A 72,089-nucleotide genomic window follows, 5' to 3' on the forward strand; every position below is an offset into this window, starting at 1 on the left:
TCAACTGATATCCCTATTGGAAGTGAGATACATGAACAAAGTTCTGAGTTTTCTGCAACTGATATCCCTATTGAAGGAGATCAATCAAGTCATCCACAAACTACTGAAGGAGGCTAGTCTACTACTGAAGAACACAAATCTATTGAAGGAGGTAAATCAGGTATGTCAATGACATGTGTTACATATATTTTTCATGTATTTCATGTTCTTTTTTACTTTTATCATTTACAATTTCAATTTATAGCAGTTACCTTTCTGTGTAAACGACCCTCACTCTGTTGATTGATACTATTATTGCATATTTTCATATCTGTTTGGTGGTATATTCTATCCATTTTGAGTAGGTAGATCTGTTTCTAGTAGATCAAATGTTTTGATTTTGCTGATGAAAAATGCCCACTTCCTTTATCTACCACTAGATCGAATGCCCACTTCCTTTATCTAACTATGTCTTTGTTTACATCATCTGAAATATCTAAGCTTAAATTCAATAAATAGTTCTTTAAAGTTTGTCAATTCTTCATCTTTCCCTAGTCTTTTAAGCTTTTTTTTTCAAAGAAAGGGTTAGATGTTTGCTTTTTCTTGCCTCATTATAAAGGCTTCCAAGTTGTAACAGAAAGACATCTTTCAATTTTGAGTAAAAAAGAAACACATGTCTATTTACTAATTAATTGATGAAAACTATCATATTATCACTCTATTGCTAATTTCGGTTAACTTTACTAATTTTTTTATTAGGTGCTCAAAAGAAAGTAAGGGGTTATACTCAAAAGCCCGAGACATGGAACATGAGTAGCTCCAGAAAAATAGTAGTGACATTTAATAGGTTCGGAAAACCGGTAGGAGATGAAGGAAATGAACTCGTACAATACCTTGGGACCTTTGTGAGGATGGCTAATCATGTCGGAATAGATTATGATAATTGGAGGAAGATCCCTATACAGAAGAAAGAAGATATGTATTCTATGGTTAAGGTGCGTATCTATTAACCAAAATTATGGTGTATTTATATTTACATGTAAGCTTTATTTGTAGGCCAAGTTTGTTATTCATCCGACTGAAACAAGTGAAATCAAGAAATGGATCCTTTTTAGCATGGGGAAAAATGGAGGACTTGGAAAGGTTCACTAAAAGCACTTGCATATGATTCAAGTCTTACAATCAATCAAATTGTGGCATAACAAACTGAGAAAGATAACAAGGTGAATCCGACTCAGTTTAAAAAATTTGTTACTCATTGGTTTACTCCAGAATATCAGGTAATATATTTAGTTTCTTACATAAACTAATGAATTTATCCTATTACTCATTAGTTACCCTTAACGACCTAGCATGCTTTTTATTCATTGAATCCCTACTTTCACCTTTTAGTTAAAATAATTTTACATTAAAAATAAAAAGTACATTACTATTATGGGTAAAAGATAAAGTAAATTTATGGAAAATGATAAAAAAAAAAAGCTAGTTACTCTTAATGGCCTAGCATGCTATTTCTTCATTGAATCCCTACTTTTACCTTTTAGTTAAAACAACTTTACACTAAAATAGAAATGTCACACCCCAAAACCGGAACGGTGGAAACGTTTGGGGGTGGATGACATCATGTCAAGTATCACAACATATGTAGTATAGTAAATCGAAGCACAACAATCATTGCATTAATAGTAATAGTTTTACATGGTTTTCATTACAATACATCAAAGTAATACAAGTAATGATATAAAAGCAGCTTGGTACTAAATTGTCTTCATCAAAAGCTCCGGGGAGATACCTGTCTAATGCTGACCTGAGAATACAAGTTATTTGAAAAGCGAGTATCAACATTTTTTACAAATGCTGGTGAGTTCATAAGTATTTAGTGTCATTTTATTCAAATAACTTTAATAAAAGTGGTAGTTTTAGAGTATCCATTACATTAGTGTCTTTTCCAGAAAATCCTATATTTTCTTTAATAAAAGCAGCCTTCTACCAAGACTGGACGGAGTTATGTGGTAAGAAGTAGTTTTCCGTTAATCGCTATCATTATCAAAATACTGAGTTTGATTATTAAAGAAAGCAAGAGAAATCAGGGAAATAACATATGCCTCAGCAATGAGGATTGCTGACTAAGGCAAAAAGGAATCATAGACTCCAGGAGAGTATCGAACGAACGACATGCCTGGCTCAGTCTAACAAAAGGAGATACAGACCCCAGACGGCACCAAATGAAAGATACAGATAGTAAGGTCTAAAACAAAGAATACAGACCGCAGATAGTATCAAATGAAAGATACAACTAGCAAGGTCTAAAACAAAGAATACAGACCGCAGACAGTATCAAATGAAAGATACAGCTTGCAAGGTCTAAAAACAGTGTGACTCTGAAAATGGGTTCCCAGCATACAGTTTAAATTGCTGGTATAATATCGTTACCTTAAGGCCATGAATTATAAGGCAACCTGGGATACTCGTAACCATACTAACCGACACTAGAGTACCTGACGCCCTACAAGCGTCTATAAATTATGACATTTGTCACCCCTTGGCTTGGTGGACAATGGGCTGTAGCTAGCAGTCAGGGTGCGGGGGTGTCAATCCTGTATAGATCTATACACACAAAGTCTGCTCTCCCTACAGGAGACTCTGGTTACCAACTAGACGACGGAGAAGGCCGTGTCCCGAAGATGCATCCCAAATAGTGGGTAGTGTGTTTCCAATACAGTGTTGAATTAGAGGTAGAGACTCATAACTGAACTGACTAAAGAAATCCTATATGTCTATGCTTGTGTACATAATATATAACTAATGAGTCAAACGACCTTCGGATAGACGTCCGATCCCACCAGACCACATCTCAATGAAGAAAAGGAAATAGGGCAGACAAGCCTTCCTAAGCCCTTCAATCATTATTTACATGCATCTATACAAGCACATACATACATCTAACTACGCTTGAGTGTGTATCAAGTGGAATCATATCATGAAGTATAAGCGTACAGTGTGGAATAATCGACTTGTGAAGTATAAGCGTACCGTGGAATAACCGACTTGTGAAGTATAAGCGTACAGTGGAATAACCGACTTGTGAAGTATACGCGTACAGTGGAATAACAGACTTGTGAAGTATAAGCGTACAGTGTGGAATATCCGAGTCGTGAAGTATAAGCGTACAGTGTGGAATACCCGAGTCGTGAAGTATAAGCGTACAGTGTGGGATATCCGAGTCGTGAAGTATAAGCGTACAGTGTGGGATAATCGAATCGTGAAGTATAAGTGTATCATGAAATGGAATCATTATCGAGTAGGAGTTTAAAACTAGGTAAAAGCGAAGCAGTGGTATCTAATAGGTAAAAGTAAAAGTATACGACAAGAAAGAGAACTTTGATGAAAACATTGGAAAAACGTTTATACTTAGGAAAATCACAACTTGGTATTTCTTTCGGTAAAATAACTTTGTAAATCTTTTGGAAACCTTTCATAAACCAGTTTGAAAATGAACTTTGATAAAACAGTATAAGTAAGAGTTTTGAACAAGTGAAAACATTTTAGAAAATCATTTATAGTGTCCTATTCGGTAAAACAGTTAACAGTGTGGTAAATCCTTGTGCATGCGGGTTATCAATCACATGTGATTGATATGATAACTTACATGTTTAACTTGTATTCCCCCCTATAAAACATGTAAAAACATTTAAAAGGTTCATTCAGGGGTATGAACTCACCTGGTGTAAGTGGATCCGACGAAGGCGCCGTTTGGGTGCTTAGTGTCAAGTAAGGACTTGGACACACTTAGAGACCTATTTAACATATGATAACATATGTTCACATACAATTAGTATATTATATACTAATTAAACAAGTATACGCACTCTAAGGAACGGAAAACACTTTGGTTAAGTGTTTGGGGTGTCCCGGGTAACATTTAAGGGCATGAATGACTTAGGAAGGGAGTTTACTCTCCAAGAGTAAACTCATTATAGGGTGTTTATGGCCCTGGGACTACTCCCCATGAGTTTACGGCCGTAAACTCATGATGAGGGTGTTCTAGGGTGTTTAAAAGCCTCATATCGATTGTGGAAATTTGCTAGGTCCAAATCTAACTTGTATGTGTGGATTTAAGGGGTTTAAAGGGACTACATGGGAGTTTACGGCCCATGAACCACCCCCTATGGGAGTTCATGGCCATGAACTCCTATCTTGTGCTTTTATTGAAGTTTAAAGTCCCTACTACACTTATAGTATTTTATAATGAGGTGTGAGGCCATTTGGGGAAATTAAAACCATCATTTGACATGGTTTGGAGGTGTTTACGGCCTAGGCACTTGCTTGGTCCGTAAACTCCTTTCTAACCCATATTTCCTTGTGTTTGAATGACCTAAACCCGAAATACCAAGTCCCTAATTTATGTATTAATCCTACGGGTGGTTTGGGAGTGTTTTTGGGGCATTTAGACAAGTTTAAGAGGTGTTTACGGACTAAGCATGTGCTTGGGCCGTAAACTCTCTTTTATGCCCTAAATTCTTGTGTTTTGATGATTAAACACTCCTAGACAAGTTCCTTAATTGGTTCCTAGGCTCAATGGGACAAGTTTGGGTCATTTTGGCCCCTTTTTGGGTGTTTACGGCCTAAGGAGGCTCTTAGGCCGTAAACTCCTTTTTCAAGTCTCAATCATGTGATTTTTAGGCTAAAAAGACAATAATGCACACTTAGAACAAGTTAGGGTTGAAGGTCTTACAATTTGGAAGCGTTCGATTGCGGATTTGAGGCGAAATCGGGTTTGTATGAGAGAGAGTATAGAGGGAGGGTAAAAAAGGTTAAAATGGGGTTTACTCCCCCTTATATAGGGGCTTGAGTTGAAGCTCAGTGTAAATCTACCTGATACTGTCGTTTAATGGGGCTTTTGGTTGCACCCGATTTAGTGGTCGTAATATTAAAGACTAACTTTTTTCCAACTAAATGGAAATGTATATCCCGTGTTTTTATTTATCTTATTATGACTACAACAACAAATATAAATAAATAACACATTTATTTATTTGGCGACCTCTAATTAACGGAACCTTTATAAAATGGAATATTCCGTTAACGGTAACGGGGTAATGTAACGGAATAAACTTTGGGTTGTCACAAGAAAGTACATTGCTATTGTGGGTAAAAGATAGAGTAAATTTATGGAAAAATGATAAAAAAAAGTTGGTTACCCTTAATGGCCTAGCATGCTTTTGATTCATTGAATCCTTACTTTTATCTTTTAGTTAAAACAATTTTACACTGAAAAAATAGAAATTACATTGCTATTTTAGAAATTACATTTCTTTTTATACATTGCTATCTTTTAGTTAAAACAATTTTCCACAATATAAATTTATGGAAAATGATAAAAAAGTTGATTACCCTTAATGGCCTAGCAAGTTTTTTATTCATTAAATCCTTACTTTTACCTTTTAGTTAAAACAATTTTTCACCACCAAACCATAATATTTTGGACTCCTTTAGATTGTTACATATGTATTATCAATAAAGAAATGCATGTAAATTGCTATTATACGTAAATAAATGAAATTTGTTGCTATTATGGATTAATTATGGATGTCAACTATTTGCTTCCACCATCTTGATTATGTAAAAAATAATTATGTAGAGCATGTGTGATTTCAGGACAAAGAGTCGTGCGAAGATGGAAGAGCCCCATGTTTCTGGGACAAAATCATTTGCTCGACTTGCTGACGAAGAGGTATTATTATATTTTATTATTTTGACTTATCTTATTATCTTTTTTTAATATATTTATTTTTCATCAAACATAACTACATCTTGTTATAGGCATTGAAGAATGGTGTATACCCAACACGAGGACAAATATATGTAAAAACCCGCACTCGTAAAAATGGAAATATCGTGAATGAAAAAGTCGCTCAAGTTATGGTAATGATTTCCCTAGATAATATATATACATGTTTTTAATCATATCAAGTCATATACTCTTTGTTTCCTTTTAAACCTTGTTATTTGTCCCACTTTTAAAGTATTAGAAACATACTTTTAAAGTAGGTTGCTATACTATGATAGTATAGCAACAACTTTCAAAGTATGTTGCTATTAATTAGAAAGTGGGACAAAAACAGGGGGTGAGAAACACTTGTTATGTTTTTTTGTATTTTGCTATTATACAGACTTCCCTACAAGCCATTGCAAGTGATTCCTCAAATACCCAAGGATCAAGTACCCTAGGATCTGTAGATGATTTTTCAAATGATGACTACTCTAAAGTTAAAGGTCCTGAAAAAAGAGGGTATATCAGATGTGTTGGAAGGATGTCTACCGTAAAAGAGAAGGTTGTTTCTTGTTCTAATGATCTGAGTGTTGAACAACTAAAAACTATGGTGAACGTTATGGCGAATATCATCCAAGAACATATCCTAAATGCAAACTTTCCTGGAATTCTTAGCAATATGAACATACAGGTACATATGTCATCTATAATTGCATTGTTCCTTTTCAATTACCCTATGAACAAAAAAACATTCATTAAAATTAGTCCATTATCATATTTCCAATTGGACTAAAAAATGACCACTTTTTCCCTTCTAAATAATCTTCTTGGTGTACATATGCATCTTCTTAAATGCATTCTTCTTGTTCATGTGTACAAGACTAGTATAAGGTATTGAGAGTTGGACATTAATGATATATGTTTTCATTAATTTGTTTCAGATGCCAGGCAACACTTCTACAGTTCCACGCAACTCTAATTCAGTTAACTAGAGAGCATCTTCTAAAAGTCATCATAACGATGGTAATCATTTTTATGAGCTTTTGTCTTTCCATTGTTCTTATAAATATAGTTTATTTGTGTTGAGTGTTATATTATTTATTTTATAAACTAAGCCTTATTTCACTAGATTCTGGATTATCTTTGTTTGTTTTTGGACAGGGAATTGTTAGAATTGATTCTAAAGTATGGGATAACACAATTTATTCAACCTATCATGTCTTTGTTTTTTTTAATATGCATGTTTTAACTTTTGTTTATTACTTTATGTTTAGCACGTATTTAGACATATTTGATATTTACCTAGATATTCGATTCAAATTAAAAAAATATTGATGAAAAACAATGAAATTTTGATTATTTTCAATGTGCTACATTTTAATTATTCATTTTATTTTATATTATAGATGAAATTGTATTGTGGAAAATAAAATTGTCACTAAAATCTTAAAATATGTAATTAAAAGTAGCATGAATTTTTTAAATCATATGTGCTTTTAATGGCACAAAATATATGCCACAAAATTTTTTCTTCTGCTCTAACACATAAAAAATGCCACTATTTTTTATTGTGGTAAATAAAAAAATGCCACTAAAATTTTAAATTGTGTAACTAAAAGTAACATAAGTTATTAAATCAAATCAGATTTAGTGGCACAAAATATGCGCCACAAAAGAAATTTGTTTTACCGTGACAAATAAAAAGTTCCACTGAAAGCCTATAAACTGCAACAGCAAAAATAAAAAGTGCAACTAAAAGGTTTTAGTGGGAGAGTTTCTAGTGACATTTATTTAGTCTGCCGTTGATTCTTTGAGAAGCCTTCAGTGACATTTTTTTGGGCTTTTAGTGGTACTTTTTATGTGCCACTAAATGATATATTTTTTGTAGTGAGTCCAAAACGGACAATATTGTCATACGTGCCAGAGGGGGATGTTACGGTCTCAAACTCTAGAACCAGGATTAGATAGTCATTGAAGAATTGAAGTTCATTTCTACATGTATCACGCTTGAGGCTTGGTTCATGAATTTGCTTGATTTTGGAAGATTTGAAGCGGGTCATCTATTCCTAACTTTAAAGGGGAGAATGTCAGGGTGCAAAGTTATCCATGTATGACTTCACTACAATAAATGTGGGCCATAGTGTTGGATTAGTGTCTAAGTCCATAACTATTTAGGTATGTACTTGACCCGATTATGAGCATGGTCCTTTTGGGTTGCCTTCACCATAACAATATGTAGGATGAATTAAGGAAAGAAATGATTAATTATGATTTATTAATATATTATGAGAATAATATATTAAAGGAGAAATCATATTGTTTAATTAATATTAGTCAAGAATTAATTTTGAGGCTAAAAGAGATTAATTAAACTTAGGGGACTGGATATGTAATTATAAGATAATTCCAATTGTGCTATGGATTACCTAAATAATATAGGTTGGACGAATTCTATGGGAAGCCCATAAGGAATTTGTCCAAGGGATATGTTAAAGGAGTCCATGGGCTGCTTAGGGCTTAAGCAACCAAATTAGGGTTTCCTAGTTGTAAACCCTAATAGCCTACATGTATATAAAGGCCCTTTATGCACCAAAAACGTGGCTAACACTTGGATTAGGGTTTCCAGCCGTTTTTGGTGCCTCCCCTCTCTTTCCTCTTCATTCTTGTTGCTTAGTGGTGTTTGTGACTCCATTGGAGGTAAAACACTTGAGGCACTAAGCTTTCTGAAGCTAAGGATTGGTTGTTATTGCTATATAACAATCAAAGGTTAGATCTAAACCCTATTTTATGTTAATTTGATTAATTGTATGCTAGATCTAGGGTTTATAGCTTTGGATATTCAATTGCATGTTCATTAGACAAACTAGATCCAAAAGCTATTAGGGTTTGCATGTACACCATAGGAATGATGTATTGCTTGAAACCCATCAGTGGTATCAGAGCCTAGGGTTGTTTGTTAGTGAATTTGATGCTTGTTTGATCTGAAAATTGAATTTTTTGGCTGACTGTTTGATGAACTTGCCGAGTTTCTCTAAGAACTCGACGAGTTCCAAAGAGGACTCGCAGAGTTACCTGTTCTATTGCCGGGATTTTCAATTTTCTGGCCAGATTTTGTTAAGGATAATTACCAAAACTCGTTTTTTATTGCCTAAAATCGATTTTTTATGTTTGGAATGTTTATCCTTATCAAAATTAATGGATTTGGTTAAATATGAATAATATAGGATTATTATTACATAAATATTTGACCTAGTAAGTTTGAAAAGTTTCAATTTGCACCCTTTAGGTTTTATGGTTTAAATTTGAACTTAAAAGTTGTGTTTTTGAAATTTAAATAGTTAAACCTAAATGTTTTGAAAAGTTTCAAAACTTGTCCTCAAGTTTTGGAATTTAAATCTTGATTAAAAGTTTAATTTTAAAAATTTTAAATTCTAAACCCTAATGTTTTGAAATGTTTCAAAACATGCCCTCAAGTTTTGGAATTTAAAGGTTGATTAAAAGTTTAATTTTGAAATGTTAAATTCTAAAACCCAAGTAATTTGAAAAGTTCAATCTACACCCTTATGGTTTTATTAAGTAATTAAAGTGTATAATTAAAAGATATTTAATAAACCCGTAAAGTTTTGGTTTACATTTAATTAAATTAAAAGTATAATTTACTAAACTAAACCACCTATTATTTTAAAAGTGTAAAATACACCCTATACTATATATATATATATATATATATATATATATATATATATATATGTATGTAACATTAAAAGTCAAATATTATATATATATATATATATATATATATATATATATATATATATATATATATATATATATATATATATGAGTAAAGAGTTAGTCTTACCATTAGTAGCCCTATTCACGAAGCTGGTCTATAAGGGGTGTTTAAGGAAATTGCCTATAAATGACGATTGAATGGGTATCCACTCTTACCCACCGCACTCTTGACTAGTGGAGAGTCGTTAGCTGAACGGGTAGGATAGGACAAAAACCTTCCATTATAAGTATAATGAAGTACAAAGTAACTAAATGCTTTTACAAATTCCCAAATCATAGTTACTCTAGGCAAAATGTGAAATTGTATGCTAATCCATGGAATTACACTTCGTACCCTTGTCAAACGTTAGTGGAGCGTGTGTGGTTAACCGACACACTAATTTATGGATGACATTGGTAACGAAGGGTGGCTCGATGTTTGTCGTAGATCAATGGAGCGTGTGTGGCTAACCGACACATTGATTAGGTGATAGTAGCATTGAGTGCACCACGTGATTCGCATGGTTATTCACACCTTGTATGTGATCCTCGACATCCCAGTCGCAAACTTGAAGGGCATAATCGAGATTAAACATGCCATTGAAAAGTTCAATGAATCTCAAAAGATCTAGGAGTTTCAATTCATTTAAAACTTAAATTTCCTTTTCGTTTTTCATGGTGGAAATTGGTAAATCCTCATTTACCTACCTTCAAATATTCTGCAACTAGATTACGACATCCCTTTTCTAGGTTGTAGAGTATTGTGTTGGATCCTAGCCTTAATAACTCATTTGGGTGTTTTATTAAGGACTCAATCAACTTAACTTGAATTTTCTCCCGTATTGTAGATGTCTGAATCTTACAATCCTTTTGAACAAGCTTTCCAAATGAAGATGACGTTCCGAGATATGATCAAGGAAATGAGAGTCATGCTTCACTTCCTCTACCTCCTGCAATTGTTCTCCCTGACCCACAAGTTCAAAGGCTTGAAAAGTTCAAGCTTACTCAAGCCCTTTTGGCAAGTAAACACGAAGATGGGAAACCTATGTGTACACAAGTCTTAGAGATGAAGTCACACATTGATAGGTTAAGGATGTTGGGTGTCGATATCTCAGAGATGTTGGCTCTTGGCTGGGTTCTTCAGTCACTTCCTGATTCGTATAGTAAGTTCGTAAGAGAGTACTATACGATGGTTCAAGACGTGACCCTCATTGATTTGACCTATTTGCATATTGCTGCTGAATTAGCGATGATTTGGCTCAATGGTCAAGCAAACTTGTTTGGTCGATCAAACTCCCATACTTTATTGGACATTGCCAACATTGAAAGTCCAGAAAGGACTAATCATGAGTTTGTCCCATATAATATGCCAAGAGAGTCCATTTGCTTTTATTTCCAAGAGAAGGGACATTGGAGACGAAGCTGTCCTATTTACCTGAGATATCCAAGTGATGGGAGAGTCAAGACGCATGGCTCTACTTCAGGTAAAATCCATTATCTAACTCTTTTAAGTTTCTATTCTAGATTCTTAATACATGATGTGATAAGATTACATTTTGATGTTTTGTAAGATCGAAGAAAAGAGAGGAAGCTTAAGGGAAGAAGTGAGCTGAATCTAATCATGAAGAAATGGATTTCGATCGCATTGCTTGAAGATTGGATTCTTGAGCTACTACTTGGAGTTAGAGTAAATTGCTAAGAAATGTGTAATAACATAGTTTTTCAGTTGAATTGCATTGTAAGGACAAGTTTTTCCGCAATAAAATAAATTTTGATTTTGTCTTATTTATTTATCCTTACAATGGCATGTATGAAAAGTTGATGTTTGAAGGTTTCTATTATTAGCAATAATGGATTTGATTCTTAATTATGTTATTTGTGGAAATGTCGAGAATTTGCCAAATATGGAGACTTTTTCATCGCCCAAGTTTCAATTGGACAGAAACTTGGAATCACACAACTTGATTGCGTGATGAATGAGAAACTTTATAATTGGAAATGCAAGACTAATTCATTGAGAAAGAGTCGAGTGAAGGACTAGGAGATCGAGTTCACAATGTTGTGCATCAATCAAGTCCACCACAAGAGTGATAAAGATATTTGTCATGATTTACTAAAGTTTAGTAAATATGATTATACTTATAAGATTAAGTGTAACTCTGAGTTAATTGAAAAGGTTTCAATGAATGACAGAACGAATAAGAAGAATCAAGAAGGCAGAAAGATAAAATTTTCTCTGTTCTAAGAAGGAGGGAGAGTAACTTTTATTGTGTTTTATGATAAGTATTAATGATTAAGAACCATGTCTCAATTGATCCTCTAAGCGAGTCTTAGTGCAATTTCATGCCTAAGAAGAGGAATCGAGAATTGTAGAAATGGTTAAATCAAGAAGTCAATCATACTTCGTTCCAATATCAAGTCTTAGAGTAAAGATTGTGACTTGAGTGAAAAGTCTTAAGTAGGTTTATAACACTCATCAAATGTCGAATTTGGAAAAGTTTTCTCATTCTTGCATATTTGAAATTGGTAAGTTGTGATGTCTTGGATAAGACAAAGACCAACAAGGACCAATTTTGTGAAGTGTTTTGTATTGATAAAAGCTACACTAACTCTTGAATATTTGTTTGTCAAGAAAAGTTTCTTAACAAGAGAACCTTATATGTCAAGGAGTCAGTGGGAGTCTTAAATGTCCTGAAAAGTTTCAAGAACAAATCAAGAATAAACCTTATCAATCATCACTAGCACACGACTTGAGGTTTACAACCTATCATGTTGACATTATTATGTTTTTGTGCCATTCCAATTGAGTTAATTATGTATGTGAGTTCTATGAGTTCTCATTTGAATGTATAAATACAAATCACCTTGATCGATGGAAAGTACATTGATATGTAAGGATAAGTTGCTAAACTACTTGGAAGACATGGTGGGCACTCGTGTTACCATAAGGCAAGAAATCAAGATTAAGAAAGTTCAATCCATATGAGATTAGATTTGCCGCAAACTTTGGTTTTGGCAAATTCACATGGATAAGAACTCATACACTATAAAATCTAAGTGTCATAAGATTCCCTCCTTCATGAAAATGATTGTGAGGAAATGCTTTCACTAAGAGAGATTTTAAGAAGAAATCAATTGTGAAAATTGTATTCTCAAATCTGATTATGGTTACGACATCCCTCTCTATAGTTCGAATTGTTAGATTTGGCAATTAGTCTAACATTTGGGACTTATTGATATAAGTTATGAATTGTTTAGACACACATATGATCTATTTAAGGCAAAGGTGTATAAGTTTAAGAAGAGTAGATAAAGACTTATCGGAGCATCTGGTATTAAAAATATGAATTTCATAAATTCAATAGGCATTGTTTTCTGGAAGTTCATCTGTTTTTTGAATACATGTCAAAGCTAGTGGGAGCATAAGTGTTATGCGTATATGATAATAATCATCATGATAGTGGGAGAATAAGTGTTATGATAGTATGATTATTATGGCAAGTATTGTAAGTTAGCAATATTAATTATAGAAAAACAATGATTTAATTTGCAAAGTTGCATGGGTTGAAAATTTGTTTTCCTATAATTAAGGGAGAGAATATTATACTTCGTTTCAAAATCTAAAGCTTAGATTGAGAAATTTTAATAAATTTGGTCAAAGAATACATAGTGTGTTCTTAAATTTTGATTATGATTACGGCATCCCTCTTCATAATCCGAATTGTGAGAACGTGACACATAAAATATTATGGCAGAAGATTGATAAAGTATCATATCTTTATGTAAGACTTTATGCATCGTGTCCCATAGGCTTCGGGTATAGGATCGATTGCAAATGCTATAATATTTGAACATTCTAAATTTTTCCAAATGTCTGGCGCATTAAGAGGGAAAAAGGACTAGAATCCGTTTTGACTAAAATAATTAAACAACTATCAAAGGACGATCCAAAGTTCGCTGACGATTGGTCGCTTGTAAGTAGTTGGAAGTATGGTATTGGATGGACCATATCGACATTATTATGAATAGATAAGATTCTATTAAGAATGATTTGTCATATGGCAAATATGGAAATGTTTCCATATTGGGAGTTGGATATTGAGAGTCTATGTCTAGATTAGAAATTTTTTATGCAAGAAGGATGTTTAAAGGAATGTACTTTGAATGTGAGACTTCACGTATATGGAATTGTCTTATAACAATTTCTGATAGAGTACTTTGTAATTTCATTGGCCAAATCTTGGTGACTTTTGTGCTATGATTTTGCAAAAGGATCGTTGCATAAAATGTTAGAATCTAGCATATTCTAGTAGTCGCAAGAACCTTGTGTTCTAACACTAATGATAAGGATTGAGAATTGTGAAATGAACATCATTGCAAAAGTTTTACAATTGATCTATTTCACAAAGTAAGGATCATAAGAAACATAGTCTGCATGCTTTGTGCATGGGACAACTATTGTTGTAATTTGAGTAATAGGTTAATTTTCTGAAACAATAAACGATGAATAATGAGTAATCAATATGGTGTTTAAACAAAAGTGTTTTATTTACTCCCACATGTTTGGGGCCATATAGGATTAAGTATTATTGTTGTGTTTCATTTTGCATGTTTTGACTTCCAGAATAATTGGGTTATTTGAAGCTCTGCGTCGGTCATACGTTGGAAGTAGGTATGAAGGAAGACTGTCATGAAGAGTCTGTAGATTGTCTAAAGAGTTTATACATAGCACAAGTTTTTTGTAGAGTTCTTGAGTGCTTTGATAAGATTAGAGTATTAGAGTAAACCTACGCTCACGTGAATCACTTCATGGTTTATATCGCAAGTGATTGTGAGTCGATAATATTGTATATTCTTGAAACTAAGACGTGTGAGTTGTTATTTGTTGGTCGGTTGCACATTGATAATAAGTATACGCACCAGTAACTTGGTGTTATAAACTTATTATTGTATGTGATTCGATCAGTGAATGCAAGCAAGCATATGAGTTGAGGTTTATCCATTCCTTTTACCCAAAGTGGGATAAAAGTGATATCTATGGGCCCCTCGATGATTTAGTGATGACACCTAAGCGCTTGGACAAGCGAAGACTAAGTTGATGTGTTCAATAGTAGTCTGTTGTCAGTCGTCATAAATCGGAAGTCGGGAAACAATGTAGAGAGAATGATTGAAATTCATGTCTTGTGTGTATACGATATCTTGAGAATGAAGGAATATATGATCCCTTATCTAAAGGACATGCGTATATGATAAGATTAGAGTTGACAATGGCTTTTGAAAGCTACGATTGCTGATCAGGTTCTGAAGTCATACGGAAAATAGTTAATAGACTTATCCAAGTAGGAGACTGTTGGATTAGTGTCTAAGTCCATAACTATGTTGGTATGTACTTGAGTCGATTATGAGCATGGTCCTTTTGGGTTGCCTTCACCATAACAATATGTAGGATGAATTAAGGAGAGAAAGGATTAATTATGATTTATTAATATATTATGAGAATAATATATTAAAGGAGAAATCATATTGTTTAATTAATATTAGTCAAGAATTAATTAAGAATTAATTTTGTGGCTAAAAGAGATTAATTAAACTTAGGGGACTGGATATGTAATTATAAGATAAATGCAATTGGGTTATGGATTACCTAAATAATATAGGTTGGATGAATTCTATGGGAAGCCCAAAAGGAATTCGTCCAAGGGATATGTTAAAGGAATCCATGGGCTGCTTAGGGCTTAAGCAGCCAGATTAGGGTTTCCTAGTTGTAAACCCTAATAGCCTACATGTATATAAAGGCCCTTTATGCACCAAAAACATGGCTAACACTTGGATTAGGGTTTCCAGCCATTTTTGGTGCCTCCCCTCTCTTTCCTCTTCATTCTTGTTGCTTAGCGGCGACATGTGATTGGCGCGTCATGATATGTGCATAATTAGTTAATTATTTGACATATATTCTTAGTTATTTTTGGTTAATTATGAAAATAATATGGACAAAAGGTACTTAAAATGCTTTGAATTGTGTTTTCAGTCCAGAAGATATGCTTGGAGGCAAAGAGGAGAAAAGGGAAAGCAAGTGAAGATTAAAGAGTGAAAAGACTGACCTACTCGGCGAGTAGATCGACCATACTCGGCGAGTACACGATGGTATGCCAGAAGATAAATACGACTGCTAATCTAAAGACGGATAAGTATTGACCTACTCGGCGAGTTGATTCTGCTACTCGCCGAGTACCCTCTGTTTTGGGATATCTTTAAAAGACGAATCCCTATCTCATGGGAGAGAACCCCTGGCGAATTTTGAAGGATTAGCTGCGACTAAAAGGTTCAGAAGGTGCTAAGGAACCCTAAGCTTCAAGAGTTGGAAGAATTCAAGCAATTAGGTTAATTCTACCACTTAGACTTAGGAATTAAACATGTTTGCTTTCATAAACTTTGTTTTTATGCTTGTTTCTACTACAACTATGAGCTAAACTCGTTTGTGTTTCTGTTTGGGGAATACCAAAGAACTCCTATGGTTTAATTATTGAATTTTGTTAATTGTCTATTGGTGATTTATTAAATTAAGTTTGTTAAAGAACCTTATGTATTAATCACTACTATTTTCTGTTAATTGGAAGGCAATTAGGTTGCATGAACATCACTTAATTGTTAACCTCATATGTCTATGTGAATGCTAAAATGTATGCTTGGAAGTAATGAGTATGAAACTAAGATTAATAAGAAAATAGGAAGATTAATGTGTGAGCTTGTTTGAGAAAACATCAACAAGAGGTTAATTGAATTGATAACTTAATTGACCATTACAAATCTTATTTAATCCAAATAATTAATCTAGGGAATTAATTAGTTTAAACACTTGATCAACGCTTAAATTAGTTAATTGTCTAAGGGTTAGGAGTAATGAACATGAACCTAACTATTATCATTGGTAACCAATAGCAATTAATCTACCTTAATTTAAATAACCATAGGAGTGAATTGGTTGAACCTAAATAGAAACATCTTTATCAAATTTGGTGAATAGTTGTTGCTTTAGTTAATTAGTTAATTTAGTTGTTTAAGTTTCTAGTCTTCCAAAACTAGAGAAAAACCATTTACTTTTATTATTTGTTTTAGTTAAAATTAGCTCTTAGTTTAATTTCCGTTCCCTGAGTTCGATACCTTACTTATCAATCTATACCACTTAAAGACAGGTTCACTGCCTTTGTGTGCTTAAATTATCAATAAAACGTAGGGATAAAACTAGTTGAATTTACACACATCAAGTTTTTGGCGCCGTTGCCGGGGAACGGTTCTAAATAATTAAGCTAATCCCTAATTTTGTCGATCCTTTGTGTGAGTTTACTTGCATAAAGTTCATTTATTTCAATTTAGTAACTGGTAATTAGGATTTATTATCTGTTTTAGTTAGGTTAAAAACTTAGAATTTTTTTGAAAAAACCACTGATACTCGCCGAGTGCACTCGCACCCACTCGGCGAGTAACAGTTTAGTTACAATTTTTTTTTCCTTTTATTTGGTTACAATCCTTTTGTTCTTTTTACGCTTTTTATTTGATTAATTTCAGGACTTTCATGACCAGAGGAGCAAACACACCACTGGTACCCCCGTTTGAAGACCCCGAATCCGAATTGAAAAGAAACAAAGGGAAGGACGTGGAGAGTTCAAGCACACCAAAGAAATCACCATTGTCCAACTTGAAGACTGTTTTTGGGAAAAAGAAGAGCAGCAAGTCAGGAGCTTCAAGCGCTTCCTTGATAATTGAGGAGCCAATTCAAGAAAAGATTAGATACGAAACCGAGGAAGAGGACGAGGCAACTTACGGACAAGACACAGAATCGGAGGAAGAGTTAGCATTCACTATGGCTAACATTGATGAAATTCCCATGGGAGAATGGAAGAATAGGATGCGCGACGACCATGGCCCGGGACTTGTGCAACCCGCAATTCCCGCAACTACCACCTTCGAGCTAAAAGGCCATATCCTAGCTTCACTCAAGGAAATACCTTTCTACGGGAAAGATCATGAAGATGCCTACAAACATTTGGATGAAGTAAATGATGTTGCTGATTACTTCAACATTCCAAATGTCACCCGCGAAACTCAACTGCTTCGGATGCTTCCAGTAACCTTCAAGGGTGCTGCTAAAGACTGGCTCAAATCACTTCCTCCCGGGTCAGTCACTACTTGGGCCAGAATGAAGGAAGAATTTATTGACCACTTTTGCCCACCATCCAAGATAGCCAAGCTCAAGAAGGCCATTGCGAACTTTGAACAACAAGCTGGAGAGTCGTTATATGAAGCATGGGAGAGGTACAAAAGTCTGCTACGAAATTGCCCACACCATGATCTAAATAGCCAACAAGAAGTTTCCATCTTTTACGATGGAGTCAATGTCACGACCCGGCAGCTACTAGACTCACAAGGCCCACTTACAAAGAAGCCACCTCCGGTGATCAAAGAATTAATTGAAGAATTCTCTAAACACTCTAGAGAATACCACAACCCTAGGAATGATGTCACGAGGGGAGCCGCATACGCTGCTACTGAAGATTTATCCGCGGTCATGGTCATGTTAAAAACCATGGATAGGAGAATGGACAAAATGGATCAAACTATCCATGCCATACGGGTGGGTTGCGAGAATTGCAATGGACCTCACCTCACTAGAGATTGCGATTTGGATGAGCACGGCAACAAAAAGGCCCAAGTGTGCTATTCGAGCGGTGACCAGTATGATGAAGACTGGCGCAAACAAAAGAAGGAGTGGCTGCCTTACGAAGAATACAAGAAGGCCAAGGAGGAGAAGTATAGACAAAAAGGGAGAGGCTTTTACCAAAAGGAGGAGCCGATGCAAGAGAAGAAGCCAAGCTTGGAAGAGATGCTAACAAAATTTGTGGCTGCTTCCGAGAAAAGACACAGTGACCACGATGCTGCTATCCAAGAAACAAGAACAATGCTCAGGAACCAGCAAGCATCCATCCACAACATAGAAACTCAGCTTGGGCAACTCGCTCAACAACTAAACCAAAGGTCACCAGGTGAGCTTCCTAGCAAAACCGAGAACAACCCACGAGGCGCGCAAGTGAATATTGTTACCACAAGAAGTGGGAAGATTATTACTCCCCTGGCCCCTATTCGAACTGAAGCGAACAAGGACTCACAGAAGGAAGGAACGGAAGTACAAGTCGAAAACCAACATTCACAATCTGAGAGCCCTACTCGCCGAGTAGGACCGATGGACTCGGCGAGTACATCTGCAAAAACTAATGATCAGCCACCCTTGAAACCATACCAGCCTCCAATGCCGTACCCAGCCCGAGCCAAGAAGGAGAAGCAGGAAGAGGAATATCAGAAGTTCCTTGATCATATTAAAACTCTTCAAATAAACATTCCTTTCATTGAAGCAGTCATGCAAATGCCCAAGTATGCAAAGTTCCTTAAGGAACTCCTCACTAATAGAAGAAAGATGGAAGAAGTGCAGAAAGTAATATTGAATGAAAATTGCTCCGCCGCCATGCTAAACAAATTACCAAAGAAGAAGGGTGATCCGGGGAGCTTAACTTTGCCTTGCCAATTTGGCAACTTGGCTGCAATACATGCTTTAGCTGATTCTGGAGCAAGTGTGAACCTTATGCCATACTCGTTCTTCAAAAAGCTGGACCTCCCGGAGCCAAGGCCAATTCGGATGGCAATTCATTTGGCAAACAAGACGGTTACTTTCCCAAGAGGCATATGTGAAGATTTGCTAGTGAAAGTAGACAAATTTGCCTTCCCGGCTGACTTCATCATTCTCGACATGGAGGCGGATCCGCAAGTACCAATCATCCCTGGAAGACCCTTCCTCAACACCGCTAGCGCCATCGTAGACATGAGAGATTCTAAGCTCACCTTGCGAGTTGGGGAAGACTCAGTGACATTCGGGGTAGACCAAGCCATGAAGTACTCAAGGAGTAGTGACGACACGGCGTTCTCAATCGACATGCTTGACGAGTTATTGGAAGAAGACATACCTGAAGATTCCAGCAAGTTTGCAGCTTTGGAAGAAGTATTTGATCCAGAAAAAGACTTATTAGAGATTGAAAGACTGTTGGAAGAAGCAGAGTATGAAGAACTAAAGAACCAAGCTGAAAGCCCTACTCGCCGAGTAGACCCGATCTACTCGCCGAGTACATCTGAAGAAAAGCCAGCGGTCGCGAATGCCTCCACCAACTCGCCGAGTACCATACCTGCACTCGGCGAGTCCGCCACTATGCACAATAAATTGGAGCTCAAAATACTGCCTGACCATCTGGAATACGCCTTTCTGGAAGAAGGAAATCAGAAGCCGGTGATTATAGCCTCGGATCTATCCAAGACGGAAAAGGAGGAGCTTGTACGGGTGTTGAAGAAAAGGAAAAGAGCCATCGCATGGAGCATCTCTAACATAAAGGGAATAAGTCCATCCTACTGCTCTCACAAAATCAACTTAGAAGAAGGAGCAAGGCCAGTGGTGCAACATCAAAGAAGATTAAACCCGAACATGCAAGAAGTCGTCAAGAAGGAGGTGGTCAAGCTTTTGGATGCAGGAATCATCTACTCCATCTCCGATAGCCCATGGGTGAGTCCGGTCCAAGTGGTGCCCAAGAAAGGAGGAATGACGGTCATTACCAACGAGAAGAACGAGTTAATTCCAACGCGAACGGTAACCGGTTGGCGAGTGTGCATCGATTATCGCAAGCTAAACGATGCCACTCGCAAAGACCATTTTCCCCTTCCTTTCATAGATCAAATGTTAGAGAGACTATCGGGCCATAGCTACTATTGCTTCTTAGATGGGTTTTCCGGGTATTTCCAAATACCCATAGACCCAATGGACCAGGAAAAGACCACCTTTACATGCCCCAGTGGGACCTTCGCCTATAGACGCATGCCATTTGGACTATGCAATGCACCTGCGACATTTCAAAGGTGCATGACCGCCATATTCCATGATATGGTGGAAAAATTCATGGAGGTCTTTATGGATGACTTTTCTGTATTCGGATCTTCTTTCAATGACTGCCTCACAAATCTTGACTCGATGCTTGCTAGATGTGAGAAAACCGACTTGGTCCTAAATTGGGAAAAGTGTCACTTCATGGTGAAGGAGGGTATAGTATTGGAACATAAAGTCTCTAAAAAGGGAATTGAGGTGGATCGGGCAAAGATAGACACCATCGCTAAACTACCCCCACCAACTAATGTGAAGGGCATTAGAAGTTTTTTGGGACACGCAGGTTTTTACCGACATTTTATTAAAGATTTTTCCAAAATTACGAAACCTCTAACACAATTATTACTAAAAGACGCACCCTTTAATTTTACTAAAGAGTGTTTAGAGGCATTTGACTTTCTAAAAGAAAAATTAACTAATGCCCCGATCATTATAGCACCAAATTGGAACTTACCCTTCGAGATCATGTGTGATGCTAGTGACTATGCACTAGGAGCGGTCCTTGGACAAAGGGTTGATAAGCACTTTCAACCCATCTATTATGCAAGCAAGACCTTAAATCCCGCCCAAGAGAATTATACTACTACTGAAAAAGAACTATTAGCCATAGTTTACGCTTTTGACAAGTTTCGCCCTTATTTGGTTTTATCTAAAACCACTGTTTTTACTGACCACTCGGCTATCAAGTATTTTTTTTCCAAACAGGATGCCAAGCCAAGACTAATACGATGGGTGCTGCTTCTTCAAGAATTCGATATAGAGATACGAGATAAGAAAGGAATGGAGAACGTAGCGGCCGATCATTTATCTAGGCTCGAGAACCCGGCATTGCAAGAAGATAAGGATGGAGACGACTTTCCGGATGAATACATTATGGTGTCCGTGGGAGAGGAGCCATGGTTCGCGGACATAGCTAACTATTTAGCTACCAACTACGTCCCGAAGGATTATAGTAGTCAGCAAAAGAAGAAATTCTTTGCGGAAATCAAATATTATTTTTGGGACGATCCATACCTCTTCCGAAGCTGCGCGGATGGAATTATAAGAAGATGTGTGTTCGGAAAGGAGAGTCGAAATATACTAGAGCACTGCCATAGCGGGCCCACGGGAGGACATCATGGAGCACACTATACCGCAAAGAAGATCTTTGACATTGGGTTCTATTGGCCTACAATCTTCAAAGATGCAGCCCAATATGTCAAAGAATGCGATGCTTGCCAAAGGGTGGGAAACATTTCATCCCGAAATGAAATGCCACAACATAGCATTCAAGTGTGTGAGGTGTTCGACGTGTGGGGCATAGACTTCATGGGGCCATTTCCCACATCCAAAGGAAACAAGTACATCCTAGTGGCGGTAGATTATGTTTCAAAATGGGCGGAGGCGCAGGCTTTACCTACAAATGACGGACGGGTAGTGGTACGGTTCTTGAAAAAACTATTTTCCCGGTTTGGTGTTCCAAAGGCCCTAATTAGTGACCGTGGCACACACTTTGCCAATGATCAATTGGACAAGGTGCTCAAGAAATATGGGGTGACCCATAAGTTCTCCACATCATACCACCCGCAAACGAGTGGGCAAACGGAAGTGACCAATCGAGCTTTGAAGCGTATCTTAGAGAAGTCGGTGGGAAGCAACCGCAAGGAATGGTCGGACAAATTGGATGACGCGCTATGGGCATTTCGTACCGCTTTCAAAACACCTATTGGTACTACACCATATAGGTTAGTTTATGGAAAGCAATGCCATTTACCGGTTGAAATCGAGCACAAGGCATATTGGGCGCTAAAGAGGTGAAACTTTGACATGGAAGAATTGAAGACCAACCGTCTAATGCAAATGAATGCCCTTGAAGAACTCCGAAATGAGGCTTATTCGAGTTCGTGGCTCTATAAAGAAAAGACCAAGAGATGGCATGACCAAAGAATCAAAAGCAAAGACATCCATGAAGGCCAAAAAGTACTACTCTTCAATTCCCGATTAAAACTTTTCTCGGGCAAACTCAAATCAAGGTGGGATGGTCCATTTGTGGTCAAGATGGTGTTTCCTCACGGGGCTATAGAATTGATCTCAAGAGATGGCATGCCATTTAAAGTCAATGGCCATAGAGTAAAGAAATATGAAGAAGGAGTCCCCCGCAATGAAGGAATGGAGGAGCTCCTGCTGTGCGGAATCGCAAACACATAGAAGGGGCGGAGTCCAGCTAATGACTCCATCAAAAGAAGCGCTTCTCGGGAGGCAACCCGAGTTTCACGTTTGCATTTTGTTTCCCTTCTTTATTTTTCGTATTTTTTCATTATTCTTCATTCATTCTACTTCTCTAAGTGCTTGTGGACAAGCTCTACTGAAAGTGTAGGGTGGAAAGGCTAAACAAAGGAATTAATATAGTGAAAATTGGCAAATTTTTTTTTTTTTTTTCAACCTGAGACATCTACTCGGCGAGTATATCGGCTATACTCGGTGAGTAAATGTTCGTATACAGCCAAAAATGCATGACACGCGTGTCTACTCGGCGAGTAGATCCATTATACTCGGCGAGTAGACGGTTAAAACCCAGTAAATTAAAATCTGTAAAAATTACTTTTGTTCAACATTTCACCCCCACACTCGCCGAGCATCTTCTCTCAGCCGCCTCTCAAGAGTTCTTCAAGATCTAGTCAATTTTCTTTCTCTTTCTCTTAATTCAACCACCAAGGTAACATCTTTGCTCTTTAATTTTATGAAAGGTCCAATCTTTATCACATATCTCCCCATATTTGGTATATTTTCGGATTTGGGGAGTTTTCCCCAATTTTTAGGGCTTTGATTTACTCATGAATTAGAAGTTATTTGGTAAAATTTCTTCAAGATATATGGTTAGATACACAATTACAACAAACCCCTATGAACAAATTGGACTATTACACTAATTACACAGATCCGGTTTCGATCTGTCCGAGTGTTCATATTACTCGGTGAGTATGCTCGCGTACTCGGCGAGTAGGTCACAATCAGATCATAAATTTTCCTGTTTTAATTGCTGGGTGATATTTGTTGCTGTGTTTTTGATATATGTATGCAGTTAGAATGGCAAGAAGAGGTCAGTCATCACGTGGGGGAGGCCATGGTGATATGCCATGGTTAGCCTTTCAACAAATTACCTCCAAATCTTCCAAAACTCGAGCGCTAAACAGGTTGGAAGCACTTCGACAGAAAGAAATCCACCTACCGAATGCAGTGGATTGGGGATGGATGGGCAATGTTGGCTTGGAAGAGGAACTCACCCCATATTTGGTGAAAGATTGTAACTTGGGTTATGCCAACATCACTTGTGATGGTTGGTTGCAATTGTTCAAGATTCAAGAGCCAGTATATGCAGAGTTGTGTTGGGAATTCTTCGCTACCATCTCATTCCGAGGTGGTAGTGAGTTTTACAATCCAAACACGATCTCGTTTTCTTTGGGTGGGGAGCTGCGACAATGCAGCATGGTTGAGTTCTCTTGGCGGTTGGGCATCTACGATCAAGACATGGTGATGACGGATTACTTTGAAGCCTTCTTGGAGAATACCTACAAAGAACTTCCCGAGGAAGTGGTGGCATCGACATGGTGGAGTACAATTGCTAACCGAGTCTACATACCTTCTACTGCTCAAGAAGGTCATATCCGTTCTCCGATCCACCGACTCCTTCACCGGTTCATTGCAAGCACGGTCAACATGCGGAAGGATGGGGACAAAGTTCCCACCCTTGATATTTTTTACTTGTGGAGTATCATCACTCCCGACGTCTTCTGCAACCTCCCGTATTGCATTGCCAAATTTCTTGCGGAGGGGGCGGTTAAGGAGAAGATAAACTCGAAGATAAATGGGGGCATGTTCATTACTCGGCTTGCGAAATCGTTTGGGATCTTGGATTTGCCGCAAGCTCAAGCGTTAACGATTATCCACCCTCCTCCGTTTAACACTGCACTTTATAGGAGGGCTCAGATAGTTGAGAAATTTGGTGATTCCTTTACTATCCCAAATGAGGATGAGCCGGCGGTCCCCGAGGAGCCGGGAAGGCGGGTTAGGCAAAGGAGTGAGCGGGTGCGGGACGACCCACCGGTTATTTCGGTGGAGGATAACGAGAGTTGGAACCAAGTGGAGTATCGATAATACTTGGATGATATTGGCTGAGGGGTTAATTACACCAATCAATCCTTCAAGTATCTTTTCCAACAAATGCACATTGCCCCAAGGCCTGGACCCGGCTACCCGTATATTATGGATTGGGACGAGAGGATGCGAAGAAGGGGTGGAGAAGGAGGTAGTGGAGCTGGAGGAGCTGGGATGGACGAGGAAGAATGAAGATTTTATTTGCTTTTGTTTGATTATGATGTTTGTTTTAAAGACAATTGTGGACATGTGAACTTGGTTATGTGGTTTGAATTTTAGTGTTACTTTTAGTTTTCTTTTCAGGTATTGAAGCTAGGATGCATGCTATTTAGGAATGGTCAAGCGAGGAATGAGAACCTTTAGGAGTGCTTATGGAGTTTTGTTCCTAGGATCGAGTCCGTACGAATCGAGAGTTTATTAAAGTGTTGCTGTTTAGGAAGTTTACTGGAGAGTGCATTTATATTTGCATGTCAACACTAGAGTAAAGAGAGTCAGCGATTAAAAAAATTCTGGAATTATACGCTCTACTCGCCGAGTGCACTAATACTACTCGGCGAGTACATCTGTTTCTGCACGATTTGCTTTGTCCGATACATACTACTCGCCGAGTTTACTATCCTACTCGCCGAGTAGCCTGCTGCCAGAGGAGTTATTGATTTGTTCTGGCTACTGTTATATGCGCCATTCATACATTCTTTATGCATTACTACTGAGGCTTGTGCAATACTCCTTTTTCCTTGGACTTTTCGAGCTATCAACCACACGAGACATATGGCACCCATGCCATGGATGAGCTATTCCCATGGTTAAAGTCACTAGAAGAAGGAGTTGAGAAGAGAGTGTCAACCTAGCGACTGCTACCCCAGGGGAGTTTGTTCCAACTTTCTCTCTATTTGCATTTTTTAAGTTGTTATAATATGCAATGAGGGCATTGCATAAAATAAGTGTGGGGTAGGGGGTTAGTCACATCTTAGAAGACTTAGAATCTTAATTTAGGCTAATTTTTAAATTTGTTGAATATTCAAAATGATTAGGTCTTAAAGTAGAAAATTTTGGTAAAAAATTAGGATTCCATATTAAGATTGTGTTAATAATTGCATGAGAACCCAAATGTTTAGTTGAGCCTATATACGTTCTAGTGCATTTGTGGCTTCCTTATTTCAGTGAAATCATGAGACAAAAACACGACCTTGCTCAGCCTGAGGGATGCAATATGTTTAGCGGCCTAAACCTGAAATGTATTCAGGAAAATTTTTATCATTAGCCAATAAAGGTTGAGATTGAGCGCCCCTGCTTAAGCATGTAGGGATTTGAGTGAAAAAAAAGTGAGGTATACATGTAAAAAAAAACGAGGGAATTACAAGAAAAATTGAAAGAATTTTGGAGCAAATGAAGTAAAGATTTGAAGATCAGAATTCGAAGAAATCCGAAAAGTTGAAGATACCAAAAATCAAACAACAAAGGTGGTGAATTCAAAGATATCCAAGATCAAATTATCAAGAAATGAAGAATTCCAAAGAGCTCCATAGTGGTATCATAAATTGTAATTTTCTAGATTATGTATTCTTGGGTTGCTCCATTAAAAATACCTTGAGGGTAAAGAGGTTTTCTGAGGATGGATTCGGAGGGTTGCATAAAGTGAGCATAGTTCGGGGTGAGTGGGCGAATGTTTATGAGGATTGTGAGTATTTGAAGTATGGGGGTTTTTAGGATTTTAGACACAAATGCGTGCGTTGCGGTCTTGGCATAATGGCTGGGAAGGATTGGAGTTATTAATGTGATTTTAATGTGTTTAAAATATAGTTTTGCTTGGGGGCAAGCAAAAGTCAAGTGTGGGGTATTTTGATATGTGCATAATTAGTTAATTATTTGACATATATTCTTAGTTATTTTTGGTTAATTATGAAAATAATATGGACAAAAGGTACTTAAAATGCTTTGAATTGTGTTTTCAGTCCAGAAGATATGCTTGGAGGCAAAGAGGAGAAAAGGGAAAGCAAGTGAAGATTAAAGAGTGAAAAGACTGACCTACTCGGCGAGTAGATCGACCATACTCGGCGAGTACACGATGGTATGCCAGAAGATAAATACGACTGCTAATCTAAAGACGGATAAGTATTGACCTACTCGGCGAGTTGATTCTGCTACTCGCCGAGTACCCTCTGTTTTGGGATATCTTTAAAAGACGAATCCCTATCTCATGGGAGAGAACCCCTGGCGAATTTTGAAGGATTAGCTGCGACTAAAAGGTTCAGAAGGCGCTAAGGAACCCTAAGCTTCAAGAGTTGGAAGAATTCAAGCAATTAGGTTAATTCTACCACTTAGACTTAGGAATTAAACATGTTTGCTTTCATAAACTTTGTTTTTATGCTTGTTTCTACTACAACTATGAGCTAAACTCGTTTGTGTTTCTGTTTGGGGAATACCAAAGAACTCCTATGGTTTAATTATTGAATTTTGTTAATTGTCTATTGGTGATTTATTAAATTAAGTTTGTTAAAGAACCTTATGTATTAATCACTACTATTTTCTGTTAATTGGAAGGCAATTAGGTTACATGAACATCACTTAATTGTTAACCTCATATGTCTATGTGAATGCTAAAGCGTATGCTTGGAAGTAATGAGTATGAAACTAAGATTAATAAGAAAATAGGAAGATTAATGTGTGAGCTTGTTTGAGAAACCATCAACAAGAGGTTAATTGAATTGATAACTTAATTGACCATTACAAATCTTATTTAATCCAAATAATTAATCTAGGGAATTAATTAGTTTAAACACTTGATCAACGCTTAAATTAGTTAATTGTCTAAGGGTTAGGAGTAATGAACATGAACCTAACTATTATCATTGGTAACCAATAGCAATTAATCTACCTTAATTTAAATAACCATAGGAGTGAATTGGTTGAACCTAAATAGAAACATCTTTATCAAATTTGGTGAATAGTTGTTGCTTTAGTTAATTAGTTAATTTAGTTGTTTAAGTTTCTAGTCTTGCAAAAATAGAGAAAAAACCATTTACTTTTATTATTTGTTTTAGTTAAAATTAGCTCTTAGTTTAATTTCCGTTCCCTGAGTTCGATACCTTACTTATCAATCTATACCACTTAAAGACAGGTTCACTGCCTTTGTGTGCTTAAATTATCAATAAAACGTAGGGATAAAACTAGTTGAATTTACACACATCACGTCACATGTCGTCGCTAATGCATCGCGTCACCGTTATTGCGAACACAGTAGTGATCCGTGTGAAATGAACCATGTCCGTCTGATTAGTATTCCATCCAACGGTCGTAAAAGCATAAAAAAGGCACTGTTTTTCCCTCCAGGAGTGACGCTACTAATACATGAGCGTCGCCGCTATTGCTTTGCATCAGATAACCCCCCTCGTTCTTTCTTGTTTCATCTGCCTCTTTCTTCTCACAATCCTCCCATCGCCTTCCCTGTTAATTCCGACTAGCCACCACTGATTGTTGCCACACACTCGCCGCTGACCGAACCTTCACTACCGGCAACAAGTCCTTTATTACCGGTGTCCAACGACCAAGAGGGCATCCAACGACACAACTACGTTTTTGAAAAATTGAGCAATCTAAGGTCAAATTCTTTCCCTAATTTCTATTCTTCTTTTATTTTAATGTTGGTTTTAGCATTGATTTATATGTTTTCTAAGATTTTGTTTGGTTAGTGATTTTGAGGGCTACCAAGTCCTTCTGTGTTTCTGTGTTTTGATGTTACTTTATGGATTTTGTGACATTATATATGTTTTCTCATATTTATGCAACCTATTGCATAATTGATTTGTGTTTATGTACATTGTGATGTATTGGGATGAAACTGGAATTACGCATGGTTTGTATGATTTTGTATTTACATTTATACTTTTGTATGAAATTGAAAATTGATGTCTAAAATGGTACGTGATATAATGTATGATGTTGTATTGTATGTCTTAAATGAAATGAAAATTGGGATTTAATGTATTGTATACAAGTATTTCTTATAAAGGTTATAGTTTGCATTTATTTTGGTTAATTATATTTGTAGACTTTTAAAGTTCTCTAAATTCTATATTGTGTATTTATAGAGGAAAAAGTATGATGCTATATTGTGTATGTATTTGTATGCAAATTGGAAACTACAATGTTATAATGAAAAAAAACAAAGTAGGATGCTATAATAGAAAGTGTATTATTTTTGTATATGTAATATGTGTAAATTCTATTCATATTGTAATTTTACAGGCTATATATGGGATTTAGTTGGGTGATACTCTTCTACATGATGACGGATGTTATGGGCCTAGGACATGGAGGTGATAGAGTCGGGGATCCACCACCTCTAGTAGGCTTTGGTTGTGGACAACACGAACGGGATGGTAAGTCTTATTATAATATATTTATTAGCTATTTTTATCCATTTATTATAAGCTATTGTGACTAATATTTTTAATTATATTTTTCAGCTGAGCTCCCTAAAAAAAGAAGAGGCCTAGCAAAAAATATCCAACTATCAAAGCTGACACGGGCAAACAAGGGAAAGCCTGTGGACTTGGATTTCGATAGGGAGTTGACATATTCCCCTGTCGGGAACCGTGGTAATTGGTTTACTCGTGAGATTGAGAGGTATATGTGGATGAACATCCCTTTGAACGTATCTGGTTGGGACAATGTTTCCCCCGCTTTAAGGAATGTCATGGTGGTTCATCTAAACGTAACTTGGATAATATATTAAGTTTAGTTCTGATTGGTATTTAACTAACTAACTTTTTTGTATTTGTAGAATAAGTTTGATATATTGGTAATTCTTAGTTTTGTTATAGTTTGATATATTGGTATTTGTTAGTTTTGTTATAGTTTGATATATTGGTATTTTGTAGCTTGGTAATTGTTAGTTTATGAAAGTACAATGATGCAATGGTATTTTGTAGGTTGGTAATTGTTAGTTATAGTACAATGCTATAATGATTTATATGCAATATATGTAATTTGATAATTGTTAGTTTATGAAAGTACAATGCTATAATGGTATTTTGTAGTTTGGTAATTGTTAGTTATTGTTCAATGCTATATTTTTTGTACTTTGCTTGTATGTGGAATGTATATTTTGTATATAGAATGTTATAATGCTAGTTTAACTTATAAGACTACGTTGTTTTATTTGTAACACTTGTAAATGCTTCAAATAATGTTAAAAGATCCGACATGTAGTGCTGCACTTGAAGATTGGTTTCGCTCGTTGTAACAACGAAATGAAACTGGAGGAAATGAGGAGAGCGATGATGACGAGTAGATAGTTGTAGGATTTTCTTATGTTTTGTTTGTGTAAGTATTTTAGACTAGTATTTTCGATATTTTGTTATATGTTAAATTAGACGAATATTTTAAATGGATGTTGGATTAGATTAATTAATATCATACCAGTTTTTATACTTTTTATACGGTTTATATATATATATATATATATATATATATATATATATATATATATATATATATATATATATATATATATAAAGGAAAACACCAATACCGGCGACGCCTTTAGTGGCGGCAGTTGGTTGTTAGCGGTGACGGTGCTTTAGCGATGACAAGAACTTATTTGCGGTGACGGTGCTATTAGCGGCGACAACACTCATTAGCGGCAACAATTTGATTATTAGCGACGACCCTTTAGCGGCGAGATGTCGCCGCTAATAGTATTAGCGCCGACAAACCCCACTTTTAGCGCTGACGCCTATCGCCGGTAATACTCTAATTTATTGTAGTGTTTTGTAATTGTTTGACTTGTATAAACCCACTTACATGTGGTGCCAGATGGGGATGTTACAGTCTCACACTCTAGAACCCGGATTAGAAAATCATTGAAGAATTGAAGTTCATTTCTACATGTGTTACGCTTGAGGCTTGGTTCGTGAATTTGCTCGATTTTGGAAGATTTGAAGCGGGTCATGCATTCCTAACTTTGAGGGGGAGAATGTTAGGGTATAAAGTTATCTATGTATGACTTTGTAATGGTTTGACTCGTTTAGACCCACTTACATGTGGTAGTATAGCATTGTGACATGAGAGAGAGAGAGAGAGACTCGTTTAGACCCGCTTACATGTGATAGTATAGCATTGTGACATGAGAGAGAGAGAAAGAGAGAGAGAGAGAGAGAGAGAGAGAGAGAGAGAGAGATGTAAACACGTTTATATAAGGTGGGTTCCATACTTCTTGTAGAGGTGTGCTTGAGAGATGTAGTTCATAGTGACTACTGAATGTGATATTTATGATTTCTAGATCTAGTACCCTTTTTGTGCTCAATCCTATCATCGAATACATCTTTTAGCACTCAAATCACCGTATTTTTTGTGTTCTTTAATTCTGTTTGCCAAGTCAAATGCTCATAATTCACATTAGTAAGTAGTATTTGTGATGGATTTACCTTCAACCATGATTAATTTCTCTAGAAGGGGAAGAACTTGATTTCACCATAATAAATAATTGGAGGCGGTTAATTTAATAGTAAGCATATGAAGAAGAGTATTCATGGGTAGGGTTGAATTGGTTGAAGCTGAGTCGACATGGCCGAGCTCAACCGGATGGATATAGGGTTTGAGATTAGCGATGGGGAAAGATGAGAATCGCTTATCTCGCTAATACCATATAGAGAGGGATAATTTTAGCGGAACGAGTTTTATTATCATAAAGGACTCAATATATAATTACAAAGAATAACCTATATAAGTAATACAAATTGATACACAATAATATCCTAAATTAGGAGTTGACTATATTGAATAAATATAGCCTATTAGTTAGCTTGAAGCAAACCGTCTGCTCGAAGAGTTAGCTTAAGAAGACGGGCATGGCTGATTACAACCCCATCCTGGTATCCGATATAACCAAAAGATGAGCCGAAAAAAGACGAGCAAGGAACTCCGATAGATCATGAGTGGCTTAAGAGATCAAACTTTCAATTTTCCGTTTAGTATAAATAGGCTGTAACAGATGATGTTTTTATTTGGTCTTTCCCTTTGTTTTCCTTAATAAAACCTTGGAGATCAAGTATTCAGCATACTTCCACTTTTTTGTGCCTCTTTTCCTCTGCTCTGTTTTTACGTCTGCACCTTGTACCCAAAGAGTAAGATCGCAGATTCCTTGCTTACACTTGATTTCTGTTGGTTGACTTTAAAGAGGAGGACGTGTCCTTGCTAAAGATAATCAGTTTTTATATATTTTAATAACGTTTAGGAAAAAAAAACTATTTATTGTGATGGAAATAAGATACCATTGAGGAAACATGATAGTTGTTGAATTGTAGCAAAGACATATCAAGTACTTTGCCTTGTAGCGAGAATAGTCTCATATCCTTTTTAGAATAATTGTAGTCCCTTGATCGAGAAAATCTTGCAAGAAAGGGTAAAATGATATTTATGAGATAAAAGGCGCGTCTTATTTTTCGAAGTATGTGAGGTAATGAGATTAGAAGCTATGGTTCACACATTTCGATACCTCTAGTTTTTTTTTTATCCCACAGATTTCGCAAAATATAAGGCTAATTTCATATCGAGATGTTAATCTTCAAACTTGTTACCATAATTTTCTCATTCTGGCGTAATCCATCATGTGACTCCTGAGCCACTACTATCTCTTTCTCTTTCACCAATTATTTAGGTGCAGTCAACTTTTGTTTCTCTCTTCCCTTTTCCCATCTGTCTCGTCTCTCACTCTCCACACATTTAAAGTTCCTGGTTTTAAGTTTTGAATTCAAGGTGTTTGTCATTTCCATCTTTATCTTACAATTTCTAAGCAAGGTGCGTGTTCACTTTTTGTCTCTTAATGTTGACATGTGGTGGTACATGTCATGTAATCATCCTTGGATCGAAACATGCATGCATGATTCAATCTTTTACATGATAAGCCAATCATAAGTAAACCATGATGAAAGTATAGGTTTCTATCCATGAACCTTTATAAATATACATAAACCGTATGTAATATTCTATTTTCTCCATCTATTCATCCTATTTGTTGCATTTAGAGTCATCTTTGAAAAACATTATATCAATTTCTTATCTTTGTGAATAATTAACCTTTGTGTTTACAGACAATGGATTCTAGAACAAATGGGGAAATCGAAGACAACCCAAATCCCGAGGTTTCTGAATCAAAGTTGAAAAACGTGGAAAGTGTTGGAGAGAAAGACACGTTGGGGGAGTGCAAGAAATCTGCAAGCACCAATGACATGTTGTTTAGGGCTGATGAAATTGATCTCAAATGCTTGGATGTGCACCTAGAGAAGCACCTGAGCCGAGCTTGGTCAAGAAATGTAGAACCTAATAGGCCAAAAGAACCATGGGAGATTGATTTGGCTAAGTTGGAAATAAGGAATCTTATTGCTCGTGGAGCTTATGGAACGGTTTATCGTGGCACTTATGATGGGCAAGATGTTGCTGGTATGTAGTTTTCTCTTGCTTCTACAAGAACTCTCATTGTTCTTAGGTCATATCCAAAATGAGCATATAGGAATGTGGGACACCCTCGAACGATTATCTTGTGTAGATTTGGTAATATAAGAAAAAAAAACTAACTTTCTATGGTGTTGACAATTAATGGTAGTGCATACTGCATAGCCATGTTAGAAAACATCCATCCAAAACTGTACATCTGTAGTGATCATGTGAGCGACACACAAACATGTGATTCGAACACGTGACCTCTAAGTTGTCGTGAAAATCGATTCTAAGGTTTTTTAAAGTGTATTGAATTAAGCTTAGTTTCTTTTAAAGTTTTCTAGGGTATGAGAGGAAATAACTTAGTGATGATTGATGAAAACCTTTTCCTTTTATTTTTATCTCCTCTCTATGCTTCAACATTATACAAATATATCGTTATTGTATTATATAGTGAAACTGTTGGATTGGGGAGAGGATGACATGGCTACAACTAATGAACTCGCGGCTTTACGAGCATCATTCCAGCAAGAAGTTGCTGTTTGGCAAAAGTTAGATCATCCAAATGTTACTAGTGTACGTACTCAGACATATTTGTATGCATATATAATAGGGAAAATGACTTAAAAGCCCAATGAAATTTTCAAACCGTTCAAAAAATCCTAATTATATTTTGTCTGTTCAAAAAAACCCAATAAACTTAACATTTTATCTAAAAAGTCCAACTAAGTTACACTTGCTGAAAGTCAAATAAGAGAAACAAATGACGTGGCTTATTACCGTATCGGAAAAATGACTTGTTAAACCAACGAAGTTTCCAAAACGTTTAAAAAACTCCAATCATGTTTTGACTGTTTAAAAAAAAACCCAACGAACTTAAACAAAACAAGATTGGATTTTTCTAAACGGTTTGGAAATTTGTTGGACTTTTTAGACAAAATGTTAAGTTCGTTGGGTTTTTTTGAACAGAGAAAACATGATTGAGGTTTTTTGAATAATTTGGAAACTTCATTGGCTTTTAAGTCATTTTCCCTATATAATATATATGATGCCCAAAATTACTTTCTTTTCTTTTAGTGTTATTAACTATCATAAAGTGGGTTTCAGTTTATTGGTGCTTCAATGGGGACTTCAAATCTCAAGATACCTGCTAAAAACTCAAGCGATGATCCTACTGAACTTCCATCAAAGGCTTGTTGTGTGGTGGTAGAATTTCTTAGAGGCGGAACCCTAAAAGGATTATTATACAGGAATAGGAAGAAGAAGCTTCCGTACAAAATTGTTATTCAACTCGCTTTGGATCTTGCAAGAGGGTGAGTTTCTATTGTATCATAAGTACATCCTTTAAGTCGTTAATGAATGTAGCAATTTTGCAGATTGAGCTACCTCCACTCAAAGAAGATTGTGCATCGTGATGTTAAAGCCGAAAATATGTTGTTAGATAGTAATAGGAAGCTCAAAATTGCGGATTTTGGTGTTGCTCGTGTTGAAGCTCAGAATCCCAAAGATATGACGGGTGAAACTGGAACATTAGGTTATATGGCTCCTGAGGTGATCTTAATCATTGAGCTTTATAAAGTGTCATATTAAGTTTGATCTTCTTACATCTAATATGAAAAATCCAAAATGTGTTAATTTCCACAGGTTCTTGAAGGAAAGCCTTATAACAGAAAATGTGATGTTTATAGCTTTGGTGTATGCTTATGGGAAACTTATTGTTGTGATCTTCCATACCCATTTCTCAGTTTTGCTGAAGTGTCGTCAGCAGTTGTTCGTCATGTAGGCCAACTACTTCTGTTTGCTCTTTTTAAGATACTATTTTCCACACGTTTGTCACTTAATTTTAATTTTTTTGTGTAAAATTTTTTAGAATCTGAGGCCGGAAATACCAAGATGTTGTCCGAGTTCTTTAGCAAACGTAATGAGGAGATGTTGGGATGCAAATCCTGACAAGCGCCCAGAGATGCCTGAAGTTGTGAAGTTACTAGAAGCCATTGATACCACTAAGGGCGGAGGTATGATACCTGAAGATCAAGTTGCTGCTGCTGGGTGTTTCTGTTTTGGCCCAGTGCGAGGTCCTTGAATTCTGTCAAATCTCTTGGTGTCTCTCCAACAAAATTTTCTTTAAATCATTGTGCCTGTGTTTGAATTGAGTGTACATAGAGTGCAATGAGCTAGAACTCATATGATTTTGTAAGTTGCACCAAAAATGGAGTTATTAACTGTTATGATTGAATGATAAAACAGTACGGAGAGGTTTTTCTCATTGATTGAATGAACACTTACAAGAGAAACTGCAATGAATAATTAAGAAACATGGTGTCTTTCAATTTCAAAGGCGACTAACTTCTAACATATTTTGATAGTTCATTAACTTTACAACTTGTAAGCATGTGATAGGCATGTGAACCATATCTAACAAGGCTGCCTAAACAAGAGGATATGGTAATAATCCAAGCTTGGTGAAAGAATGCTATAACAAACTTTGACCTCAAGAACTCAACATATTCCTAACATCAATATTCTATTCATTATGAAAGAGTTGGTTTTCATCATATAAATACAAAATAAATATCTCACTACAATCACACTCAAACTCTCAGATGATTACAGGAATCAAACACCTAAATGTGTTTATACAGAAACCCTAATATGAAAACCCTCTTCTGAAGACGAAGAGAATGAATGAGAGAATATCAATTAGAAAAGCCTTGAGTTATACTGAAAATAAGCTTTAGCTACTCTTTAAATACTTGGGGCAAGATACAACCCATGGGCCCATGGATAGCCCATGGATCTGGTTCGGGTTAACAATCTACGAACATATTCCAACTCTATACACAAACACACATATTCAACCCGTACAAATAATATAACTTAACACAATATACCCTGCATCAAAATATAATTACACAAATGATAAGTTTGTAACTATTTTAATACTTTTAACAGGCAGTGCTAATTATGTTCAAAATTAATTGAAAAGAAAAGAGATACAAGGTATACATACACACATTACAAAGAATTAGCTCCTATGAATAAGGAGCTTTCTAGCATAATGGTTGACTAATTTAAGTTCCTATCGATATGCATATCAACTTGACTTAATTATGTACAACTAATTTACAACTATTATCCCCCTTCAAGCTGATTGGTCAGGGACTAACAAGAATATGCCACGAAAGAAAAGTGATACAAGGTATAAATACACACATTAAAAAGAATTAGCTCCTATGAATAAGGAGCTTTCTATCGTAATGGTTGATTAATTTAAGTTCCTATCGGTATACATATAGACTTGACTTCATTATGTACAACTAATTTACAACTATTATCCCCCTTCAAGCTGATTGGTCAGGGACTAACAGGAATATGCCACGAAAGCATTCAAACAATGGTCGATGTAGAAGACTGATATGTGAGAAATGTACTAGTTTTCATCCCAACTAACTTAAACAAAACAAAAAAAAAATAAAAAATAAAAAAAACACACGGAAGACAGTGTACCTATCGATTAGCAATTTAGTGTACGCAAGTAAGGTATCAAACTCAGGGAACGTAAACAATTAAAATATTACTAATATTATCTAAATAAAACAATTATTAAAAATATTTTTTCTCTAGTTTTGCAAGAATAAAAACTTAAGTAATAACTTGAATACTTTAGCAAAAAGGAATTAACAACTAAAGAAGAAACAAAAGACAACTAGATTCAATAAGATTAAAGAAACGTCCGTTTAGATTCGATTCACTTATTCCTATGGTTAATTTCGTGGCAAGTGAAATCAATTAATATATCATTAGTCACCGATTTCTAATTTGATTAGGTTCATGTACACTGTTATAATCCTTTAGCAAACAAATCAATTCAAGTAGTGATCAAACGATTAAATTAAAGAGTTTACTAGTGTTCAATTCAAATCAAGTAAGACTTGTAATAATAGCTAATCAAGTTGGTTGGTTCAATTAACTCATATGTGGTTGGTCATCACATATGCTCACACATTAACTAATTTATTCTCTAGTTAACCTTAGTTATGTTCATACCATTAGGCATACAATCTTGTTTTCATAAAACCATAAGATTCAAGTAATCAAGTAGATGTCAAAACAACTCAATATACTTAGTCATTAACAAAAAATAATTATCATTAAAACATAAGGATCTTTTAACAAGTTAAATTAACAAGATAAATAACCAAATCAATATAAGCCAAAGCCACCAATCAAACCATATTTATAAGATCATCAAGTCTAAACAAAAGTATAGAGTTTTAGCCCATAACTTCAGCAAATAAAACCATAAATACGAAATTCAATGTTGAAAACATGATTCACGCAAAGAATTAAGAGAAAAGTGATGCTTAAATGCCTTTGATCTCTTCTATATTAACCACTAGTCGAATTCTAAGTTCCAAAGCTTCTTGCGAATGTATCTGGCCTCCAAAAGGCGATAAAAGCCTCCAACAAATGTTAGGGTTTCGAATGAAAACGATCCCTAAATAAATTCCGAAAAATGGCGCAACTCGGCGAGTTGGTCATTAAAATCCCGTATTCCCCAAGTCAGCGTCAAGAATCGCGAAGCTTCTATTTAACACGGAGAGTTGGAGGACCCAAACTCGCTAAGTTAGTTTGGAATCAACATTTCTCAAAACACAAAATTCGTCCGAAATTGTGTCTATTTTTCAGAACATTTAAAATCTCGTCAATCGGAGTTATGAGTCATGAGATATGGCCAAAACGATGATGAGGGGTTAAGCTATCCAACAACATCCTTCTTTCTTCAAAATCCAAGATCCAAGCTTCCAATCACCAATTCTGCTTCCTTTTCCTTCCGAGCATGTCTTTGTTGTTGAAATGAGATTTTAAACTAATTATGTACCATTTGTCCATTATTTGAGACAAAAACAACACAAAGTATTAAGATAATGCATGAATTTTATAACTAAATATGCCCATATCAAAATATCTCACACTTGAATTTTGTTTTCCCTCAAGCAAAACTGAATTTTAACACACTAATACCAAGTAAGACAACCCCAATTGAACCCAACCATTATGCGAAGACCGCAACGCGTGCATTTGTATCTAATTTTTTTTCCTAAGGACCCCCTAACCCTAAATACTCACAATATTCATAAACACTGACCCACTTTTTCTGAACAACGCTCATTTTATGCATCTCTCCGAGTCTATACGTAGAAAACTTTCTTAATCGCAATGAATATTTCCCAAGCACACATACAGAAAAATAACCTAGAAAAGAAGATTACAATAAAAATAAAAATACAACTTTAGCTTTGAATCTTTGATACTTTGTAGCTCTTTTTCACGTCTTCATAGTTTGAAGAATCTTTCAAACATTTCAACACATTTTTTTTCAACCAAATTTTTTTTTTCAACCAAACTTTTTTCACTCAAACTAAAAACCTAGAAAAACATATACTTACACAAGGGTTTATAACTTCATCATTTATTAATTAAAGGCATTAGTCTTATGTGCAATGACTACTTAAGCTTTCTTGCATACATTTCTGTTACACATGTTAAACATATTGCGTCCCTCAAATTAAGCAAGGGTGTGTTTTTGTTCCATGATTTCACCAGAATAAAGGGGCCATAAATGCACTATATTGTATATTGGCTCAACTAAACATTTAAGTCCTCAAAGAATCGTCAAAAACAATATTAGCATGAAATCCTAATTGCTTTACCAAAATTTTCTAAATTAACCTAGCAATTTTTATGCAACTTTTTTTTTTTTAATTTTGTGCCTAGGATTCTAATGTAACTAATGTAATCAACGCCCTACCCCACACTTAATTTATGCAATGTCTCCATTGCATAGTAAAACATTTAAAGAACATAAAAGTAAAAAAAAAAAAAAAAAGAGAGAGAGAGAAGTGGAACAGACTCCCATGAGATAGAAGTGGCAAGGTTGATATTTCCTTTTTTGAGCTCCTTCTTTAGTTGACCATGGCATCAGAACACTCATCCATGTCTTGGTTGTCAAACGTCTCGTGTGGTATAGCTCCTAATATATTGGAAAAAGCTTCTTGGAATTGCCTAGAAATGGACTTCATAAATGTGCATAATGCCCGCCTCAAATGGAATCAAATCAATACTCGAAAAAAAAAGTCGACGGAGTAGCAACACGCCGAGTTGTAGTGGGAAAACTCGTCGTGTTGGATCGTAATTCGGGTAGAAATCATGTATTTCCTCTAGAACTTGTCAAGTTGTGTTATGACCTCGACGAGTTGAAGCCTCTGATCATAAAATTTCTAATTTCTGCTTCAGTTGCGATTTCTTGGTCAAAGAGGGTATTAATGCAATACACCTCTTCAGTAACATGACCTCTTCTAACAATTATAATCGTCGGACTCAAAGTATTGCTCAAACTCTTTAAATCTTCACGTAAATGATTCGACCCTCACTTTATTTGCATCACGCTTTAATTAATCGATCTACTACATAATAACAAGGAAAAACAACTATTAAATCTAAAATTACAAATTACTAAAAGTTTCAAAATAACCAAACCATAACAAATTAAAACACACAAAGCAAATAAAAATTGTCTCAAACACTTAAACAAAAATAAATTGAAAAGGATAATAAATCATCTTCTTCCTCTCCTTCGGCTCTACATACTCCTTCTCCTCCTTGTCTTGCTCTCCAAATATCCTCCCAACATGGATGACACATATATGGAGGATGCGAATTAGGGTGTTGCATGTTCATTTGGTTCATCATAAACTCCAAGGTCATGTTGGTGCGATTCACCCCACGAGCCAAATTGTTTTGAAATTCCCTCATGGACAAGTTGTATGGGTCCATCTTCAACGGGAATTACCGGTGGCTCCTCACGCATGGTTGCGGGTCGATGCCTAACTCCACTTCCTGGTTGTTTTGGTACCAAAGCTTCATCATCATCGGGAATAGAAAATTTTCCTCCTCCATTACCTTCCATAATTGTAGCCCTCTTATAGAGAAGAGTGCTAAATAATCTTGTATGCATTATTGTGAGAAAATTTTCGGTCCCTCTCTCAAATATCCCGTATGACCTTGCCAATTTTTTCACAAACATGCCCCCACAAATCCGTGATGCCTTCATATCCTTGACTCCTCCCTCCGCCAAATACTTTGTCAAGCAGTAACATATGTTGCAAAAGGTGTTGGGTGTGATAATGCTCCATAAGAAAAATAGATCAAGATTTGGAACCTTGTGATATTCTTTCCTCATGTTGATGGAACATGCGATGAATCTGTGAATGAACCTATGGATTGGTGACCGAATGTCACCTTCTTGTGCTACTGATGGAATATACACCCCATTAGCGATTGTAGTCCACCAATTTGCACTAATGACCCCATCTGGAAACCCTCTATGAAAATGATCCAAAAATAAACCAAACGCTTCACTCATCACCTCCGATCTATTGTACAAATGAATTCTCCATGTCAATTCAGCAACAGTGCACTCTTTATATTCTCCTCCCAGACAAAAAGTGGAACTATTTGTATCAAAAGAGTCATCACTACCCCTAAATCAAATTGCCGCATAAAAATCAAGGCAAAACTCGTTGTAAATAGGCTCTTGTATTTGAAAAAATCTTCTCCAAGCATTACACATAACCCTTACCCCCATCATTCATAAACACTTTTGTTAAGTATGGGTTCATTGCTTCAACTAACCCAACTTCCCCTAGCCATTTCCAGTTCACTTAATTTGCAATATAAAACTCTTTCCATTTCAACTTCTCTAAATTGCTTCTCCATTCAGCTAAAGTTCTTTGTGAAACAACTTGTGGAAAATTATACCAAGGGAAATCCTCTTGGTCTCTAGGGATTTGTTGACCTCTACCACTTCTTCTCATTTTTTTGCACATCAAATAACATAGGAGACAAACAAATACCAAAAATAACTCAAACATAAAATTTCAAATAGAATTGGGCATTCTAAACAATGAACTCGTCATGTTGTATGAACAACTCGACGAGTTTGATGAACATTTCGACTAATCTGTTCTGAATCAAACCAATACAACCAAACCAACTTAAGATCACTTCAGGGGTTTGTTCAGGGAACTATAAGATGCATTTAATCAAAAGAAAGACAAGTTTAAACAACCTAATTTGACCGAAATCGAAACCCTAGAGTTTATGCCAAGTTCAAAAATCAATTTTTTCAACTAAATCAAACACCAAACTCTTAAACATCTTAATTTTAATAGATTAAAGTGTGAAAAACCTTACCTGTGTTGGAGAAATTCTATTAGAACCGTAAGGAGTATAAGATTGTTGCACTTGAGAGGAAAACTCGACGAGCCTTAGGTGCAGTGGGTGAAACTGATGAAATTTTCCCTTTTAGGGTTAAAACCCTTATTTCACTGAGTTTAAAAAAAATCTTTACATTTTCAATAATAAAGGGCAACACGCTGAGTTGAGAGTCCCAAACTCGCCATGTTGGAATGGGTTCTAAGCAAAAATCATGAAATATCGCCCAAACACAGTGAGTGCACATCTCTTACTCGCCGAGTTGGGAGTTCCGAACAAAATATTTAAGTTTTTTCACAAAAATGCTTCCCACACCCCACGCTAATGCCTTGCTTACCCTTATGCAACATTTAAAATATTTGAAGAATAAGACTAAAAATCCTTAACAAAACACAAAAAAATAAAGGAAATAAAAGACGAAAATTAAAAGAAGGAAAAGGGAAAAGAAAGCAAACTCAAATGATGGATTGCCTCCCGCAAGCGCTTCTTTTTTAGGAGTCTTTAGCTGGACTCCTTCCTACTCTATGTTGTGGCGTCTTTCTCCAAATCCATGCCCTCTTTAAACCTCTATTCGCTTGGCATTCCTTCGTCATAATGCTTAATTCTATGCCCATTGACCTTAAAGATTGACCCATCCTTGTTCCACAACTCAATCACCCCATATGGAAATACTTGCTTAATATTAAAAGGATCGGACCACCATGTGCATAATTTTCCCAAAAAAAGATTCATCCTTGAGTTGTAAAGAAGAACATTTTGACATGTTTCAAATTCCTTGTTTTCTTTTAGCCTTGCATCATGCTACCTTTTAGTCTTCTCCTTGTAGATCAACGAGTTTGTGTAGGACTCATTTCACAATTCATCTAAGGCATTCATTTGCAAAAGCGATTGGCGCGTAACTTGGTTCAAAATTGCTTGTTTTTAAGGACCAATATGCTTTATGTTGGAGTTCCACCCGTAGATGACATTGTTTCCGATAAACTAATCTATAGGGTGTGGTCCCAATGGGTGTTTTGAATGTCGTCTGGAATGCCTAAAGCACATCATCGAGTTTGTCTGCCCAATCTTTCCTATAGCTACCTACCGAACTTTCTACTATTCTTTTAAGCGCCCTATTCGTGATCTCGGTTTGCCTATTCGTTTGTGGATGATATAGTGTTGCAAACCTATGTTGTACACCATATTTTTGTAACACCTTTGCCAGTTGATCATTAGCATAATGGGTACTCCTGTCATTGATAACTACTTTTAGCACTCCAAACCTAGAAGATAACCTCTTCAGAAATTTCACAACTACCCACACATCATTGGTGGGTAATGCCTACGCTTCTGTCCATTGCATAGATAGTCTACTACCACAAGGATGTATTTATGCCCTCTAGATGATGGGAATGGTCCCATGAAATCTACATCCGCACATCAAAAACCTCACAGACTTGGATGTTCCTTTGTGGCATCTCATTCCTTGCAGATAGATTTCCCGATCTTTGGCAAGAACCACACTCTATCACATGGGTGGCAACATCTTTGAAGATTGTTAGCCAATAGAATGCTGCATCAAACACCTTTTTTGCCATGTATTGAGCTCCATGGTGTCCTCCTGTGGGCCCATTACGGTAATGCTCTAAAATGTCATGAAAACACATCTTCTAATTATCCCATCTAAACAACTTCTAAAAAGATAGGGCTAATCCCAGAAATAATATTTAATTTCAGAGAAGAGCTTTTTCTTTTGCTGGTGGGTTATCCCTTTTGGAAGAAAATTTAATGCTAAGAAGTTTGCAATGTCAGCATACCAAGGCTCTTCCCCCACTATCATCATCAAATATTCATCTGGAAAGCTATCCCCAATTCCCTTATTTTCCATCTCATCCATCTCTGGATTTTCCAATCTAGATAGGTGGTCAGCTACGAAAATTTCCATCCCTTTCTTGTCCTTGATCTCGATTTCAAATTCTTTAAATAAAGCACTCATCAAATCGGTCTTGATTTCGCATCCTACTTGGCAAGCAAATACATGATAGCAGAATGGCCAGTAAAAACAGTTGTTTTAGACAATATAAGGTAAGGGGAAACTTGTCAAAGGCATAAACCACGACCATTAATTCTTTTTCAGTAGTGGTGTAATTTTATTGGGTCAGGTTTATGGTCTTGCTCGCATAATATATGGGTTGAAAGTGCTTATCAACCCTTTGACCAAGCACAACTCTCAAGGCATAGTCACTTGCATAACACATTATCTCAAAAGGCAAGTTTCAATTTGGGGTGATAATGATCGGGGCATTAGTCAATTTTTCTTTTAAAATCTCAAAAGCGTCAAAGCATTCTTTAGAAAAATTAAACGGTGCATCTTTTAAAAGTAGTTGAGTTAAAGGTCTAGTGATTTTAGAAAAAGCTTTAATAAAATGGTGGTAAAAACCTGTGTGACCTAAAAAACTTCTAACACCCATCATATTAGTTGGTGGGGGTAATTTGGCAATAGTGTCGATCTTTGTTCGATCCATCTCAATCCATTATTTGGACACTTTATGACCTAAAACGATGTCTTCGTTCACCATGAAATGACATTTTCCCAATTTAGGACTAAATTGGTCTTTTCACACCTAGCAATCATCAAATCAAGGTTAGTAAGATAATTATCAAATGAAGAGCCAAAACTAGAAAAGTCATCCATGAACACTTCCATAAACTTCTTCACCATGTCGTGGACTATAGCCATCATGCATCTTTGAAAAGTACTTGGTGCATTGCATAACCCAAAAGGCATGCGTCAGTATGCAATTGTTCCACTTGGATAAGTAAAACTCATCTTCTCTTGATCATTAGGGTCAATAGGAATCTGGAAATAACCAAAAATCTAAGAAACAATAATAGCAATGACCAGATAATCACTCAAGCATTTGATCAATAAAAGGAAGAAGGAAGTGGCCTTTGCAAGTGGCATCGTTTAGCTTGTGATAATTGATGCACTCCTACCAACCGATTACCGTCTTTGTAGGTATGAGCTTTTTCTTCTCGTTTGTCATCACTCTCATCCCTCCTTTCTTTGGAACAACTTGAATTGGACTAACCCATTGACTATCGGAAATTGAGTATATTATCCCCACATCTAAGAGCTTGACAACTTATTTCTTGACCACCTCTTACATGTTTGGGTTCAACCTCCTTTGATGTTGCACTACTGGTATCGCGCCTTCTTCAAGGTTGATCTTGTGCGAGCAATAAGAGGGAATAAAACCCTTAATATATGTAATTTTCCATGCATTGGTATTTTATCTTCTTTAGAACCTTCATAAGATCTTCTTTTTTGGTTAGTGTGAGGTCAGAGGCAATAATTATAGGTTTTTAACCATCATCTTCTAGAAAGGCATATTCCAAGTGTTTCGACAAAGTTTTGAGCTCTAATTTTGTATTATGAACACCGAACACGTCGAGTGTATCAACAGACCTCGCCGCATTATGACCATTTAACCCGTTAGGTCGCATTTTTTCATTCCAACATGCCGGTTGGTCTTTTCAACTCGCCGAGTTGAGTTTTCAACATATCTTGTTAATTCTATGTATTCCCTTTCTTCAAGTAGTCTCTCTATCTGTTTTAGATCTTTTTCAGCATTAAATTCGTCTTATGAGGTCAAGGTGGATCTATTTACCTTGTCTTCTTCCCATCCCACCAATGTTTTTCCATTAATTCTTCCAAAACATCCATCGAGGATGCCGTGTCGTCACTAAACGTAGAATGCTTCATGGCTCAATCAACTCCAAATGTGACTGAACCATCCCCTACCTGGAGATTAAGTTTAGACTCTCTTATGTCTACTATAGTGCAAGTGGTGTTTAAGAAAGGTCTTCCTAGAATAATAGGCACTTGATGGTCTTCTTCCATGTCTAGCACTATGAAACTGGCAGGAAATACGAACTTATCAACTTTTACCAAGAGATCCTCACAAATTCCCTTTGGAAACGTCACCATATTTTTTGCTAGATGAATCGCATTCGAATGGGTATCAACTTTTCAAGGTTCAACTTCTTGAAGAAAGAATAATTCATAAGATTCACACTGGCCCCCAAATCGGCCAATGCATAGCTTGTAGCCAAATTACCAAGTTGACATGGTAAATTCAAACTACTCGGGTCACGCATCTTCTTTGGTAATTTATTTAACATCACAGTCGAGCAATTCTCATTTAGGATGACTTTAAATGCCTTTTCCATCGTTTTTCTAATTGTAAGAAGGTCTTTTAAGAATTTAGCATACTTGGACATTTGTGCAACCGCTTGGATGAATGGAATGCTAATTTAAAGGGCCTTGATGTACTCCAGGATCTTTTTGTAGTCTTCACTCTATTTATCTTGTCTAGCTCGGCCCGGGAATGGAAATAGAGGTTGATACGACTGAAGTGGATGGTTATTTTTCTCATCAAATGGAACACTTGTCGAGTTCTTTTCCAGAACTCACCGAGTTGCTTCGTCCATTTGCAATTCTTGAGTTTCTTTTCCTTTTTCCTGCAACACTCTTGGATCTTCATTTAGGATTAGGGTTAAATAAGTGACTATTTTACCGCTCCTAGTTGTCATAATGTTTTCTTGTGCCCCTCTTGGATTTTTTTCGGTGTTGCTAGGAAGTCAGGCCGGTGAACGCTCGTTGCCCTAGTTTCTTCTTGATGTTGAGCATTAAGGCTTGCTGATTTCTCATCAATGCTTGCTGCTCTTTCATAATTTCTTTTTACTCTCGTGTCGCCGCATCGATTTCATTGTATATCTTCTCGGATGCGGATACAAATCGTGTAATCATATCTTGAAAATCCATATTCTTTTCTTGAACCGACTCTTCTCTTTGATAAAAGCCTCACGTCTTTGCCTATATTTTCCCTCCTTAGCCTTCTTATACTCATCATATGGTAGCCATTCCTTTTTTGAATTTCACCAATCTTCATAATACCTATCCCCACTTGAATAACAAACTTTAACTTTTCGGTTCCCGTTCTCATCAAGGTTACAATCTTTAGTAAGGTAAGGCCCGCTACGGTTATCATATCCTACCTAAATGGTGTGGATGGACTGGTCTATATTTGTCATCCTATGATCCTTACTTTCCAACTTGGCCATCATTGCCGCCATATAATCTAAAATTGAGTCCACCGCTCCTCGAGTTGAGTCATGTCTCGGGTTATGATATTCTCTTGAGAGTTTAGAGAATTCTTCAATCAACACTTTTATCACCACATGTGACTTCTTCTTGAGTGGTCCTTGGGAGTCAAGTAACTCCCTAGTTGTGACATTCACTCCATCATAAAAGATGTAGACTTCTTGTTGAACGTTTAGGTCATTTTGAGGGCAGTTCCTCAACAATCATTTGTATCTTTCCCATGCCTCATAGAGTGACTCTCCTCCCAATTGTTCAAAGTTAGCAATTACCTTCTTCAATTTCGCTACTTTGGATGGTAGGAAAAATTAATCTATGAATCTTCACGCATCTTTTTCCATGTGGTTCTTGACCCTGGAGGTAGTGCTTTTAGCCAATCTTTTGGGGCTCCCTTGAGGGTATACAGTTTCGCACGACACATTAAGGATTTTGAAGTAGTCAGCTATGTCGTTGACCTCTTCTATGTGCTTGTATGCATCTTCGTGATCCTTTCCATAGAACAAAATGTCCTTCAGCTGGATAAGGATTTGACCTTTCAGCTCAAAGTTTGCTATTGTTGGAATCGCGGGTTACCCGAGTCCTGGCCCAGTATCGTCACGCATCCTTTGTTTGTATTTGCCCATTGGTATGTCTATAATGTTTTCCATTTCTTCTTCTGGTTCGGGTATTTTGGGTTTGAAATCTGACACCTTCTCATCTTGAACTTTCTCTTTACCGCTTGATTCCCCGATTGCTATGTCCTTCTTTTTGCGAATATGAAACATCCAAAAATATGGTCCTAAACATTTCGATTTAATAATAGATAAAATAGTATTTTTCCCATAACATCCAAACATTTGAATAAAATAAGTGTATCAATTTGCCATAAATTATAGTAAAACATCATAACAGTATATCGATGGTATGTGTGATGCAGCCATCCCGAGTTCTCCCCCTCGGAACTGGAAGTACGTGAAACATAAACTGAAAACCGTAAGCACAAAGCTTAGTGAGTTCCCCAAAATACTACATACCATACATATCATGTATTAATTAATGACATACAGGCCTCGTCCACTCTCAGATAACAGTGAGATACGGGCCCCACCCATACTCGGAAAAAGGGACATGCCCATACTCGGATCATAGTGAGATATGAGCCCCACCCACACTCGGCTGATAGTGAGATACGAGCCCCTCCCACACTCGGATAGGAATGAGATACGCGCCCCGAATACACTTAGATAACAGGCCATGCCCCAATAAACATACATATACGAGCACATTTAAGTATCACATAGACAACAAGTACAACAACATAACCAAACGGGGGTTAGCTTTGGTGCCTTAGTCCCGCTGATCCTGCTGAGGAAACTCACCTCGGACGCAGAAAGGTAGCTGAACGGATCCCCAGTTCCGAATATCGAATCTTTTCAACCCCTAATCATAAAAGATTTCCTTAAGTACAACACAAAATGCCCAAAAGCCCCTTATTGGTCAAACTTGATCAAAGAATAAAGTCAAAGTCGAAGTCAACAATCCGATTTGACCCAACTCACCGAGTTTATCCATTAGTCTGCAAAGTCGGGAGGAAACCGATGCAAATCGTCAAGTTCATTCATACACTCGTCGAGTTCGCGATAAATCCAACATCTTAATTAATTAATCCGACCTTAACGAAACTAATAGCTTCATAAAATAGATCTTAACTGAAATGGCCTCAAGAAGGGTAATGTTTCCAACTTTACCCCTAAGAACCACCAAAATGGGTTCAAAACCTAAAAAGATAGCCTTAAAAGGGTAAGGACTTAATTATTAAGCACTTAATCACCAAAGCCTAACCTCAAACTGTAGATCTGACCCAAAAATCTAAATAACTATGTAAACTTCCCAACTTTATACTCATGGATGACTAGGAGAAGCTCAAATGCTCAAAAGAAGCCATGAGAAAGACTTAATGAATGCATGAAGCCCTTAACACCATAAAGTTAGCACTTTATGCCAAAATAGCTCATGAAAGTCATAGATCTAAAAGAATAACACTTGGGACATCCTACAACCTTATCAACCACCCAAACATGGCTAACAGCTTATAAACTAACCCACAAATAGATTTAATCAAATAATAAGCAAGGTTACAACTTTATACCCGAAAAGGCCTGGAAATGGTGCAAAGAATCAAGATCTGAAGACTCCTACTTGAACCACCACCTTGCACCAAGCTTCTATTCCTTCAATGAGATTCAAACACACCCACAATAAACTCACAACACTCAAAGAGGCTCTAGGGTTTCGAGGTTAGGGTTAGGGGATATGGAGGCTGGGAATGAGGCTAGCACCTATGACTTTAGGTGTTTAAATATGGTGCAAAACCCCAAAATTAGGGTTTCCTTCCAGTAGCCAACTCGCCCAGTTGAGGCACCTCAACTCGTCGAGTTGACTCATTAAACTTCACGGCCAAAACAACTTCGACACGTCGAGTTGAGGCTTCCAACTAGATGATTCATCCAGGAAAATGTAACTAACTTGGAATTAAATTCATACCAGAAACCAAGAATTACAATTCTTGCCCACTTGAATTAGACTTTGTCCTCGAAGTCCTCTCTCTCGAACAATCCTGGGTAATGCTCCTTGCCAACTCTAAGCTGTCTGCAGCTGAGTGACTTGGAATGTGCTATGAATCTGGTTAAGCTCGGCTAGAAGATATAGACGATACGTAAACCGTCCTACCCGATCCAAAACCCTAAAAGGACTGATATATCAGGGGCCCAGCTTGCCCTGCTTCCTAAACCGGATGACACCTTTTCAAGGTGACACTTTCAGGAGGACCATATCTCCCACTTGGAATTCCACTCTGACCCCTTGTGATGCAACCATTGCACGTTCACTAGCTCCACGACCATATTCATCAAGGTTTTCGTCTTCCAATCTAATATTGTCACTAGTTTCTCAACATAATTCAGGCAGTCATCCACCTGAATATCCTCCAAGGGTACAATTGCAGAATCATCGAGCAAACACTTCCGCAGCTGAGAGACATGGAATGTGCTATTAATCTGGTTGAGCTCGGCTGGAAGATATAGACGATACGCAAACCGGCCCACCCGACGCAAAACCCTGAAGGGACTGATATATTTGGGGCCTAGCTTGCCCCGCTTCCTGAAGCGGATGACACCTTTCCAAGGTGACACCTTTAGGAGGACCATATCAACCGCTTGGAACTCCAAATCTAACCGACGCTTGTTGGCATAGCTCTTCTTCCAACTCTAAGTTGTCTAGAGCCTGCACCAAACCTGCTAAATCACCTCTGTGGTCTTGAGTACCACCTCACTACTCCCCATGACTCACTGAATCAATGCTATCATGATAGCTGTTTTTATACAAAAATTACGCCAATGGAAGATATGTATCCAAACTCCCACCATAATATAATACACACGCACGCAGCATATCCTCAAGAGTCTGGATCGTATGCTCACTTTGTCCGTTGGTCTACGGATGAAAAGTTGTATTGAAGTGGAGAAGAGTCCCCATATCATCATGAAATCGCTTTCAAAACTTGGAATTAAAATGACCATCCCGGTCGGAATCTACCGGCACCGACACCCCATGACGTTCCACCACCTCACGAACATAAAACTCAGCTAACCACTTTGTAGAAATACTCTCTTGAATCGGGATGAAATGCGTGCTCTTGGTCAATCGATCCACGATAAACCAAATAGAATGCACTTTGCACGTTGTCTTGGGAAGCTTCATGATAAAATCCATCGCAATATCTTCCTATTTCCATATGGGAATCTCCAACGGCTGCATCTTGTCGCGACATCGTTGATGCTCGGCCTTGACTTTCCTAAAAGTCAAACACCGCTCCACGAACTGTGCTATATCCTGTTTCATGCAGGGCCAATAGTAACCAGGGCGAAGATCCCTATACATCTTCGTCGCCCGGGATGAACGGATAATTTCAACTTGTGAGCCTCCACCATCAGAACTTGGTGTGCCCCGATATGTAACGCAGACCCTCCGATGCAAAGTTAATAGTATTTGACTATCATTATTAAAGGAAGCCACCTGACCCACTATTCGTTCAAACTTCTGGCGCTCTTCCTTTATAGTCTCAACATGCACCTAACAAATCTATTCCAGCTACGGAGTAATCACTGCCATCCTCAAGCATATATCTCGAATCGGAGTCATGACTGCCTTGCGATGGAGAGCATCGACCATCACATTGGAATTCCCTGGGTGGTATAGGATCTCACAATCACTATCCTTCATCACATCCAACCAACAACGCTGTCTGATATTCATGTTTAGCTGATCCATCAAGTACCTTAGGATCTTGTGGTCCGTGTAAATAGTACAATGAACCCCATAGAGGTAATGCCGCTAAATCTTGAGGGTAAAAACCACAGCCCCCAGCTCTAAATCATGTGTCAGATAATTCGCCTCATGAGGCTTCAGCTGCCTAGAAGCATATACGCTCACATGACCCCACTGCATCAATACTGCACCCAAACACGTGATCGATGCATCACAATAGACAACAAAATCATCGACACCCTTTGGGAAGGTCAAAATTGTCACCTCACACAACCGCTATCTAAAAGTTCTTAACTGTTATCTTATTCAACTCCCCGTAATCTATACACATCTGATGTGACATGTCCTTCTTCTTCACGCTTATTTATGATATGTTCTCTCATCCTCGCACGATCTACAATGATCGTCTCCACCATCTGGAGTCAAAACTGTTGCCTATGTCCTAAATATATTTTAAAAACCACAAAAAATTTTGTTTCTTTAATTTATGTGTGATTAAAGTCGCTACTATTGTATTTGTAAGTCCTGTTTCTAGTACCTTACACAATAAATACGATTACTACAACATCCTCATTTTTGTGACCTTCTTATTCAGCTTGTGCTCATTCTTATTAAAATTTAGAAGCATTTACGGCATAATGGTTTAAAAGGGTAAGAAAGTTTCAATTTTATTCACATATAGTAATTTTACTTTTTTGTGCTTTATTTACCCATAAATTATTTGAAATTGTTTAGATATTTCCCTTATGACCGGTTATAACCGGCCACAAGGGTAAAATCTGAACAATTTCAAATAACTTAGGGATAAATCGAGCCCGAAAAAATTTTAGTACTAAATGTAAACAAAATCGAAAATTCGTTATCCTCTCAAGTCATTATCCCTTAATTAAATTGATACTTTAATCAATTGAAAACTTTAATAGTGGTTCTTTAATTTGATTTACAAAAATTTTGTAACAGCTCAAATTTTCAAATAAATTTTTCATTTAAAATAAAACATCATTATTCGACAAAAGAATTTATTCCAAGTTTATTGCAAAATATAAATAACGAATCCCCAAGATCCTCAACAATGGCAGTGTGTACGTGTCACGCCGGCGCCCTCCCACGGTCATCACTAGTACCTGAAAAACATAAACACAACTGGTAAGCATAAATGCTTAGTGAGTTCCCCAGTATACGACTTACCCACATACGCCTTCCGGCCCGGACCTTTCGGTCCACATAACATTGCCTTCCGGCCCGTAACATAATCGCCTTCCGGCCCATAACATATCGCCTTCCGGCCCGTATTATATTGCCTTCCGGCCCATAGTATTTTGCCTTCTGGCCCATAATAGTATAAAACATAACACATATAACATATCACACATAACACATAAGTCATACATCATACCGTTCTTTGTATCACATAAAGTCTCGCCTTCCGGCCCGTATAAGCATACATCACATATAAAGCATGTACCTCTCTAGACATAGCATAAATATAACACATACGAACTTCCGGTCACGCAGTCAAACCCTTCCGGGTGAAGTATAGTGAGAAGACTCACCTCGTAGTATGCAAGCTATAAACCCTTCGAGCTACTCACACTTGATCCGCTAATCTGCAGGCTCCCTATAATACCACATACCTTTATTAATGATCTTATCAAACAAGACAACTAACCCTACTAAATTACATACAGGTCAACGGTCAACTTGACCGGACTCGTCGAGTGCAAAGGCAACTCGGCGAGTCTAGACACCCCGACTCCACTCGCCGAGTCTAAAGAACGACTCGACGAGTTCCAGTAGGTCTTCAAGCTACTCGCCGAGTCTGAAGAACAACTCGGCGAGTCCTAGTGAATCTTCAAGCTACTCGCCGAGTCTGATCATTGGACTCGGCGAGTCCTCGCCATGCAGTCAATCAACTGCCTCCTGTAATTCTCATGATTCCGTAATATATAGATATGGGACTTCCTGGACCTTTACACATACTATTACTGGGATTTAAACACTTGTAACAACACCATAATCTATCAAATCCTTAAATGGGTTTCCTAAACCCTAGATTCGTGTACAACACCAAAACTACAGAAATGATCCGAGGATTACCTGGAAAACGTGTTCCCTGTGTCCCCAACCTTCAGAGCTCAACCCCTTGATCCTCCTTTGATCACCACCTTGCCTCTCCTTGCCTAACAACCTCTTCAAGTTTCCACTAGTCTTCTCCCTTGCTCCAGATGCCCACAGTCGTTTAGGTTATCTTCAATCGGCCAAAAGACGAGACATGACGGCCCTAAAGACATTATATACGATCCAGAATCAAAACGGCTAGGGTTTCAGCTGAACAGCGTCGACTCGCCGAGTCCCTAATGGACTCGTCGAGTCCAGTCGCGAATCTGTGTCCAAGACCGTGGTCCTACTCGGCGAGTCAGGCACCAACTCGCCGAGTCCCCTCCTAATTATGCCCCAAAAATAGTTTAAAGCAATACCTAAAATTCCGGGCTGTTACAACTCTCCCCCACTAGAACTAGACTTCGCCCTCGAAGTCTCATTCTGCGAATAACTCCGGATGTTGCTCCCGCATTTCACTCTCTGGCTCCCAAGTCATCTCCGACCCTTTCCGATGTTGCCACTGAACCAACACCAGAGGTATCTCCTTGTTCCGTAGAACCTTGATCTTCCGATCCCTGATAGCTACTGGTCTCTCGGCGTAATTCAGGCTCGCATCCACCTGAATATCTTCTAACGGAACCACTGCCGATTCATCGGTTATACACTTCCTCAACTGTGATACGTGAAAGGTGTTGTGAATCTGACTCAGCTCTGCTGGCAACTCCAACCGATAAGCTACCTTACCTACCCTTGCAACTACACGAAATGGACCTATGAACCGGGGCCCCAATTTGCCCCTCTTTCTGAACCGAATCACTCCTTTCCAAGGAGAAACCTTTAGGAGAACGAAGTCGCCAACCTGGAATTCGAGCTCGGACCGGCGTCTGTCCGCGTAACTCTTCTGTCGGCTCTGGGCGGTCAATAACCTCTGCCTCACCTGTTGAATCTGTTCGGTCGTCTGAAGTACGATCTCTGTACTGCCCATCACTCTCTGTCCCACTTCTCCCCAGCAAATGGGAGTCCGACACCTCCTACCATACAACAACTCAAAAGGTGGCATACCAATGCTCGAATGATGGATGTTGTTGTAGGAAAACTCAGCCAACGGCAGATGCGCATCCCAGCTACCCCCGAAGTCTAACACACACGCTCTAAGCATGTCTTCTAATGTCTGAATCGTCCGCTCGCTCTGACCGTCGGTCTGGGGATGGTATGCGGTACTAAAATGCAGTTTAGTACCCAACTCCTCATGGAATTTCTTCCAGAACCTGGAAATGAAACGTACATCGCGGTCCGAAACAATCGAGGTCGGCACTCCATGCCGAGATACTATCTCTCTCACGTATAACTCTGCCAACTTCTCTGCTGATGAACTTTCGCTAATGGCAAGGAAGTGTGCACTCTTTGTTAGCCTATCCACAATCACCCAAATCGCATCGACTCCCCTGGCCGTTCTCGGCAATTTGGTGATGAAATCCATCGTGATCTGTTCCCACTTCCACTCAGGAATCTCCAAGGGTTGCAACTTACCGTGCGGTCTCTGGTGCTCGGCCTTAACCCTACGGCAGGTCAAACACCTCTCAACAAACCAGGCGACATCTCTCTTCATGCAAGGCCACCAGTACTCCTTTCTCAAATCCAAATACATTTTCGTAGCACCGGGATGGATCGAGAATTTCGATCTGTGTGCCTCCTCCATCAAAGTAACACGCGTACCGCCCACGAATGGTACCCAGATCCGACCCTGAAACGTCAGAAGTCTCCGTCCATCCATAACGAACTCTGAAATCAACCCGACGACCCGCTCCTGTTTCTGCATTCCAGATTTCACAACCTCGGCCTGTGCCCCACGAATAGCATCTAATACCGGAGTCATCACCGTCAATCTCAAACATACGTCCCGCAATGGAGTGCTCTCCGCCCTACGACTCAATGCATCGGCTACCACATTAGCCTTGCCTGGGTGGTATAGGATCTCACAGTCATAATCCTTAACCACGTCTAACCATCTCCTCTGACGCATATTTAGGTTGGGTTGATCCATCAAATACTTCAAACTCTTATGGTCCGTGTATATGGTACAACGAACCCCGTACAGGTAGTGACGCCAAATTTTGAGGGCGAACACTACTTCCCCCAACTCTAAGTCATGCGTGGGATACCTCGCCTCGTGAGGCTTCAGCTGCCTCATGCATAGGCTATCACATGGCCCCTCTGCATCAACACTGCACCCAGTCCCGAAATCGATGCGTCGCAATATACGACAAAGTCCTCCATCCCTTCCGGGAGAGCTAATACTGGGGCTTCGCACAGTCTCTGACGAAGTGTCTCGAAGGCAGTCTGCTGCTCGGGTCCCCATGAAAATGTAACACCCTTCCGGGTCAATCTGGTGAGCGGCACTGCGATCTTGGAGAAGTCCCTAATGAACCTCCGATAGTACCCCGCCAACCCAAGGAAACTCCTGATCTCAGAAGGTGACTTCGGTGCCTCCCAACTCATCACTGCTTCCACCTTGGCCGGATCAACCAATATCCCTGCCTGATTTACAACGTGCCCCAGAAATTGGACCTCCCGTAACCAGAAGTCACATTTGGAGAATTTTGCATATAGCTTCTCCGACCTCAGTACCTCAAGGACCTCCCTCAAATGTCCCTCATGCTGCTCTCTAGACCGCGAATACACCAGAATGTCGTCGATAAATACAATCACAGACCGATCCAGCATCGGCCTGCATACCCTGTTCATGAGGTCCATGAACACTGCTGGAGCATTGGTGAGCCCAAAAGGCATCACCACGAACTCGTAATGCCCATACCGCGTCCTAAATGTTGTCTTCTGGACGTCCTCATCCCGCACTCTTACCTGATGGTACCCTGATCTCAAATCAATCTTGGAAAACCAAGATGCCCCTTGCAACTGATCGAATACATCATCGATCCTCGGTAACGGATAGCGGTTCTTGACCGTCACCTTGTTCAGCTCCCAGTAATCGATACACATCCGGTGTGAACCATCCTTCTTCTTGACGAACAGAATCGGTGCTCCCCACGGCGAGCTACTTGGCCGAATAAATCCCTTTCCCAACAATTCCTGGAGTTGCGAGGATAACTCTTGCATTTCTGGAGGTGCAAGACGATAAGGCACCTTCGCAATGGGCGCAGCCCCTGGAACTAGATCGATACCAAACTCCACTTGCCTCGCAGGAGGTACTCCCGGCAAATCCTCGGGAAAAGCATCTGGAAACTCGCGCACCACTGGAACCTCCTTCACTGTCTTCGGTCTCTCGGAAATCTCCCGCGTATCCATCACATACGCCACAAAACCGTTACATCCCCGTTGTAGGCATTGCCTCGCCCTAGCGGCCGAACAAAAAGCTGATCCCGAACGGGTACCCTCACCGTATACCGTAAGAACTCCCCCACTAGGGTCTCGTATAGTCACCTGCTGACGCTCGCAGTCGATGACAGCGCTAAATCGGCTCAACCAGTCCATGCCTACGATGACACAGACATCCCCCATCGTAATAGGAATTAGGTCAATCGGAAACGCGACCCCGAAGATCTCTAGCACACATCCCCGAAGAACCTCCGTAGCACAAATCACCCTCTCAGCCGCAATAGAAACGCTCAAAGGCCGACTTAACGGCTCACGACTAATGCCGATGTGCTGACTAAAAGCTAACGATACAAACGATCTACTCGCACCCGAATCAAATAACACTAGAGCAGGCATAGAGTTCACAAGAAAAGTACCTACACATACATTAACATAAGCATAACATTTTGACCTTTAAGTAAATACGTGAATGATAACATACCTGCCACAACATCGGGTGCAGCGCGGACCTCCTCTGCAGTCAGCTGAAAGGCTCTCCCGCGAGCCCTCGGGGCCTCGACCTTCGCCGGTCGGGTCTCAGTAGTCCTGGTAGTAGGTGTAGCTCCCTGACGAAGCTGCGGACACTCGGCCTTCCGATGGCCTGTCTGGTTGCAGTGAAAGCAAACCATAAACCCCTTAGGGCAATCCCTGGCAATATGTCCCTCCTTGCCACACTTGTAGCAACCACCAGCTCGACACACCCCCTCGTGACTCTTGCCGCACTTCGCGCAAGTGCGGCCCTTCAGACCTCCCATCCTCGAATCAGCGAACTTAGTCCGCTTGGCTGCCGGCTGAGACTGAGCCGGCCGCCGATCCACCTGCCGAGACTCAGCCTCCTCCCTCGCCTGAGTCTCCAACTCGATCTCGCGCTTCCTGGCGTTCGCCTGAAGCTCAGTGAAAGTACGATAGGTGGAGTTTGACACAAACTCCCGGATCTCCCTCTTCAAAACGCCCAAGTACCGGCTCATCCGCGACTGCTCTGTAGATACCAGCTCAGGGCAGAACATTGCCCTCTCATGGAACTTCCGCGTGATCACTGCCACGGAATCAGTACCCTGCTTAAGGGTCAAGAACTCCTGAATCAATCGCTCCCTCTCCACCGGGGGAACGTACTCGTCCCTGAACATCTCCGTAAACCTCTCCCATGTCACCGCTGAAATCTCTGCCTGAGTGAAGTTCGCCGTCACGAACTTCCACCAATCCTTCGCTCCCAGACGGAGCTGGTTCAAGGCGAACCGTACCCTCAAGTGCTCCGGGCATGAGCAAGTATAGAAGCACCCCTCAATGTCGGCGATCCACCTCATAGCCGCAATCGGATCCTGCGTCCCATCAAATTCAGGGGGTTTCGTGTTGCTGAATTCCCTGAATAGCAATGAATCACCCCCTTGCGGCCTAGCAGCAGCCACAGCTGCGGTAGCGGCAGCGACTGCAACTTCAGTAAGTGCGGCGTACCGCTCCTCAAACTCCTCCATCAGGGTGGTCTTAATAGACCCAAACATCTCCGGGATCTCAGCCCGAACCGCCGCAGCTACCTCTTCCTGAATAATCTGACGAATCTCCTCGTCACTCGCACCGCTCGAACTCGCCCCATTGCGTGTGATGACCATGATGTCTCTGAAATACAACATAAAATCATCAGAGACTCCACCAAGTACAATTGTACTCGATACGCGCCCTACTCAGTCTCCGATTTCCAGGGATTCTTACTTGGGTCTTCCACTGATCCGGTGTCTTCGGTAGTACGGGCCCAATACTACCGACCACACCGTATCAGTATTCGTCCCAAATCTTCTTCCCCAAATCCCGAATAATGAGTACTCTACCTCTAGTATGCACTATCCACTTGCACGCTACCAAATATCTCATACAAGCAATCTCCCTAGACTAAGGCATCACAAAACAGGCCATTCTAGTCCTATCATGTATACCTAGTCTTCTAGCATGCATAACAATTCATAATTCAGTGCATAATATAACATTGTAAGGTATTCTGGGGATCTTTACCGTTCGGGCGCTGGCTGATCGTACACACTGCTCCGTTCTTGTTTTACCACTTTACCATTTATGGAATGTTATGTCCTTATTATTTTAAAAGATTCTTCTTCAAATCCTCGGTCTGAGTTCAGTTGCACCCGAAAGTACACCCGAATCCCTCAAACCAAGGCTCTGATACCAATTGTAACAGCTCAAATTTTCAAATAAATTTTTCATTTAAAATAAAACATCATTATTCGACAAAAGAATTTATTCCAAGTTTATTGCAAAATATAAATAACGAATCCCCAAGATCCTCAACAATGGCAGTGTGTACGTGTCACGCCGGCGCCCTCCCACGGTCATCACTAGTACCTGAAAAACATAAACACAACTGGTAAGCATAAATGCTTAGTGAGTTCCCCAGTATACGACTTACCCACATACGCCTTCCGGCCCGGACCTTTCGGTCCACATAACATTGCCTTCCGGCCCGTAACATAATCGCCTTCCGGCCCATAACATATCGCCTTCCGGCCCGTATTATATTGCCTTCCGGCCCATAGTATTTTGCCTTCCGGCCCATAATAGTATAAAACATAACACATATAACATATCACACATAACACATAAGTCATACATCATACCGTTCTTTGTATCAAATAAAGTCTCGCCTTCCGGCCCGTATAAGCATACATCACATATAAAGCATGTACCTCTCTAGACATAGCATAAATATAACACATACGACCTTCCGGTCACGCAGTCAAACCCTTCCGGGTGAAGTATAGTGAGAAGACTCACCTCGTAGTATGCAAGCTATAAACCCTTCGAGCTACTCACACTTGATCCGCTAATCTGCAAGCTCCCTATAATACCACATACCTTTATTAATGATCTTATCAAACAAGACAACTGACCCTACTAAATTACATACAGGTCAACGGTCAACTTGACCGGACTCGTCGAGTGCAAAGGCAACTCGGCGAGTCTAGACACCCCGACTCCACTCGCCGAGTCTAAAGAACGACTCGACGAGTTCCAGTAGGTCTTCAAGCTACTCGCCGAGTCTGAAGAACAACTCGGCGAGTCCTAGTGAATCTTCAAGCTACTCGCCGAGTCTGATCATTGGACTCGGCGAGTCCTCGCCATGCAGTCAATCAACTGCCTCCTGTAATTCGCATGATTCCGTAATATATAGATATGGGACTTCCTGGACCTTTACACATACTATTACTGGGATTTAAACACTTGTAACAACACCATAATCTATCAAATCCTTAAATGGGTTTCCTAAACCCTAGATTCGTGTACAACACCAAAACTACAGAAATGATCCGAGGATTACCTGGAAAACGTGTTCCCTGTGTCCCCAACCTTCAGAGCTCAACCCCTTGATCCTCCTTTGATCACCACCTTGCCTCTCCTTGCCTAACAACCTCTTCAAGTTTCCACTAGTCTTCTCCCTTGCTCCAGATGCCCACAGTCGTTTAGGTTATCTTCAATCGGCCAAAAGACGAGACATGACGGCCCTAAAGACATTATATACGATCCAGAATCAAAACGGCTAGGGTTTCAGCTGAACAGCGTCGACTCGCCGAGTCCCTAATGGACTCGTCGAGTCCAGTCGCGAATCTGTGTCCAAGACCGTGGTCCTACTCGGCGAGTCAGGCACCAACTCGCCGAGTCCCCTCCTAATTATGCCCCAAAAATAGTTTAAAGCAATACCTGAAATTCCGGGCTGTTACAAATTTGAAGACAAGTCTAAAGCAAAACATGATATTGGAGTGGATAACAATCAAATTTGATTTTCGTGGATTTAGTCGAAAATGACACGAAATGACCAATATTTTTTTAGAACAACAAAACAAAATGAGTTATATACATCTTAAGTAATTGCTTTTTAAGAAACTTTTAAAACCCAGGTGAAAAACTCAATAATGTAAAACCCATAAATTGATGATGAAAAACTCACACCTTCAAATCTTGATCCATGGATGTTGCAAAAAAACAATGACGATTAATTATGGTTGGAGAAGAATGAGATAAGGGTCATCATTTCATAGTTGAACCCTGGTCTAGGTCCATGTAACACCGTAAAATTTAAAACCAATTTTTCATTTCAAAACACAATTAAACATATGTCACATTTCCATAAATCACTAGTAACAAATTTTCAACATATTTTTATTTATAATTGTTTATCACAAATCCAGGATCATCCAAACATAACTCTTTCTCTTGTGTGTACAATCGAGCTGGCGCCTTCCCGATATCATGAAAAGTACCTAAAACACATAACACATAACACATAACATGGTAGGCACGAAGCTTAGTGATTTCCCTAAAATACCACACACATCTCAGTAGCCTCTCATTTCTATACTCAGATAAAACCCTCCGGTCAATGTGTCTCAGTGGGATCCTCCGGTCTGATAACTCGGGTGGACCCTCCGATCCTAACTTAGGAAGCTCATAATAATAATACTCAACATAAATCACAAAGACATAATGCAAAATATCACAATATACAGATAAGAACATAAGACATCTCGTTCGCACAAAGATACCACACCTGGTAAGTATAGTGAAAAGACTCACCTCGAAAGCTAACAAGTAATAATCTCGCACAAAGAAATCTCGAACTAGCCTCTGCCTATCACATATGATAAATATCTCTAATTAATACTCTATTCATTCTCAACACCAAAAGGTTTCCCTCTCTTTCTCTTTCTAACTCTTGGAATGGGTAAATGACCATTTTACCCCTCCATGGTCTCCATTGTTCATGTATGACCAAACCCTAAAGTCAATAGTAGACAAACTCGAGTCAACAGTCCATGTTTGACCCGACTCGCCGAGTGCATCTATGTGACTCATTGAGTTCCCTTGTTTCTTCTGTCATATCATGAAAATCCACCATGACTTATCGAGTTGTCTTGCCAACTCGCCGAGTCACCCATGTCCAGACTCATCGGGGAAAAACCCCAGTCGACTCGTCGAGTCAGCTCATAGACTCGGCAAGTCCCTTCAATCTAATTTCTCATTTAGAGGATCGAAAGCATCTCCACTATTCCAAACACTAGATATAGCACCCAAGACTCCATTGTCACGTAAAGCTTCAACCTTTACGTTCATGCATGGTAGTTTTGCTCCAACATACCAAAACATGCTCTCACAATGTGTCAAGCACAATATCTGTAACACCCAAAGTTTGGAGAGCCAAGAAAAGAAAGAAAACCCCAATTTTAAGGGGAGACTCGGTGAGTCTAAGGAGGGACTCGGCGAGTCCAAGCGGGATACGGGTCGAAGTGAAAGCGACCGACTCGGCGAGTCGGCCAAGGTGACTCGGCGAGTCTGGTCTGGGCAAGGAAAACCCTAAATCCGGGACTTGGAGCTTATTTAAGCGTCTCATTCTCTCCCCTAGGGTTCCTTTACTGCCTCTCTAGCACAGAACAATAAACCCTAGCCGCCATAATCGTTTTGGAGCAAGATCTAACCCTTGGTGAAGCTCTTTGGAGCTTGAGAGAGAGGATAGCCATTGTGAAGCAAGAAGGGGGCCTTGGATCCAGAGTTGGTGGAGCATTTCTGAGCATTTAAAGGTAATAAATCGTTACCTTCCCTCTTTTGTTTAATAGATCAACCTTGGCTATGAGTTTTGGAGCTTTTATGCCATGCTTAAGAACTACTTTGAGTTAGAAGCCCAGATCTGAAGTTGCTACTTCAGATCTGAGTGTATCTTGGCCTAGAAAGTCATAAAGCATCTGTTTTTGGGTTGATAGTGAAGCCTCTTTGTCTTAAACCCTAGTTTGGATTGCTTTAAGCCTAGATCTCTTGATCTACACGTAAAGTTTGCCACTTTACGTGAGGGATAGGCCCTAGAAGTATGGATCTATGAGTAGGAAGCCTTGTTTGGCTCGAAAAGCCACTGCATGGATTAAGGACTGAATAGACTCGGCGAGTCCTTTGAGTGGACTCGAAGAGTAGTATGAAGATGGAGGCGAACTCGATGAGTTGGATGAACAACTCGGCGAGTCTGTTGAAGATTGCCTTGGACTCGGCGAGTCTGCTCTTTGATTCGGCGAGTCAAGTCGCGAAACCCCAAACCCTTCAAGTTAAGGCTCAATTTAGTGAGTTGAGTGGGGACTCAGTGAGTTGGACAGGTCAGAACTCGGAAATCAGTGAACTCGGCGAGTCAATAAACTGACTCGGCGAGTAGGGTCAACATGGAAGGTTGACTTTGGCCAGGACTTTGACTTTGATCGAAGTTGAGTTAGTTGAATTTTAGAGGTCTTTCAGGCTAAGTGTCTCTTTGTTATTGGTAGTTCGGAGAGTTAGAGGAGCATCGTTTCATACGGTGGTTGGTTAGCAGTCCGAGGGTTAGCAGTAGAATTCAGCAGTTCAGGTAGAGTTTTCTTCCAGTAGGAATGGGTCTAAGGCCACAATGCTAGCCCGTTCAGTTAGTAGTAATTTCCGAACCTCGGTCCGATGCAGTAGTTAGTATGTTTGATGCCTTCGTGGCTCAGACAGGATTTATGTGTTATGTGCTATGTGTTATGTGATCCGGGCTACGGCCCGATGCAGTATGCAGTATCTGTGTTCATGCTAGTTGATATGTTATGCTATGCTATGTTCAGTCAGTTTCCGGACTTCGATCCGATGCAGGGGTAAGGCCCCAGTTAGTCCGGACTTCGGTCCGATGCAGGGGACAAGGTCCCAGTCAATTTTCGGACTTCGGTCCGATGCAGGGGGCAAGGCCCCAGTTAGTCTGGACTTCGGTCCGATGTAGGGGACAAGGTCCCAGTCAGTTTCCTGACTTCGGTCCGATGCAGGGGGCAAGGTCCCAGTTAGTCCAGACCTCGGTCCGATGCAGTGGGCAAGGCCCAGTATGTGCTTTATATATTATTGTATGGTATGTGGTAGTTTGGGGGAGCTCACTAAGCTTCGTGCTTACAGTTTCAGCTTTTGGTTTCAGGTAATCAGTTTTCAAAAGAGGAGCTCGGAAAGATTGCAGTGCACACACCGTAGTCAGCTAGCCTGGGATGTTTTACTCTGATAATAAGTTTGTATTTCGAATTAATGCTACGAAATTATGTTATGATTATGATACAGTTTTTATGAATATGGCTTTAGTAATGTTTTAAAAAGAAAATTTTATTTGTGATTTTTGGGATGTTACAAGTTGGTATCAGAGCCTTGGTTTGAGGGATTCGGATACACTTCGAATGTGTCTGAACTCAAACTATGGAAATGGTAAAAGGTTTTCAAAAGAAAGACATTTTCGAAAGAATTTTTAGGAAAGAAAGAGTTTTTGGAAAAAGCAAAAAAGTAGTTTTAGAAAGAAAAGAACTTTAAAAAAAAAAAGAAATGGGTGTGGTGCATGCAATCAGCCGAGCTCAAGTAAGTACTCCCAAATTACCCATGGAAGTTTATGTGATGATTATCAGTTCCAGTTTCAGTTTCAATTTCAGTAGAACAGCATGCTAGTATAGGACTAAGGATCTAGGAGGATGCCTAATGTGCCTGCTATATGTGCTTCAGCTTTACAAGATTTGCATTCTAGTATTGAGTAGACAATAGTAGGATAGCATGTTTAGGTTATTCTTGATAGTATGAGCTTAGCATTGTATGCTAGTACAATATCTTGTTATGAGAATAGATTTGCTTGAGTAGTTTCCTGTATCCGAATGCTGCTTGCTTTGTGCTTTGTGGGACTCTGAGTGATGGGAATTAGCCATTAGGTGAATACGTCACATCACATGTCGTCAGGGTTGAATAATCTCAGAGTGTTGGATTTGGCCCTATTGCGCATCTCTTGTTTGAGTCTAACCGTTGTAAGGACGAGTCTTTTACTCGAAGGATTATCTTAGCCTTATCACATGTGATGGTATTCAGGTGATGACTAATTAGTATTACAAGGAGGCCTTTAGCATCTGAGGACTGGTTTGAAGGGAGTCAGAGATTTCCCTAGGGCAAGCCTAGGATGAGAGTAGCAGAGATAAGTAGTAGTAAAGTGACTTGGTGGAGTCGAGGTAACTCCTGAGGAAAGTACGGATAGATGTGGAAGGTAGTATGGGCCCGTACTACTAAAAGTAGAGGATCCGTACTCGATTTAAGAGGGGCCGAGACAAAACCAGGGAAATAGTAGAGTGTGTGAGAGATCCCTCAGCAGCGGTGTGTATATTGATCAGTAGTGTGTTATATTTTTCAGCATGGTGACTTTACATGAGATACCAGTTAGCAGTTCAGGTACCAGGGAGAGATCTGGCTCGGGCTCTGGAGCTGGGCAGCTTGACGATCAGATGAAGGAGTTCATTTCCGTAGAGATTATGCACAACATTATCGATCAGACTCCAGTGATTTTCGGTTCAGTTAAAGAGGCCATTATGGAACTTATGGACAGTCATCTTGAGGCCTTTAGGGCCGGGGTGGTTTCAGGGCAGATTGGGGCTTGTCTAGAGCCCGATTCTTATGAGGTTCAGGGAGATCCCAGTTCCAGCTTTTTCCATCAACGGTCAAGAGTGAGGAAGGCACCCTGTCTTCAAGAGAGACCCCTGATTGATTGGATAGTTGAGGAGGTTTCGCGAGCGATTCTCGAGGAGTTGTCCGGCATGGTCGTGAGGATTATTGATAGGTTGACTACGAAGCTCCATGATCAGACAACAGTTGTTCAGATGATGGATGGGGCTGATAGGGTAGCTCAGGAGCGAGAGTCGGGCAGGGAGTCGGAAAGGAAGAGGAAAACAGATGGGACATAGGTAGCCACAGGTTCGGGCAAGAGGCCCAAAGGGTTGGATTGGAGATCGAGGTACCATCAGAGTCGCAGTCGATGTGGGGAGTGTAGTAGGTCGCACTTGGGTGCGTGCAAGAGTGGTAGTGGTGGTGATTTGGGTTGCTTCAGATGCAGCCGAATGGGTCATTTCAGCAGGGATTGTACTACTACCATCGCCTAGGGACTTGACCCGATATGTTTCCATTGCGGTCAGAGAGGCCACAAGAAGGCCCACTGTCCAGGTGTGTATGCAACAGAGCAGGTGATAGCTCCTCTGTCTATGTCTTCGAGTACCACCAGCGGTTGTTGGGGCCGGGCAAGGGCTCCCACGGCTCAAAGCAGATTGTACCAGTTGATTGCAGCTAGGGTTCGGGCAGCGCCGGGTGTTGGAGGTATGTACCTTTTGCCTTCTTGTCAATTATTATTCATGATATTATTGTTATGTTGCTGCAACGATATTTATAAGCGTATGTATTGGGGTATTATATTACCTGTTTGTGACCGAGCTACATGCCATTTGCATACCTTGGATGTTAGAATGATAGTTGGGGGTCGCCCCTTCTGGAGTAGGCTACTCCGGATATAGTAGCTACGGTATGTATGTGTAATATTCAGAAGCGTCTCGCTACTTTTGGAAGGTGTCATTCGAGTACTGATCGGTTATAACCTCAGTAGTGAAAAGCTAGAGCTTCTAGTAGAGCAGCTAGCAGTCAGTAAGGAAGTGAGTTGGAGATATTCACCCTAAACGCAGGTTCTCAGGGTGCAGTCACTAAAGCAAGTACAATAAAGGACTGAAGGGTGCTCGGTTTGATAGCAAGAGTGGTTCGGATCTGGTAAGGGTCAAATGGAGTGTCGACAGAGATAAATGTTGGCGGGCAACAGATCGCCCTTAGTGGAAGGAAGGTTGGGGAATCCTTTTGACCAGTGAGCAGTAAGGAGTTAGCTGGATCCAAGTGGGGGAGAACCCTCCGAGTATACGAGGGCAAGAGCATGCTGACCCGAAATGAGTACGCAATCCTTGAAAGGAAAGGATAGTAGCATAGCAATTGGTAAATCAAGGAGTTCAGAATTGGAAGTTTGAGGAACTTCCCAACAGTTAGTTCATGTGATTGATATGGTTAGTAGCTGTTTGGGAATCCAGGTTGGAGGACCGCCGATAGGACTCTGTTGAGTCGGAAGAAGGATCTTGAGAAAGGTTAGCAAGAGATGTTCCCGTGTTAGTAGTCAGTGGTAGAGACAGCATGTAGGGTCGTGTGGATTCAGGAGTTGGAAGTTTGGAAACTTCCCAATGTTAGTTACATCTTCTGGATTAGTAGACGGTTGCTTTGGGAACCAAGTCGAAGAATTCCTCGACGAAATGCTAATTTCTTCAAGGATATAAGATGTCGAGGTTGAGGAAGCATCCGATGATTGAGGGTTAATTTTGAGAATTCAGGATGAGGAATTGCTAGCAGAACTAGGGATGGTTAGAAAGTCCTCAGATTAGTGATTGGTAAGCAGCCAGATAGTAGTAGTAGTAGTAGTGTTGTAAGTCTGCGGGGGTAGCCGTAGCATTCACTAGCAGCCAGATAGTAGTAGTAGTGTTGTAAGTCTGCGGGGGTAGTCGTGGCATTCACTAGCAGCCAGATAGTAGTAGTAGTAGTGTTGTAAGTCTGCAGGGGTAGCCGTAGCGTTCACTAGCAGTTAGATAGTAGTAGAGTGATGTAAGTCTGTGGGGGTAGACGTAGCGTACACTAGCAGCCAGATAGTATTAGGGAGTTGTAGGTATACGGGTGTAGCTGTGGCATTCGCCATGTTAGTAGACAGCATGAGCGCGTTGTTTTGGATGCAAGGGGAAAAAGCAGTAGTACCCACCAATTCGTGTGCAGCAGCGAGCATATAGAAATCCACGGGTTGGATTTCGAATTTTCCAGAGCTTAGTCATGGTTGAACCAGCCATGCGACGGATGGATCGCCAACACAGTCATGAGATCAGGGAAGCCGTGAACCATTGGGATTCATGTATGTTAAGGGCTACCATTAGCCTGGGAGCCATTATTATAGTCTTGGATTTGTTGACAACTGGAACCGGTCGGTTGGATCGGGAGGTCGTTAGGACCACAGTAACAGGATGATTAGTGGAAACTAGTTCTAAAGAAAGGTTTCATTCGGGCAGTTCAGTGTTTCAGGCAGTCCAGTGTTTCAGGCACTCCAGTGTTGCAGGCAGTTCAGTGTTTTAGGCAGTTCAGTGTTTCAGGCAGTTCAGTGTTTCAGATGTTTGCAGTATTTTTGGGCAGTATTAATTTTTTGTCGGACTGCAAGTTCAGCCATATTAGTTAGACCTGGGTGGTCTCAGTTCATCCGGAAGCTAGAAATGGAATAGCAGAATTTTCAATCAGTAGCAGTGCGAGTATGCAGCGTATGGTAGGATTCAGTCAGTTGTTCGTAGGGTGCGCGACACCGTATGGTAGTGGAAATAATGCCCAGTGGATACTGGCGACGATGACCCGTACTAGGAGTAGCGGGAGTAATAGATTTGGTGGAGATAGGGTCTTCGCAGGGGCAGAGTAGATAGGTGGTTATGGAGCATCACCTTTGGAGGGCAAGGAAATCGTGCAAGGAAAGAAAGGGTGAACCCCTACGGGGTCAGTGCAGTATTTGGAGAGTATCAGAAAGATTGTCGGTGGAGTGAGTTGCGTTTCCAGAATGTTAAGGGTCAGGATGGACCCGAGATTATTATCGGTAAGGATTGTCATTGGTCTGAATGACTGAGCGGAAGGCCAGCGAAGGTAGGCAGCTGGTGTTAGAATGAGCGGTTGGGTATTGAAGGCAGTTCGCAGTCGGTGGATCGTAGCAAACTTCGAGGACGAAGTTTAGCTTAAGCGGGGGAGAGTTGTAACACCCAAAGTTTGGAGATCCAAGAAAAAAAAGAAAACCCCAATTTTAAGGGGAGACTCGGCGAGTCTAAGGAGGGACTCGGCGAGTCCGAGCGGGATACGGGTCGAGGTGTAAGCGACCGACTCGGCGAGTCGGCCAAGGTGACTCGGCGAGTCTGGTCTGGGCAAGGAAAACCCTAAATCTGGGACTTGGAGCTTATTTAAGCATCTCATTCTCTCCCCTAGGGTTCCTTTACTTCCTCTCTAGCACAGAACAATAAACCCTAGCCGCCGTAATCGTTTTGGAGCAAGATCTAACCCTTGGTGAAGCTCTTTGGAGCTTGAGAGAGAGGATAGTCATTGTGAAGCAAGAAGGGGGCCTTGGATCCAGAGTTGGTGGAGCATTTCTAAGCATTTAAAGGTAATAAATCGTTAACTTCCCTCCTTTGTTTAATAGATCAACCTTGGCTATGAGATTTGGAGCTTTTATGCCATGCTTAAGAACTATTTTCAGTTAGAAGCCCAGATCTGAAGTTGCTACTTCAGATCTAAGTGTATCTTGGCCTAGAAAGTCATAAAGTATCTGTTTTTGGGTTGATAGTGAAGCCTCTTTGTCTTAAACCCTAATTTGGATTGATTTAAGACTAGATCTCTTGATCTACACGTAAAGTTTGCCACTTTACGTGAGGGATAGGCCCTAGAAGTATGGATTTATGAGTTGGAAGCCTTGTTTGGCTCGAAAAGCCACTACATGGATTAAGGATTGAATAGACTCGGCGAGTCCTTTGAGTGGACTCGGCGAGTAGTATGAAGATGGAGGCGAACTCGACGAGTTGGATGAACAACTCAGCGAGTCTACTCTTGGACTCGGCGAGTCAAGTCACGAAACCCCAAACCCTTCGAGTCAAGGCTCAGTTTAGCGAGTTGAGTGGGGAATCAGTGAGTTGGACAGGTCAGAACTCGGAAATTAGTGAACTCGGCGAGTCAGTAGACTGACTCGGCGAGTAGGGTCAACATGGAAGGTTGAATTTGGCCAGGACTTTGACTTTGATCGGAGTTGAGTTAGTTGACTTTTCGAGGTCTGTCAGGCTAAGTGTCTCTTTGTTATTGGTAGTTCGGAGAGTTAGAGGAGCAGCGTTTCAGATGGTGGTTGGTTAGCAGTCCGAGGGTTACCAGCAGAATTCAGCAGTTCTGGTGAGTTTCCTTCCAGTAGGAACGGGTCTAAGGCCACAATGTCGGCCCGTTCAGTTAGCAGTAGTTTCCGGACCTCGGTCCAATGCAGTAGTTAGTATGTTTGATGCCTTCGTGGCTCAGACAGGATTTATGTGTTATGTGCTATGTGTTATGTGATCCGGGCTACGGCCCGATGCAATATGCAGTATATGTGTTCATGCTAGTTTATATGTTATGCTATGCTATGTTCAGTTAGTTTCCGGACTTCGGTCCGATGCACGGGGCAAGGCCCCAGTTAGTCCGGACTTCGGTCCGATGCAGGGGACAAGGTCCTAGTCAGTTTCCGGACTTCGGTCCGATGCAGGGGGCAAGGCCCCAGTTAGTCCGGACTTCGGTCCGATGCAGGGGACAAGGTCCCAGTCAGTTTCCGGACTTCGGTCCGATGCAGGGGGCAAGGCCCCAGTTAGTACGGACCTCGGTCCGATGCAGAAGGCCCATTATGTGCTTTATATGTTATTGTATGATATGTGGTAGTTTGGGGGAGCTTACTAAGCTTCGTGCTTACAGTTTCAGTTTTTGGTTTCAGGTACTCAGTTTTCAAAAGAGGAGCTCGGAAAGATTGCAGTGCACACACCATAGTCAGCTAGCCTGGGATGTTTTACTCTGATAATAAGTTTGTATTTCGAATTAATGCTACGAAATTATGTTATGATTATGATACGGTTTTTATGAATATGTCTTTAGTAATGTTTTAAAAAGAAAATTTTAGTTGTGATTCTTGGGATGTTACAATATCCTTCATATGGGTGAATAAAGTTAGGACCTTTGGACTCTAGGGACCTCACAAGGTCCAGATCTGAGGTCTAAACCTCAAGAAAACTCTGTAAGCTCGAAACCCTAATTAAAGGTGGCATAAACCTTAACCTTCCAAAATCAAGAGATCTAACCAAAGGAATGATAAAGGTATGAACTTTTCACCTTTTGAAGAAGCTCTTGGATGACAAGCAACATATCTAATAACATCTTCTCGTTCCTTTCTTGAATTCCTTCTCTTCCCTCCAAAGATGCACCAAAATACTCAATATAAGCTCAACATTCTCTCTTTTAGCTAAAAGAAAGGCGACTAGGGTTTCTCTTAGTGAAGTTGGGCAACTCATGCGCCGCAAATGAGGCTATAAGTTCCCTTATATAAGACCCAAACCCGGGGATTTAGGGTTTCACTACACAACACCTACTCGGCGAGTCGGCTCTCCGACTCATCAAGTCCGCTCATTAAACCTACACAGTCATCTCGACTCTAGTCAATGAGTTGGACTCACAAATTACCGAGTCACTCAATAAACCACAAAATAAACACACCATTAATATACCTAGAATTCGGGATGTTACAGTCTACTAATGAATAGGGTTTTGAACGAAGTTTGTGGGGAAAGTGAAATCATTGGGGGGAACTAGTCATGGTTATTATGGTAGTGTTGTTGCTGGCCATCGTTTGTTGATGTCGTGACTCTCTATCTACTATATAGCCTGTATGATAGAGAGTTTTCACTTTCTCATACGGTTTCTTTCTCTAAATTCAACGATGATTCCAATCTCAAAGTTGTTGCGAATATTTTTGGGGGTTTAATTGTGAATTGAATTTTTCAACAATGATTACATATCTACTTGCTCCAATTGACTTTTAAATTCTGTATAAAAATAATAGTTTATAGAGGGGAGGGGGTGGCAGCTATGCCTGATCTTATTTTGATCTTGTTGCTCGGCCGTGGCTGATCTAATTTTCATCTTGATGGCCTGCCATGGTTGAATCATTGCTTTATCTCTCCAATTTAACACATACTAACGGTGAAATCGTTAGGTTATAATGGACAATTTGATGATGCAGGTGGCTAGTGGAGAGGGAAGAGGAAGAAGATGTAGGTTGATCGTGAAGATGAATGAACGAGGATAGAGAAGATGCAGTCATTGGTGAAGAGGCATGAGGAAGAAGATACAGTCGACATTATGAATTACAATTGAGGTTTGAACATGGTAGGCAAGATGTGAACGAAGATAATGTTATGTTTAGAAGAAAAAGATAAAAGAAAAACACATCTAAGCAATATGAGAGATCAGATATGAAATCAAAGCACACAAAACACAGGGATTTAAGTGGTTCACATTATCTTGCGATAGGATATGTCTACTGTTAAACCAGAGATAGAGATAGAGATAGATAGATAGATAGAGAGAGAGAGAGAGAGAGAGAGATTTTATTACACACATGATTTCTACTACAATGGTACAGATACGTCCATTCATAAATATATAAATGATAAAATCTAAACTAAAGTTAAAAGGATAAGCTCGAATTAAAAAAAAAAAAAAAAAAACACAAAAAAATGCCAAAATGTTTTTGTTCTTTAAAATTCTAGATATGATGATAATTCTCCAGATCTAACAATCTCCTACTTAGAGGCTTGATCAACATTCAGCTCCCAACCAAGTATGCATCCTTTGTAACACTTCTCTCTATCTCTCTCTCTCTCTCTCTCTCTCTCTCTCTCTCTCTTTCACTATCATATCCTCCAACATATTGCAGCTGGATCAGCTCACAAGCTGTCGAATGTCACTCCTCAACATCTCATGGTATCAGGCCTTTTTCATCTCCTCTTCTGCGACATACTTCGAAACAAGAAGGTCCCTCTCCCTAAACTTGGCAATGATCTTAGTCACCGTCTCAGTCGTCTGATAGAGATCTTGGAACTCCTGCGCAAGCTGCAACACCACAATCACAGGTGTGAACTCAGCCCTGAACCTGGTCGTAAAGTCATTCTAGGTCACAGTATCAAGGGTAGAATCACCAATAGCATGTCCAATCTCCTCCTACCAATCTCGCGCCTTGTCGTTCAATAGGCAGGAAGCAAGTCGGACCTTTTCCCCCTCGGGACCGCAGCTGGTGCGAAAGGCGTTGGCGACATCTGCCAACCACCTACTGTTAGCAATGGGGTCCCTAGCCCCATGGTAGTCTGGAGCTCCGCATGCTCAGAACTCACTAA

The 72,089-nt window shown here is 39.4% G+C and overlaps 1 protein-coding gene and 2 non-coding genes across 4 annotated transcripts; 2 read left to right on the top strand and 1 right to left on the bottom strand.

Annotated features, from left to right (window-relative positions):
- Positions 1–17,771: 17,771 nt before the first annotated feature.
- LOC145007730 (small nucleolar RNA R71) lies at positions 17,772–17,878 on the bottom strand. Its single transcript, XR_013663099.1, has one exon. It is a non-coding gene; the product is annotated as a small nucleolar RNA R71 (small nucleolar RNA).
- A 13,559-nt stretch (positions 17,879–31,437) lies between these two features.
- LOC145006618 (serine/threonine-protein kinase 52-like) lies at positions 31,438–35,371 on the top strand. Of its 2 annotated transcripts, none has more exons than XM_078965699.1 (7): positions 31,438–31,765; positions 32,732–33,080; positions 33,532–33,653; positions 34,185–34,390; positions 34,454–34,628; positions 34,722–34,856; positions 34,948–35,371. In XM_078965699.1, exons 2-7 carry the CDS (start codon positions 32,735–32,737, stop codon positions 35,158–35,160), a joined length of 1,197 nt encoding a protein of 398 aa, XP_078821825.1. In that variant the 5' UTR covers positions 31,438–31,765; positions 32,732–32,734; the 3' UTR covers positions 35,161–35,371. The 2 variants fall into 2 exon arrangements, with proteins under 2 accessions (XP_078821825.1, XP_078821824.1); XM_078965698.1 differs by lacking the exon at positions 31,438–31,765 and adding an exon at positions 32,201–32,438.
- An 11,303-nt stretch (positions 35,372–46,674) lies between these two features.
- Positions 46,675–46,781, top strand: LOC145007809 (small nucleolar RNA R71). Its single transcript, XR_013663173.1, has one exon. It is a non-coding gene; the product is annotated as a small nucleolar RNA R71 (small nucleolar RNA).
- The last annotated feature ends 25,308 nt before the right edge of the window (positions 46,782–72,089 follow it).

This window comes from Lactuca saligna, chromosome 7 (genome assembly GCF_052625555.1).
Source record: "Lactuca saligna cultivar CGN05327 chromosome 7, ASM5262555v1, whole genome shotgun sequence".
Taxonomy (NCBI): domain Eukaryota; kingdom Viridiplantae; phylum Streptophyta; class Magnoliopsida; order Asterales; family Asteraceae; genus Lactuca; species Lactuca saligna.

Bases quoted from the DNA above. Each gene is read 5' to 3' on its own strand.
- LOC145006618 (XM_078965699.1), top strand. From the start codon at position 32,735: ATGGATTCTAGAACAAATGGGGAAATCGAAGACAACCCAAATCCCGAG. The intron at 33,081-33,531 runs GTATGTAGTTTT...TGTATTATATAG, and splicing joins TGATGGGCAAGATGTTGCTG to TGAAACTGTTGGATTGGGGA. The intron at 34,391-34,453 runs GTGAGTTTCTAT...GCAATTTTGCAG, and splicing joins GCTTTGGATCTTGCAAGAGG to ATTGAGCTACCTCCACTCAA.